Source organism: Aphelocoma coerulescens, chromosome 2 (genome assembly GCF_041296385.1).
Source record: "Aphelocoma coerulescens isolate FSJ_1873_10779 chromosome 2, UR_Acoe_1.0, whole genome shotgun sequence".
Lineage (NCBI taxonomy): Eukaryota > Metazoa > Chordata > Aves > Passeriformes > Corvidae > Aphelocoma > Aphelocoma coerulescens.
Window position 1 is genome coordinate 105,417,510 of NC_091015.1, and position 72,089 is coordinate 105,489,598.

The following is a 72,089-nucleotide window of genomic DNA, read 5'->3' on the forward strand; positions in this document are numbered from 1 at the left end:
AGTAATAAAAAGCCCGTTTTGTAGAGTTTCTGATGAGTTGGGCCAGTCAAAAGGGAAGAAATACTTCTGAGAAGGACTTGAATGAATATGAGCAGATCTCTGGTTATCATCCAATTGGAAAAAAAATCATCTCCTTTGTAACATTTCAACTTTTTCAAGTGGTCATTGTTGCTTGTGGTTCTCGTTCCCAGGACTTAGTGACCATAAATCTTCATGTGAAAGCAATGACTTCTATTTTGATTTATGTAAGATGAGTTATGTTAAGATATGGCAGTAAAATCCCAGAGTAGACCAGACTTCAAAGGACATCTTAATGCAATCAGAACAGAACATTTGCAGGTCTAGCTATAGTACAAATCCTACTGGCTCAGATTTCTTTCCATGTATCAGCCTTCAAGATTCTTTGCTGGTTTAATCTGTAGGCATCTTAGAGTGGCTGGTCCATAATTTCTTAAAAGCAAATCTTCAATCAGAACTTTAAATATCTCCAGAAATGTCAGTTTTTAACAGAGAAGAATCTTTATGTAAAAGATCTTGTCACTGTGGCAGAATAGTCAAGAGAAGGCCCTTGGCCAGGTGTGAGAAGTAGGACACAGCGATTTTGTGGATGATTATTATTAGGTTTTTGCTAATACCATATCTAAATATTGCCAATGCTGTATCTAAACAACAGCTCTATCAAATATTAGAAAGGATTATGGTAGCAGTAGGTTGTTGTGTCACAAGCTTCACTGAGACCCCCTTGCTTTCTCAGTTTCACAGAGATGCCTAGGTGTGTCTAGATCCATTTAGTGTCAGATTTGATTAACACCTTATGTCTAAAGGGTTATAATATAAGAAGATCCAGCTAGAAACGTACAGGTTTAATGTTTTTGGCCTTACAGATTCAGAATTACAAAACAAAAAAGCACCTATCTAGCTACTTTAGGATTTTATCTCCATATTTGACCAGGTATTAGTGCTTTTTACTCACCAGTCCAAAAGCGAGTGTTTAACGCACTGTGTGCAGTTCGTGAAGGGTAGCTGCATTTTCCTGAAACGTCCCTGGCCATGGGATCGTTCCGGTGGGTGCAGTACAGCCCTCCAGCAAGCTGACTCCTTCCACCCGCACGGCTGCTAGGCGCGGATTCTCACGCACGCACTCAAGCTGGATAGCTCACGCCTTACCAGAGGCAAAGAGTCAGGAGGGCTCTCCCGTATGGTGTTCCACACATGATGGCTCATTGCATCCCGCCGCAAATGGAACCAGAGATGAAAGAGAGCGGGCCCTGCAGGGTCCAGGGTTTTTGTACTGGAGCGGGGAGGGCATCAGAACCAATGGTCTGAGGGCACGGGGGCGGTACAAAGGTGGGACTAGGGAATGGGGCCAATGGGGAAGGTCTGGGGACGAGTAGGGTAACAAGTCAATCAAACAGACTAAGTCTGCATGGCACCATGAAGTCTGACAGGAGAGGCTTTTCCTCTCTCACCATGAAGTCAGGGGGTGTTCTTAAACCTTGGAATCGGTCCATCAGCAGGCCCCAGCTATTTCAGGGCTCCTCGACCCCTCAGTTGCTGGCTCAGCGGCTACAACAAGTGTTTCCCATTTTCATGCTGGACATACTCTGCAGGTGTCCCTGCCAGAGGTGGGGATCTATCCAGAAGCTGCCTGCAGCTTCAGAAGACCAGTTTGCTCAGTTGCCCCGGTCTCCAGCAGCATTATATAACCTTAGAAGGCTGATGTGCACCAAAGCCAATCACAAATCTCTCAGTTCCGCATCTCTAGAATGCATTGGTTATGTGGGTATCCAGACAGTCCATCTTGAAATACTCACCTAGTGTTCTTATCTTAGGGCAAAACCACATGGCCCATCAGAGAGGGAAAGTGTGTGTGTGTGTGTGTGTGTGTGTGCATGAGGACACATGCAAAGACACAACTTTCATCACCATCACAGTCAGTTTTGTCTACAACTTATGTGTTCAGTGTTGCAGCATGAAGTCATTTGACCTGATTGCTTAGTCAGCCTCCAATATGATATAACTGGTTATGCCTATAGCTGATATCTTGCTATTACTTTCACTTCAGCAGAAAGAAAAAAGTGCCACAATTTTACGCATTTCATTTCCTGTATAGCGTGGTTGATTGGTGATCACTGAGTTCTTGCCACCACTTGAGTGGTTTAACTGAAAAATTTAATGTTAACCAAGAGGTTTGTGTCCTTTTGTGTACCAATTAAATACACATTAAGACCCCATATTAGGTAATCATGTACTATTCTGTAACTTTATTTTCATAATCATTCAGTATGTTATGAGAAAGACAAGAGAAGGTGCTTCAGCAAACTTATTAAGACTTGTGGTTTACTGAGGAAGCTGTGCTTATTCTCTGCAAGTTACAGTTCACTCTTGAAACATTCGAGTAAAACCTCCTGCTTGAAATCTGATGGGAACTCCAGTCTGCTCCTCTGGAATTCCAAGTATAATGGTGACCCATGTTCATAAAGTCGTGGACAGCAGTATGATGATAAGTTCTACATGAATGTTAGTATCATCTGTTGACAGCTGAGTCACACATGCCCTGCTGCTGGTTCTGGGCAACTTGCTCCACCTGAGTCATGCTGCTTCTGCTAGGTATCATAATTAGCTATGTTAAGGCTCCAAATATATAAATACATATCTGAGACACTTTGCAGTGAGTGCTATCTATGCTTTTGTCTATTCTTGAGTGTTCAAATGTGTTGGAAAATCTGGAATAGCAGGCTGCATTGTCTACAAACGTTACCTACAAACAGTGAAACAAAACGAAACAAACAAAAAACCCTACCACTGAGCTGAGAATGGTGGAACATTGCCCATGCTCCACCTCCACCTTCAATTTAAAAATTACCTGAGGCAGAGCAGCATTCATGGCTTCCTGGCTTTTGACACTGGGAGTAGTCATTTGCGATGACTTCTGGGAAGGATAATGAGAAACACTGATTTACTACCAATCCTTTGACAAACCCTTTGGATCCCTAAGTTTCCACAGCAGTTCTCTGGGCTTGGTTTGCTTCACCATGGAGTCGTCATCATCATCATCTTGTCCAGGCACTGTATCAGTCCTAATGGGAGCTGTCATAAGATTTGCATACACTGTGTAATGAAGAGGGCCAGTATCAGCAGATTGTACGATGTCCTTTAAGGTATACCAGCTCAGACATTCCAGCAATAAAACAGCTGCCTGTTGGAGTAAATAACCTGCAGGATTTGGATCTTTGCATTATGCTTTAGCAGAAGCCTCTGGCTTCTTCTTTTCCGTTTTGACTGTCACTTTCTCAGGTCTCTTCTCCCAAGTAACAAGCAATAGAACAAGAGGAGATGGCCTCAATTGTGCCAGGGGAGGTTTAGATTGGATATTAGGAAGAAAAATCTTCACTGAAAGAGTTGTCAAGCATTGGAACAGGCTGCCAGAGAAGTTGTGCAATCACAGTTCCTGGAGGTATTGAGAAGACGTATATGTGGCACTCAGGGACATGGTTTAGTGGTGGATTTGTCAGCACTGGGTTAATGATTGGACTTGATGATCTTAAGGTTCATTTTCAAACTAAATGACTCTATTATTCTACTTTATAAGGAGTTGTTCATCTTGTGAAGAGGTCTTGGGTGGAGATTGCAGAAATTCTTCATAACTGGAGAAAGGGTTATTAATCTGATTCTTATTCTTTCTGAGAATTTTATCTTCTTTGAAAACAATACTTCCCCTTCTGCAAAACAAAAAAAAAAAAAAAAAAAAAAAGAAAGAAAACCATGTACGTGACTAGTTGCCCTTGCAGAATGATTTTTTTTTTTTTGTGCAAGAAATTATGTCCCCTGTAGAAAAGTTCTTATCTTCAGTTCTTCCATCTCCACAACAGTCAGAAATTTAGCTCAGCTTCAGTGTAATTCTTGCTCTCCTTGGGAAAGTAACCTCATAGGTAAAGAGGGATTATTCATTAAGATTCATTAAAATCTGTACTTACAGCAAAGACAAAAAGTAAAAAGAGAGAGCATAGGTGAGAAGAAGAGTAGTATAACATAAATATTATGGGATGAACATCTTCAAGTAAAATAAGTAGCCTGACCTAGTTGAATAAGTAGCCTCGTGTAGCCTGATCTAGTTTCTGCTCATTGCAGAGACGGTGGTTGAAGTAGATGACTTTTTAAGATCTCTTCCAAACTAAACTATTCTATGGTTCTACAAAAATACTATGCAAAATCAGGTCTGAAATGGTCACAGCAAAACTTGGAGACAATGAGACAGTGGACGAAATCAGTCTGCCCTTCCTTATGCTTATCAAAATCAGAAATCCATGTTTGTGTTGGATATCTACTATCCTTATTGTTTATACAGAGAATAAACCACCCCTGGAAAATGAGTCATCTAATCTTGAAATAGGTTGTGTAAAAGATACATCAAGTAAACCATCATTTGGAGACGTCTGTTTCTCTTCAATGACTTCAAGACAGCTGAAGATGACTGACATTACTGCCACTGCTCATCATACTGAATTGTCTGAAGTCAGGTGACATGAAGTCTATATCCAGCACACCAGTAAAAAGCCTTCTGAGTCCCATCATTAACAAAGCAAGCAGAGGTGAGTTGGTTTCATACATGATGTAGAGCTCCAAGGTCCCACTGCCAAGGTTGCAATGACCCAAGGTTTCCCTTATCAAGGTGAAGATTGGTCTATTATGTTTCACATTTTAGTACCTGGAATCAGGCTCCTCTCACCTCACTACAGCTGACTTTTGTCATCCATGCTGGCAGTGGAAAGCAATGAGAACCATTAGCATGGAATTCATTTGACATTAAAAAATCTGCTTAAAGCAAAGAACAGTAACTCCATAGTTGGTGTTAATTAGACTGACCAGTTGCCCACTGGCTCTACGAACAATTTACAGTGATTCACTCCTGTGTAAATGTCCACATTGTACCTATCAGCCATCAGGCAAATCGTGTTCCTAATGCATGAAATAGCTGATTCCACTTTATTTTACCAAGGTCTTAGAGGAAACCTAGAAAATCCAAAGATTTGTATAAAATAGCTGTTATTTTGCTTGGTGCTCCTACTTCTGACCTGTTTTGCTCCTCATACTGCTGCCACTACTGCTTTCCATTGGAGTAACATGGAACACAGGTATCAGGGCATACAGAACAGAACAGGGCACATTACTTTTCCCAGGAAACTTGGTTCTGGTTGCCCAGGTCTGTGCTCTCCTTAGGCATCAGTAGGATATCAATTGCAGAAAGCACTCAGAATGCCTGAAAAGCAAACTATTTCAACTTAGGCGTCTTCCATGCAGTTTGAATGCTCTTGTCCCGGGCTTTAGCTGTGAAGGAAGGGTGGTTGTGACACTGGGCTTTGCATTGGAACATAAAGTAAAGAAAACACTCCCATTTTTATTACCCAGAAAAAAGGATTCTCTCTTCTCCCTCCTAAATGCTACTCAGATTTTAGAAGAAGAAAAGGCTAGCACATTTTTTGGCACAGAAACACTTCCAGATTGTGTCTTATTTCTTTGAACTATGCAGGCTAAGATAATGATATAAGGATAATTATATTTCATGCTTCAAACTGAAGTTGATAGGAGAGAAATATCCTTCTGTGTGGAGCTTTTACATCATGTTTAAAACATCTGTTATTAGCTGAAGCCAGAAAGACCTATGCATGTACTTAATGAATATATTTAAAGAATGGAGAACAAAACCAGCATTAAAAAAAAAAACAAACTGTTTTTCTACTTATACTAGTTAATCTGATATTTAGTTGCATCAACAGTGAAATTGACAATGATATATGCCATGCTGATCATGAGTGTACCAGGAAATTAATTCACTAGCAGCTTCAAAACATGCAGTTTCCAGAGAAAGGTAACAGTAAGATTATGTTTTATATAAAAAGACACTAAAGTTCTTACCACATGAAAAAAAAGGTTCAAGATAAGTAAAGAATGCTTCTTTAGAAATAACTTCACCAAAAAGCAAAGAAAACCCATTGATTTAGACTGCTACTCTAATCATTCAAATCCACATGCAGAAGAGATAAGGACTAGAAATCAAGAGGCTGTTTCCTGAGGGCTGCTAAGCTCCATCACAGAGGGAGACCATGGTAGGCTTGTCTATAACCTCTCTACAGCCCCTGTCACTATTCAGGAAGCTGAGTAGTGATGTACTGAAGGCTGCTTCAAAATTAGTTATTAGATAGATGGTAGCAAAGGGCCTGGATTGCCCTTCTTTTAGGTTTTGTACATTTTAAAACCATACTGAGTGAACACAGATCATACAAATGAAAAAATATGAATAGAGAAACTTTATGGCACTTAGAAGAAGACTTCTTCTGAGGATCTTTGTTGCTGGGAGGGGAGCTGGAGGAAGAGCACTCCAATAATGCAGTAGTAAGCAGTAAGGCGTGGTTGGCATTTGGCCGTCTGCTGGAACATGAAGCAGCAGGACTTCTGTGCGACAGCTGGCAGGACAAGTCTAGTAAAATGCCTGGTGAAATAAATGAAAGCCGTCTCCTGAAAATGAGGAATGGTGGTGGATTGAGACTGATTGTGATCAAACGACGTATCTGAGATGTGAATCCTTCCTCTTTTATTGTTTCACGTATAATGCTCTTGGTGCAGATGCTTTCATGAGAGGGAACTGGAATGTAATTGAAAATCTTACGTTACCAAATTAATTCCTCTGGCAGAAGAAGAAGAAGAAGAAGGAATTCCTTTGTTGCCTTCATTTATCCTCCAGAGTAGATTTTGTAAAATTCTAGAAATTTTGCTTTTCTTCTTGTCCATTAAACTTAGAGAATGATTGAATAACTTCTTTTTCTTTCCTGGCACTCACTGGTTTTGACACTTTACATTTAAATCACTGTGAGGTCTTGAAGGTGTGGCAAATCAATAAATAAAAAGCTATAAATTCAGGTTTGGTTCCAAATTTGTGATTTGTAAAAAAGGACAGAATACCAAGATCACCACCCTCTGGTAAGGATAACTCTTTCACACTATTAGGGTAATAAAGGGATGCAGAACATAAAGTGGTGCCATTTGGAAAGGAGCTGGGGCAGCATGTGACAGGATATTTGACAAAGCAGTTTGTTTGTATGTCTCTTGCTGTACACAACATGAAGCTGAGCGCTGGCAGAAACTCTCTGAGTGAGAGGATGTTATTAGGTCCCCCTTGCCTCTGCGACTGGCAACGTGACTGTAGCTGACTGATTACCGAAATTGCTGATCATCATTTTTAGTCTTGAAATTGTGGGGCTGTGTTTTTTGTTTTGCATTGTTGTTAGAGGACAGGATAATTATTTACGATGAGACCATATAGGCTACAATAAAAACCTCCATAAAACAAAAACCTTTGCAAAGCAGTTGGTATTCAGTTCTCCGACAGGCAGAATTTAGAATAAAAGGTTGCTAACATTTTGGCAGTGTTTTCCTCAGGCTTTCTCTTGTATTTGTGCCAAATATCTCACAAGGCTCAGATTTGATTAAAATGGCAATGCTCTCTGCTACTTGAATGTAATTAGAGCCATTCATTATAGCTTTAGTTGACAGTTTGGCAACCTGTACATTTTTCTGAATATGGACAGCATTCCATGGAAACAGTTCAAGGGAAGAGTGCAAGAAGAGGGTCCTCTCTTGAACTGCAGCAAATGGAAGGCTGTCTATGTTTAGAGAAGTTTACAGGTTTCCAAACTGTCAATCGAAGCTGCAAGGAAGAGCTCTAATTAGATTAACCTAGCAGAGCACTGCAATTTTTGTGAGCCAGCTCCTGTGAGCCCCTGCTGCGTAGTTATCACATATGCTACAGGACCATTAAGTATCGCTTTCAGGGGGCTGGGGGTGGACAAGCCGGTGTGCCATGACCTTCCTAGAGAGTGTCCTACAAAGAACAACTCTTCCAGGGGCGGTGGCAGGCCTCCCTGGGCAGCAGGTGATTCCAGCAAGTGTAGCAACTTCTCTACTACAAGTGATACCAGCTCTTGTGATTCAGCTCTTTGTGAAATCACCCAAGGCAAACTCGGGGACAGAGAGACAGGAGCCTTGTTTGGCTATTCCACAGAGGTAGAATTACTGTCCAGCAGCCCCTGTGAAGGGAAGGCCAGGAACAAACAGTCCCTCATCAGGGGCACAAACAGGGGCTTTTAATGGGAAAGGCAGGGGGTGGGGTAGAAACTAACTAGCCAACTGGGTACAGGTTATTACCATATAGAAACAAGGCATGCTGGGGGTGGTTCACTTTGTCACCATGACCCGAGGAAGGTTGTGTATCTCTGGGGAGAGTCTTTTTGCCCTCAGGTGTCTCTCCTCCAAGGGAGTGCAGAGGGCTCTCGTGCCAAGGGCTCACAGCCCTCCACAATTAAGTATTTCTATTGCAAGTCACTCTATTTTGCTGCTATTAACTCCGGCCTTAGAACACTGTTGGATGGAAACTAAATCAAGAAGACATGTTTGCCTATGAAAACCTTCTCTTCGAGCCAACTTTTTGCAGAATTTATAAGAAGATTTTTAATCTTGCTTGAATTTCCCACCCTTTCTAGTACGTATAAAACAAAACATGACACCAATAAGGTCAGAGCAGTCCTGTGCTTCTTTCAGGTTACAAATGAATTGTATCTTTCAGTTAAAAATATTAAGTCAACTATTGTTATTTTCATTTTGCATTCTTCTGTGCCGTGTCCTGAAACTGAAAAAATATAGCAAGAAATGTAATTTAAAGCATTTTCCAAATCACCTGAAAACAAGAACCTTGTTAATTCCAATCAGATTTTCTTGTGATTAAAGTAGAAATGTGTTAGTCCAAAATCTGATGAGAAAAGCTCTTTGTTTTCCCTGTGGCAAGTCACTGTTAAAAGGGAAAAGCAAGAGTGCAGATTAATGGACGGGGCGATGTGTAGTTTAGTTTTACATTGCTTGTTGCTGGGCTACTTCACTATGCGAACCAGGGGATGATAGCCTCATTGCCCTTTTGGTTTCATGGCAAACTGAACACTGAGGCTTTGCAGGAAAGAGGGTGCATCTGGATGAAAAATGGGTTCAAAGCTGGAAAGTCTTGAGATCATTTGTTTGTTTACATAATTGTACACAAAGTCCAGTTCCTCTCAACAGCAGTAAGAACAAGCAGATCACGAGCTTTTGCCAAAGTCTCCCACCAGACAGTTTAACCATGTGCCAGAGAAACATCTGTCTCTTTCTGCCTCAATTCCTTTATCCTCTGACATTTAACTGCTTTCCTAATTCCCAGCCTTGTTAGATGTCCCTGAATCCGGAATCTCAGAAAATCTCAGCTCTGGGTGGAGTCGTGGCTTCAGGCTGGACATTTAGAAATGCTTTTATTCTGCTCTGCAGAAGTGTAGGTTGCAGAGCTGTCACAAGTCAGGACATGGAAGGCACCAGGAAGCTGTTACCTTCCTGATCCTGAACACCCCCCTTTCCTTCCAGATCATCTGAACAATCCTGAGCTAGCTCATGTAATTGATTTTACAATATCTGTGATGACCCTTGGTGTAGTTTCTTGCTTTGTCTGTTCTATTTAATTTCTCTTAATCCTTGTGTAATTTTATACTGTGTTAAATATATTAGATAAGAAATCCAGGCAAGCTACGTCAAACAACATCCTTACTGTCACAAATGTAATTACGAATGTTTAACTATTTATGTGGTATTCTCCCTTTCCAACTTTTCAACTCATCCTTGCAAATCCATTTTATTCCTTTCCCATTCTTGTTGGAACCTCCCTCTGTGTGATCCTCTTTCTTTCCCACACAGAATGTAAATAACAGCTTTCAGATGCTGTTGTTTGGCTTGGCAGAGGGCCTTACAGGCGATACCTGCCCAAGTGATTTTAACTCATAAACTGGGATTTTACTGGCAGGCCAATTGTACTTGTGCCTACCTCTGTACAGAAGTGTCACAGTTGTGTTGCATTCTCCCATGGGTTAGTCGGTTTTAAAATCCTACTTCTCACAGCGGGGGCAGTAGATACATGACAGTGCTGAAAGTTTCCCTATGCCTTAGAAATATTTTTATGCAGTTCTGTCTGAAATTTTCTCTAAAATGTATATGTATTTAGATGTAAGAAGGCACTTCTGTCACCTAAGAAGTATCCTTAGTTTCATGTGTTCTTTTATTACATCACAAACATTAATATCTGTATCGAATATGAAACGGAATTTGAAACGTGTAGGTAAGTATATGTAAGTACACAATTTGACTCTAAGACTACATGAAGTTGACTGAAAGCAAAATAAATAATGTTCTTTAGAGAGCTCTGTGATTAGCTTAGTTTCTAGCAGTTTTCTAGTAACTCATTTGTGGTTCCCTCTTCTGTATTGCAGTCTGCACTGAACACGTCTTAGACAGAGATGGTCACAAATGGCCTTCAAATCCATTTCCATACCTGGTCAGGATACTCAGCACCATTTCTTCCCCCTGATACATGGGAATTGTTGTGGCCAAATGTGATGCACAAGACTCCACGATTCACATTTCAAACTGTCTAAAACTACTATAATGCATGACTGATATTACCTTCATTTAACAAGGTTGGTCCGGCACAAGAATCATAAAATCACAAAGTGGTTCATGTTGGAAAGGACACCTTTTTCCTCAAGACATCACCATCTTGGCCTCTGGGCTCAGCCATGCCCTGTGGTGGGGCTGTTGGAGCCATCTGGAATGGGCTGTGTCTGACATGGGGCAGCCTGGCTGCTCCTCACAGAGGCTGCCCTGCAGACCCCACTGCCAGCACCTGTGCACAGCAACCCATACACATCTCTAGACCACTGAAAAGAGCCATAAGCCAACCTGGAATTGCCTTTTTCGGAACACAGAGAAGGCAGATGTAATGGTACTATTCTGTGGTGGTTGGCCTCCTTTCCCCTCATTCCTGGTTGTTTTCATCCCTACTGCAATCCAGTTCTGCCACAGAAGCTCTCCTGCCGTCTGTGCATTTGATCTGCTTTCGCTGATGTTGATATGTGAATTAAAATTCAGCTGGGTGTCTCAGTCTGGAGTACCTTTCATTTATCTGGGGTGCCTCAGGGGTATGTGGTGTGTGCCAGAGACATCTCTCAGTTCAGTCACCTCTTCTGCCTTTGCACTTAAGCTCGTGATGAGACTGATGTCTGGATTCTGTTTATACATCAACAGCTTTCTCTAGGGACAATCCATTTTTTCCTGGGCCATGTTCTGCAGAACAAAACTGGTGTGCTTATTTTGGCTGTTCAGGTTCCCCTCTGTCACCACCATCTCTCACATGGTAACTGGGGCTACACTCTTAAGTTAGACCATTTGGGATTCTTTTTCTCTCAAGTTCCTCAGGACCACAAAGGTGGGACATTTGTAAATATCCTTCTCTGCATAGATTCTCTGATTGGCTTGTCAGCTTGTCAGGGTATCTCACTTCCAGACATCTCCACAGAGGAAGAAAGGATCCTCTGACAATTTGGTTGATCTTCTGGGCCTCCCTGGGCATCTTGGTGCATGTCAGAGTGCTTTCCTGGTTATCACCACTTTCATCTGTTTCCAGTGTTATCTACCTGAATAGCTCCTGATGTGATCTACTCTGCTGCTCTTTGGTTACTCTGAAAGGTGCATTGGGCAGTGATTTTACATGATGAGGTGTCTTGGGGCCCTGCTTTGGGATTTGCCACAGTTGTTGGTCAGGAATGTACCAGTGATAACCATATAAAATCATAACTCTCACTGTCAGGTCAGGTTAGGGTTACATGACTCATACATTTATATATGCAATGTACATAATTCACTTATTATAGATTTTAAAATACACAGGGAAGAAAACTCAGGCTTAATCCATAAAAAATTACATCAGAAAGGTTACTTTTTCTCCCTCTTTCTTCTCTGTGGTGGGTTGATGACCTTGGCCAGATGCCAGGTGCCCACCAAACCACTCTCTCACTCTCAGCTGCAAAGGGGGGAGAAAATAAAATGGAAAACTGACTCATAGGTTGAGATAAGGCAGTTTACTAAAGGAAAAGTGAAAGTTAGGATGTACACAAGCAAAGAGAAAAAAAAGTTTTATCCTCTACTACTCATCAGCAAATGATGTCTGGCCACTTCCTGGGAAGCAGGGCTTCAGCACTTGGAGCAGTTGCTCTGTAAAGCAACATTGTAAATAAGGAATGCCTCCCCTTCCTCCTTTTTTACTTGGGTTTTATACCTGAGCTGACATCCTATGGTACGGCATATCCGTTTGGTTAATTTGGGTCAGCTGGCCTAGCTGTGTCCCCTCCCATCCCCAGCCCACTGGTGAGTGGGGAATGTTGGAGAGCACTGTTGCTGGGCCAGCGCCGCTCAGCAGGACCCAAAGCACTGGTGTGTCATCAACACCTTCCCAGCCCCCAGCGCAGAGCAGAGCACTGTCAGGGCTGCTGTGGGGAAATGAACTCCAGCTCAGCCCCACCCAATACATGACCCTGCCCCTTTAACTTGCTGAAGTTAACGTGCTTCCACTGAAAGGGTTATCCCATTCATATAGTCTCTACCCGAGTGAAACACAATAAATTTTAGAGCAAGAGTCTTGAAGAGGTTCTTGCTAAACACTTTATTTCACCCCAAAACCCATTCTAGACTGTCTCTTGGCCATTCTTCTTGGTTAAATTAGATGCTATTTCTTTTCCTTTGGATCTGCAAATGTCTTTCTGTTAAGCTAAGAGTGATTTTCTGCACAGTTCTCCTGACTGAAAAAATTAACTCCCATCCTTTGAGTTTGATGATTTTCAGGCACATTTGTATGTGAAGTGGATAGAAATCAGTATGTTAACAAACATGCTGGATGTGTAAGGGAGTTCAGTGCAGCTAGGTAATTTGCTTGGTTGAAACCAGATACTGTGACACTTGCTCCCACAGCAATTTGACCCTCACCTTTAGCCTTTGTCACTTCAGCTCCCAGTAATGCAGCTGTCAGTCTCAGCTCCCCCTCTTCTCTCAGCCCTGTGACCAAGGCTGTGCCTACACTCTGGATGCCAGAGCCAGCTCCAGACTCACTGCATGGTGTTAATGTGCTGCCAGTTTCCCAGAAAGGAGCTGATCCCATCATATGGCAGACGGCTGAAATTGCTTAGGCAGCTCTTGCTGTCTAAGTGCCCACTCTCCTCCTCTGAATTTGAAGGGTTCATGTGTGGGTATGTACACTGCAGATAGTGTTTCAATGCTGTGTGTGTAAAACGTGAGAATTGCAGGGGTTTGTAACCTAACAGGGCAAATGTGAAGATAAATACCACGTTATTTAATTAGACAGTTGGCTAGATAGCACTTTTAAGCCTGTTGGAATCCCGTTCTGTAAATCCTCTCTCCAGTTCATTTTTGCTCAACTGATTTCAATCTTTCTAGATCCTATAGAATCACAGAATCCTAGAATTGTTTAGGTTGGAAAGGGCCAAGCAGTAATCTAACGCTGCCAGGCCCACAACCAAACCATGTCTCTAAGGTCCATATACACATGGTTTCTGAACACTTCCAGGTACTGTGATTCCACCACTTCCCTGGGCAGCCTGTTCCACCCTCTCAGTGAATAAGTTTTTCCTAATATCCAGTCTAAGCCTCCCCCAGCACAACCTGAGGCTGATCAGAACAAGGTACAAACAAATTCTGTATATGCATTGATTCTTACGATGAGCTGTATGCGTTTGAAGCAGGGGGAATTCATAACTGAACTACTTTCAAACAAAGTATGACAGCTGAGGCAACAAAGCCACAGTTCAGTCTGTTCCCACTGTGCTGAACTGCCCAGCACTGGGAAGGACACTTCTGTGGGTACTTAGACCTTTAGCTTGCAGTCCAAGCTGAGCAGGGCCTTGCCGAGCACACCAGGATGAATTCTGGCTGAGAAACAGAGATCTGAAGCACCCCTGCATGTGCTCTGGGTGAGTCTTTGTTGCAGGACCTCGGTAATGCTGGGTATTAGGTAATTATGGATATCTGCCTCTGTTTTAGCAATCCTAAGGTCTCATCACTTGTGTGACTTCGGCAGCGTTTTATCTTGCACTGCAGTGTACTTCCAGAGCCTGGGATCCACATGATTCTCCAAAAAGAGGAGCAGGTTTTTTGTGGATCATTTCTGATGTCCTAGCTTTGTGAAGGGAATTTTACTTGACCAGATGGATGAGTGGCAGCACATGATGTGGCGAGGGTGAAACCAAGCAACGTGCTGGTTCCCCTGTCAATACACACATGCTGACTGGGCACCTGGCTCCCATCTCTGGCTGTGCACAGTGGCCGGATCCCTTTGGAAGAACCAACTTAGTTCTTGTTCCTTTACCCAAATGAAAAACTTGTAGAAGTGTTTTATCTTCGATATCTTCGTCATCCAGTCAAATGTGGATAAAAATACTCTTGTTTCAAAACAGAGAAGGAAAGAGAAATGTATGAATGGGCAGATTGTGATCATCTAAACCTTATTTCCTTAGAAACCATAAGTAATCATGGACCTCCAGAATCCTGGAAAATAAGAAAAACTCCCTGGAATGTTACAAATGGGTATATAGTTTAAAGGGTAAAATATGTCCTGGGTTTATTATTTAGGTTCATAGCAGTAGGACTATGAAGCTAAAGCTGGAACACATATGGGGAGGGGATTTGATTTTGGTGACTGGAAGCCAAAACATGGCCATCTCAAACCAAATTTCCTTCCTTCTGTACAGTTTTCTGAGGTAGGGTTTAATGTTTTCCCTGGAGAGAAAAATTAAATGTTTTCTTGAAGAGTATTTGTAACACTGAAGTCTACATGCTTGTGACATCAAATCACAAATGTAGTGCTACATTGCCCTGTGGGCATGGAAATTTCAAGCTCTTGAGTACACTATTATAATAAGTTTAAAATGCATTTCTTGCAAACAGTGTAATTTCTGGAGACACTTTAGTTGTACATTGGCTTACAGATTGTCATCACAGTTGTGTAAAGAAAAGAAGAAAATATTTCTATTTCCAAACACCAGAATCAGACTAACAGGCCTGTGCTCTCTTTGAGGGAGCAGCAGGGACTTCTGTTTTCCCCGACTGTAAAACTGCTTCCAACCCTTATGCAAAAGCCTTAATCTTTGCTAGAAAGAAAGCAAAGCACATCTATTCATTAAAATTCCTTAGAGAATTTATCTCAGTGTGCTTTCAAAAAACAGTTTTGAAATCATTTCACTAAAACAGGTTGAATTAAAAGAAAGATTTGACCTGGAAAAATAGCAATGACTTTTATTCAGATTCCCATGTGTGGCCTTGCTGTCACATTGAGGTAACGAGGTCATTGTCAGCGTACTTTTCAGTCTGTTCCATGTATTTCAAGAAAACTGCGTTGTAATAAATGGGGACATCTGGTAACAACATAATGTTTAGCTCACCAAAGCTATTTCTGATGATTTGGGTTAGAAGGTAGTGAGTGGATTCCACAGTTCATGTCTTTGCATCTTGAAAGATCTGATTTCATTATACTGAAGTGACTCCCCACAGATCGATGTCTTTAACATCCTCTGTGAAGTTAATTGCATAGCTTTTTCTGGCACCTTGTTTCTGCATTTGCATCTGGGTTTATTTTGCCTTCACATAATTATGAAAGTTTCTCTAATTTTTAATCTGCATTTTTCCTTGTTAATGCTTTATTTTATTACTTTGTGGTCTTCCCAGTGGGTTGATAAGACTGATTTATCTCTTATCAAATATCCATTCATATGTCCATGAATAATCCTGCTTCCTCTTGGTCTTTTCTTTCCACGAAATCTTCTTCATAGTTGAAGATGTTTTCTCTTAAACTCTTTCAAATTCAACAGCATTTTTAAAATATCCCCCTATATTAAAAAAACAAAAAATCAGGGAAGGTTGGAGCTAGCTGTAGTGACATAGTTGTATATTTAACATGCTGTTTTTATTAATACTACCCAACATCGTGTTTGACTTCTCCCTGACAGTCACAGTAACTTGAGTTCAGTGCATTAACAGTTTTAATCTTTCTCTGATAGAACGTACTGATGTCTTCATAATGGTGATTTTGATTAAGTCTGGATCAATTTGAATGGATTTTCCTAATCTGATTCAAGTCATATTTATTTCTCTAAAACCCTGGACTTCTGTACAAAAATCAGTAGTGAGTTTTAACTGTCTCTTTTGGCCCGTGAACAGACTTCAAATGCAAAGTTTTTGATGCTGAATTCAAGAAATATAATACATTTTAAAAGACTCAGTGCTTGAAAATTGTTAGAAAGTGCAAGCTGTGAATGCCTGGCTTTGCTGACCTAAGGAGAGCTAACTACACTGCTATGACGTGGTAGATACATAAGCAAAGGTAGGGGAAACTGCTGGGATAGTGGGAAGAAGCTGGTAGCTGCTACCAGGAAGAAAAACACATGCAAAGACAGAAAAACAGATCTAAGCTGGAACTAAGCAGCAAGAGAAGTAGTTTTGTTGGAGCCAAGACTGAAAACAGAAACATAGACTCCTAAGAACCTTCAATAGCAGTATGTGATCTCAGTAACCTGCAGAAGGCAACTGGATAACACTTCGGACTGGATAGCAACAATTTCTAGTCTCAACAACTTACCCACGCAAATGAAGATGGAAATGGGCTTTCACATCCAACTCTTACAGGGTTTTCCTGTATGTTGTCTAAAATGGATTTTCATTTTATCACCGATGGCAGGAACTTACCCAGCTCATAACTAGGATGGAATAAACCTACCCAATCCAGGTATGAAATGGTATTCTTTGAAAGTAAGGCTTTCCCCTAGCACTAAGTTTTTTCCAATCTGATTTGTAGCACAGATTTCCTGCATGTCATTAACATGAAAGGGATTGCTCAGTAAATCTTCTAATTTGGGCTTCTGCTAGACTAAAACCAACCACAGCAAGGATTGTCCCTATCAGTGAAAAAGATCTCATTGCTTGTTTTAAAATTCTGAATTGGGACTGGTATTTTAATCAATCCCAACATTTGTTCTGGTTCCTATGAGATAAATTCTTAAATGCTTGTCTTCAGTTGCTTGTCTTGGTAGGATACTTCAATGAGACTCGACTGGATTATAATTACCCATCAAAAAGACTGCTACAGGATTTCCTTGAGGAGATTTAAAGGTTCTTGCAAACCATTCCACTACAGACAGTATCTTTTCCATTCTTGCCCCAGATCTGCTGCTACAGAACCAGCAACTGATTTTCTGTGGCTTACTGGTCCCCTAAAAATCACATAAATGCTGTGCATTTGCTTTAGCTTCATGCATCCCTACCCCTTTCTTCCCTCTTGCTAAAACAAATAATTTATTTGGTGGTGTTGTGAAAGTGCTCCCTCTCAAATTGTGCATGCATGTTGATGATCTTCTGTGATAAGATACTGTACAACTTCACAGTGCCACACACTAAACACAGCAGCATGCAGGAGCTCACATGATGGTCATTTAATATCCATGACTCACAGTTCACAGGACTAGGATTCCAGCCAGCTGGGATTTGTTCTAAGTGGCATGAAATGACAAACAGTGCATGATATATAGCTCAGATACCAAACATGGTGGCCAAGCTTTTTTAAAAAAATGGCTCCTTGCCCCCTCCAGTAAAAAAAAAAAAAAAAAAAAAAAAAAAAAAAAAAAGAAAATCATGCAATAGATTTGCCCAATGACTACTGAATATTATTTTTCAAAAACTTATGAAGAATTAAGTGCCAAAATAAAGAGCATGGTATCTTGGCCTTCCTAGGTGGTTTCTGCACCCTCTCTGGTCTCTGGTTGTTTTTCCTTTGTTTAGTTTTTCAGTTTGAGTTTTATGTTGGAAACTGATTAACTCCTCTCACTGTGCTTGTGATATATCTGCCTGATTTTTGTACGTAAAACTGCAACTTATTTTCCCTGGCTTGATATTCAGCTGGGATATTATACAGTTGCGGAGTGCAAGAGGGATTAGATGTTACTCTGTGATTCACCCAGTCCCCGAGGACAGCTATATAAAGATCATCTTCTTCCCTTTGGCCCCAGGGAAGCTAGGGGGCAGATTACGAGCTAGTGGAAAAGACGAAGGCATAAAGAAAAAAACTCACCGTCTGCAAAGAGGCTCCTGGAGCACACATTCCCCTGCTCTCACATTGTACAGAACTGGGAAAAAGTGAGCTCCACTGCTCACCTATTGTTGGCATAGCCATAGAGGGGCAGTTCAAGGGAGAACAAAGCCACTAAAAGTCCTCTTTCCCACATTGGGACTGCTGTTTTCACAGAAGTTTCTCAAGGTTTCCCTTTCCAAGGAGAAGAAGGTGATGGGAAAGGCAGGACCCAGAGACTCTGTTGTTTACAGATGCTTTTTCCCTATGGCCTGGGAATCCTGAAATGAGATTGCCTTGTAAGGGCAGGTTATTTTCAGCCACTCCCTTCATTATGTTCCTGTTAAACCCATGGCTCAAGTGGGGCTTCTGTGCTGGAGAGATTTCGCGCTGGCTGTCTGCCCAGGGATAGATTGCAGCAAGGGTAGACTCTGACAGAAATAGGTGGATATGTTTGTAGACCTCCAAGTCTTGAAACGAGAATATCACTGCTAGAGGTCAAGGTTTGAACTTGCCAGTACTTCCCTCATTTACTGAAGTCTGTTGATGGTCCCTTGCCAGTGCTGGCTATTTTTATAACAGTCTCACAGTGGTAGGGATTTTCTCATTTCGGACCTGTTGTCACAGAAGTGTCACAACTTGGGATACTTTTGCCTCTGAGACTTCATTAAGAAGTTCAAATTCTGTATTTTCATGCTAAAATTTCTTCTAGGTTACTTGTTTACAAGTAAGAAATACTTTAATTTCTATAAAATATTTAATTGTATTTTTATGTGTTTTATCTAAGGCTTTAATATTTTAAAACTATTATTTTTTCCTCTGGAAACATTTGTCTTCACTAATTTCTCAGAAGCAAAGTTTTGAATTATAGGAAAGAAAATCAAGATTATTGGGTTGCAGGGGGGTTTTTTAAAACTGATTTACAGCAGTTTTAGACGGCTTTTCAAAACACTTAGAATTATCTATTTAAATCCAAAAGTCTCATATCTGGTCCTTTTCTGTGGTTTTTATGGAAGAATCAAGATATGATTTGAAAAATTTGAAGAAAGAAGGAACCTGAAAGCTGACAGCTACGACAACACCTGCCTCAGTTTTCTGTGTTCTGAGTGGCATATTTAGTCATGTTTATCCTTCTATTTTTGCATCACCATTTTGTCCTGCATCTCGTCACATGCGGCAGGGTTTTGCTGCTTCAAAGTTTTTTGTCAACTGTAAAGTCACTGCTCTATGTAGCTTGTTTAAGATGAAAAGCCTTTCCAAAATGGAGCTTTGGACTTTTTACAATAGGAACAGTCTACTTTATTTCATTTTTTTTCTATTTTTAAGTAAGAGTTCTGCTGTAGCACTATCTGGTATTACCATTGGCTTTACTAAGGCTTCACTGCCTTAACTTTTGTTTTTAATGTTCATTATGTTCAAATGTGTTTTTTTAAAATATGTGTTGCTATTCATGTTACTGAGAGCAAACTCAAAGTGCCCTGTACAAGAAGGTAATAAGATTTGTGATGATTCCCAGTTCCTTGGGGAATTATTTTAGCCTTAGATGGCACTTTGAGAACACTCTGTCCTTGCACAAGAAAGCCTCCCTTAGTTATAAGTAGATATTTAATATAGGGCAAGATTAAAATCCTTGACAAAGGTTGTAATGACTTCACTGGGTCAAGGATTTTACCATAGGATAGTGAAACAGAGAAATGAACAGAAATGAACAATGTATGGCACTGTCTCCCTTGTGAAGGGAGATCACTTTTGGCATGGATCTTGGACCTCAACCAAGCACTTTGTCTTCTGAAGTGAGAGCTGTAGTGTGCATGAAAATGAATCCATACCATGCTACCTGCTGGACTTTTTGGATTGGTTTGTATTTTCTTGGCAGTAACATGCAAGGAAAAGAGGGGTGAATCTGTCATCATTTCTCCTCTGTTAGTAGATGACATTGGTAATATGTGTTTAAAAATTTGTCTGTCTGGCCTCAATTTCTTTACTGATAGGCAGTCTAAACTATATTTACTACAGATTGCTGAGCACTGAATCATTAGGTATCTATCAGAACACTTCAGTCATCTTTTGACAATAGCTGTTGCTTTCTACCAGTTTCCATTGAGGTATTGAGGTATTCAGAACCCATCTTGGGTAAGCTAGGTTCTGGAGGCTACTGATGTTTCCTGGTACTAATATGGGAACAATGGATGGGATTCAAATTTTCAATAAAATGTTGGGTTACAAAGAACCTAACAGATTAAGATGTTTTGCAGAAATGTTATCTCATCTTAACTCTTTAATGTCATATAACTGGGAGGGAAAGGAATAAAATTTAAAAAGAAAAAAAAAGAAAGAATGAGGGGTTACTCAGGTTTGGAACAGTTCATTTTTCTGTACCTTGCTCTGTGGTTTATTTTTCCGAGAGAGAAAAAATTTGCATTAGTAATGTGTAGATCGGGGGGGGAAAATGTATTCTGAGCCCTATCCTGCATTTTGCAGGGCTGGCAGTGCTTCTATGCTTTGTCTTGTGGTATCCTACCTTCCACTGGCCTGTAGATAAAAGGCCTGAATCAAAACATTTTGCTCATCTAATTCCCAACACTCTGTGCATCAACTACTTGCCCACTGTTCCTTCTTTCCCACTGACCTGCAGAATTTCTTCTGTCTTGTAAGAGAAATAAATGCAGTTGTGTAGGTCTAGTTGATGCATGTTTCAATTTGCTTTGCTTAATGGTTTTGGTGTGCTCACTTTTGTTCGCCACCATCTCCCTAGTCTGGTTCTCTGACTGGAGGCCATGATTAGAAGATCATATCGACACGGACGTTCTGGTTTGTGGTATTGGAGAAGACAGGATCAGAAGATGTTCTGAACACATGTTTTGGAGAGGACATACTCAACTGCAGTGAAGGATCTGTTTCACATAGTAAAATGCCAGAAGAGTCTGAAAGGCTTTTAAATGGGAAGTATTGTAGGAGACCGTCTTCTCATCTGCTGATGACTGGGTAGTTTCTCTTGTAGAAGAATGCCCCAATGCAACTTGCTGTCTTTTGTGGCTTCAGTTTAGCAGACAGAAAGAAAAAAAAAGACAGATCTACTGTCTGCAGGAATCCAATTGTAGAATTCAGTGTCTTACTCCACTTGGACATTGAAGGTCTTCAAAAGTCATTTGAGGCAAAAGGAAGGGAAAATTTGTGGTGCTGGGAGACATAAAAAATTACCCTTTTGTAGATCAAACTTCTAGATAGAACCAGATTGGTTTTTGAATTTGCCAGGAAGGGAAATGAATGAAGAAATACCCAGCTTCAGAGATCTGGGATGAGGCTGGGTAGGAGCTCATTTCACAGTAAATTCTGTGTGTGCATGTGAATGCTGGTGACAGTGACATCAGTGGTGGCACTAACTGTATTCACCATTTGGGAGGTGGGAGATGGCACAGGGTGAGGGGATGCAAACAGCTTCAGCAAAACGCTTCCAGGAGACGAGAAAGCGACTGGTAGAAAACTCCCCTGTCGTCCCTCTGTCACCCATGAAGATTGATGAACCTCTCTGCAGCTCTGTCCTGGTCTTTTCAGTGAAGAATCCTGCTAGCTTTCTCATAATGGCAGAACTAATTAAAAAGGGAATCAACTTCAGAGGAACATAAACCACGCCAAAAGTTTGTCTCTTTAATGATATCTCCTCCATACTTCACTGGCAGGCATTCTGCTAATCTAATACCTGTTAATTCTATTACTAATTAGGGCTATAGCTCACCAAAGGCTGTTTTATATCTAACATAGATATGGTTAATGGCTTTAATCCTTGGTTGGGAAAAGAATCTAGTGCTATGGAATGAGATTTTGGAATAGACTGGAAGACGCAGCACTCAAGACACCAGAAGTTCAATAGCTTGTAATCTTTGCTCAAAACCACCGTGGAAGATGCATGGAACGACACTACTTTGGACAGCAGTGGATTTTATAGAGACAAAGTTCAATGTAGTCATATTAACTTTCCTTATAGCTGTGTTTCATGCAATGTTTGAAAACTCACAAAATTAGGGCCACTATGCTATTGACATAATGGAATTATGAATATGAGGCATCATTCTCACTTCCCAGTGCCCCTCCATCACTGAAATGAGGCAAAGAGAACACCTGGCTCCTGGGGATCAAAGTTAGGCTGAAGTTTTTCAATTAAATAGGTTTTGATCAATTAATGTTTAGTTGAGACTGAGTATTTTACCAGTATTCTTCATTACTTTGTAACACAGGTGTCCTGTAGAATTCCTGTATGAGTTGCTGGATTCCTGGCAAAGGAGGTCACTCATCACTCAGGTTCAAGGGAGATCCAAGAGGCTCATTGCCAAATTTTGGGTTCCCCAGTATGTGTAGAGTCTGAAGTTTCCCAAAACTGTAAGTCTGAAGACTCTTGGAGGAAGGAGGCTCGGAAAGCTGCAGGACTCCCCATCACAGAACTGAGATGTAAGTTCTGCCAGTCCTGGAGTTGGCTTCCTGGGACTGTAGCTGGAGCATTTTCCGTATCATGAAGTTATCACAGAACGATGAATCACATATGCTGCCCAGAGCCTATAGAAAGGGGCCTGAAAACACAGATTTTGTGTTTGAATACCATTACTATGTATCCAGTGGTGACCATGTTAAGATTATTTTGAAAACCAGGCCATTCCCAAATGCACTGATACGGCTTCATGTGCCTTATAAAATTTTCTTGCTAAAAGAAACTCCTCTATTTTTAGCTCCGCTTTGTGTAGCTGGTCATAATCCTGTCTGCAATTCTTCATGAGCAGCAGCTTTCAGTGAGGTTGAAGAGTAATGTAAATAACTAGAGTTTCAGGAGTCAGGGCAGTACTGCGGAACAGTAATTGTAATGAAGAAGGATCAGTGACGGTCCTGTCAAGAAATAACAATTTCCCACAGTTTTTCAGAGACTCACTGAAACTACATTTGGAAAACAGCAATCAAGGTATTCAGTCTTCATCCTCTTATTTGCAGAGATAGTTTCTTTACTATGTCATATCTATAGCTTGATCCAACTGAAATTAGTATATGGGGCTTTCGCAATTGTCCTGCTCCTGGAAAGGTCACACTGGCCTGGCTTGCATAGCATGAGGAACAAACTTCAGGGATTCACTGAAGGACTTGCACTTGAAGAAAATTTGCAAGTATTATCACACTGAGGATGGCCTTCTCTAAGGAACTGGATATGAGGTTATAAGGAGGGAGGTGCCTGGTGAGTCTTTGAATTCTACTGCTTACAGTAGTATAGGGCATCAATCAGGAGGAAATAAGGTTGTATGAACTTCTGGTTATCCCTAATAATACCACCTTCTATCACTGTAATTACATTCATTTCTCACAGTTTGTGTCTCTCAAACTCCTGTTAACCCTTCAGTTTTTAACTTGATGCCTTATTTTTTTTTTCTAAATATTCATGTCCTTATACACTGACAGAGCTTGCACAAGACTAAACCAAGCCAAAAGAAAACATCTGGAGATGTCAAAATGTGGATGAATGGAAGTCTCAGCTGGATTGTTCCATACAATTTTGGATACCATACTTCAGAAAATATGTGGTCCAAATGGATGTACTCTGCAGAGATTAAAAAGAATAACTGGAAACTGTGATCAGGAAGGAAAACAAAAGCAGAATTAGGTTTATTTAGTCTGAAAAAGTGAACTCCAAAGAAAGGCAGGAGAAATATTCCTTAGGTATTCAAGCGCTTGCTGGGAAGTAATAGCTCGTTGTCAGAGCATTCACAATGCATAGACAAAATATAATGGGTCTAAACTGCAGTAAAGGAGATTCATGGCCAAATCAAGGGGTAAGGTGTGAAAGGGTACCCTAGCACTGAATTATATTGCCTGAGAAAGCTGTTAAATCTCCATCATTAAGGGAGATAGTTGCTGTTGTTTTAGGCAAGTATTGCTCAGTTATGTCTAGATGCAGGTTAAAAGGAGGAATTAAGCTGATTTTTGAGAACACTTCCAGCCATATTTTCTATAATATGTTTTGGAAGTAGGGAAGGAGAAAACTATTAGAGTTTGAAGGTGAAACGTGAAGAAACATCCAAAGATTATGATCTCTCACTTTGTTCTTTTATTGGCAAATACTACATATAAAAAGTAAAGGAATTACTTGTATCTTCCCTGATACATGGAGATTTCAAAAAGCAGCTGCCTGCTCTTATGTTTTGACAAATGTGATGAAGTGATAACCCTATTATTATCTCTCTCCTTGCTCTGTTACTGAAAGAGCAATTGAATAAAGTTATAATATTTATCTTCTAGTAGTTTTAGGTATTAAGGCTCAGGTAGTGTTGTCAACCCTGCAATGGACTCTCTCTGATCTTATGCAAGATTCAAATTATAATGCTCTTCTGACTTAGACAAGGCATAAGCTATTCAATGCAGACAGTTGATCTACATATTTCAAGGAAATATAAGATATTAGTATCTTACTAGTAATTTTAAATATCCCCTAAAACCTCTTCTATTTTTCTGATTTCGCTTTTTCTAATAGAACTGCTACAACCTCTGTGTGAAAATTAATTAGGCGGTGATTATCATGTAATTGGTATTTCTTGCTTTCAGCTTGTTTTCCTATGGAATGACACTCATGCTCTCTTTCTCCCTCTCTCTCTCTTTCTCTCTTTTGTCTGCTAGCTGGATTCCGTAAGATCTGATAGAGGGTCAGAGATCTTCAGCATACTCTGTTCTTATTAGGCACAGAGTAGGAACGGGTGATATTCTTAATCCTTATGTGGGGGAGAAATACCTGCCTAGGTTATCTGCCAGAGAAACTCTTGGAAAGGAGCTGTTATGATTGATCAGCCACAGGAAATGCTTCCTGGAGATAACATGGGATCTTGCTCTGCAGCAAGGTTTTTGCTCGTGTAGACTCTTATTCTCTGGTCGATAATATGGGTGTAAAGAAAGTTTAAAAGTCACTTATCACAAGTCCAAAACCTGTCCAAAATTAGGCTGCATTAGTTCATGGGTGCACCCAGCTGCTTGTTTTCTTGTGAAGAAACTCAATTTAAAGAAAGTAATGATCAGAATCCTATGAGTGAATTTGAAAACAGCAAAAGCTGAGAAATCCAAAGGTATTTTTCAGCAGTCTTGTGTATAAACCATGCATTATGAAAACACTATTAATATAGTACTTTGTGCTAAATTTTATAATGAGTGTTGTAAAATCTATTGCAACTCAAAGCCTTTAATGTTCCTCCTAGCCCCTCCTTAAGAGTTTGTTTGCTGCTGGCTTTTCTGGGTGTGAGGAAAGCAAATGCCACATTGGCTGGCTGCCTCTTTTCTTGGGCATAGTCACTGCAGATTGGTGCTAACCATTGTTTGCTTGTTTTTCATGTGTTCTGGGGCAAAATGATGGGACAGGAAACATCTGAGTCTGTCTGACACTCTTGTGGCATGGACCGTGCTGGAACAGCTGGGGCTTCTTACTTTGCTGGGTAGCGCTCGGCTCAGGCCAAAGTTCCTTGGTACTTTTTCACCTCTCCCATTGCACATGTCTTAGAAAAACTGTGTCAGGGTCCTGAGTGCATTAATGAGCCTTAGCTGCTCTGATCAACCTCTCAGAGGGCCTCTACCCACATGTTCTGCTCAGGGGCTCCACTGCAGCTCAGTCTCTGCAGAGTTCTGCTCTAGCTCCAGCTGTGTTTCAGTCACACCCGGCTGTGGCCCCTGCTCCTAGCTTGACATGGGACCTGCCCTGTCACTATGGACTTGCCTGCTGATCATGAGAATGTGTTTGACTCTGGCTACTGCTGTCAGACCTGGCCTGACCCTGACTTGATGATTTGCGTATAAATGTCACTACAAAATGCTTGGGACTAAAGGAAGACTCACTCCTCAAAGGCGCAAGGCTGTGGCTTGTCTTAAAAGGATTGAGGTGTTTCCAGTATCTGACTTCTCCTCTGTCCCTTCTGTAAGGAAAATTAGTCTCAAAATTAGATCAAGCTAAACATTGTCATTTTGGTCAGCCTGTGCACATGGATTTGCTCTTATCCCTCACTCTTGCACATCCAAAAAATCTTGGCTAGAATCAGATGCCTACCTGCACATATTGGTTTTTACACCTGTGGGATGGGTACACTTCTGGGAGGGCTGCTGCTAAGGTATGGCTTGCTATTGCTAACAGCTTCCCCAAAGAATGGAAATATCCTGACAGGAGATAGTGGGAGTTACAGTCCTTGAATTTCAATTACAGGTGGAGGAAGGGAGAGAGGGAAGGAGAGCTGGGTGGTGTTGCTGTCTGCTTCCCTGTGCACAGCACATATTTCTGCATGGATTTCCAGCAGCAGTCATTGATGATCGTATTAGCAGTAATGTCCCTTGATGCTTGCAATCGTTTTTAAGGAGTCCAGGGACGGTAAAACTGCGTGGAAATGGGGATGAAAGCAGGAAGAAATACCAGTGACAGGTGAGTAGAGAGCAGAAGAGCTGCTCTGTGTGTGGAGAAGTTCTATCCAGCCCAGCACTTTTTCTCTGATATGAGACAACAGCAGATCCCTGCAGAAGAACTAAGGAACTGGTCATTTCTGGAGTGACTCCTCCCTTGTTACATCCTTCCTTCCTATCTCCAGTAGTCCCTGGGCTAGAGACTTACTGGTCAAGAATCCAGGTTCTTCTATCTGAAGATTCCCAATGGACAGGACAATCATGTATATGCTTTGGGGCAACCTAATTTCAGCCTTCCAGTACCTGAAGGGAGCATACAAGAAAGATGGAGAGGGACTTTTTACAACAGCATGTAGTGACAGGACAAGTGGGAATGGTTTCAAACTGAAACAGAGGAGGTTTATATTAGATCTTAGGAAGAAATTCTTTACCATGAGGGTGGCGAGGCACTGGAACACTTAAGAGAAGCTGTGGATGCCCCATCCCTGGAAGTGTTCAAGGGCAGGTTAGATGGAGCTCTGAGCAACCTGGTCTAAAGGAAGGTATCCCTGCCCATGGCAGGGGCCTTGAAACTAGATGATATTTAAGGTCCCTTCTAACCCAGGCCATTTTATGATTCTATGTTCATTGTCTTTCAGAGAAGTTTGTTATACCAGCCTAGCAGAGGGTAACATCAAGACACATAATTCCAATACGCATTGTGCAAATCTCTCCTCTCTATTTTGTTCTTCCATGCAAGGACTTCCCTTCTAGAGCTCTACCTAGGCTTGCCAAGGTATGTTCAGAAAAATATAGTTCTATCAAATCTCCAATAAAAGTCCCCTCATAGCCTGAGGCTTCTTCAGTTCTTGCTGGTAAAGTTTGGGTTGTCTGTTTTGCTGGGCTTTGTGTTCTACCATGGTGTCATACATGAAATCCCTATTTGTGCTTGGTCTTTGCATATTAAGTGCTTTAATTAATTTTGAGCTTAACATTTTTAAATTGAATGTCAAAATTAACCCATCAGCCCAGGTACACTAATCAAGTTTTTATGGTCTTCCTGTGTTTACTGTATACTTTTACAAGTGTTTTAAGATGTGTTGGATGTATTTTTTTTATGTTTTACTTGTATCTTGGTTTCAAGGCAGATTTTAAAAACCCCAGTTGCAACAAACAGCCCAGCCCCCATAAGCACCTGACCCTTATCTCAACTAATATCACCCCTCTGACCAGGAGGAGCCATTGGTGGACGGAGATGGTCTGTCAAAGGGAGAGCACCAATCACCTTGAACCAAAGGGGTGGGCTGTGGGTGGACTGTGGGCGGAGCAAAAGCTATAAAAGGGAGCAAAAGAAAGACACGTGGCTCATTCTCCCTTCCTCTCCAGCTTGCTAAGGCAGTGCTGGAGAAACCTACCCCTTTCTAGGGGCTTTTAGAAATAGATTTCTTTTTGACCAGCCTAGACTGCAAGTTTTTTTTTCTCTACCTGAGGTTCAGAGCTGCCTTAAGCCTAAAGTTCCTGAATCCCTGCGCTCCTGGGGCATACTTCCTGAGCCACTAGGATCCCAAATTTTTATATTTTGTTAGTTTTTGCAATTTTTCAATTTTTCTGTTTTAATAAATTGTTTTAATTCCTACAAAGAGTTGTCTCATTCCTCACACATGGGATGGAAAGGAAGAACCTTTTCAGCTGGTGAATGTTGTTTTATTTCTTTTTCAGGGTAGAAAAGAAATAACACATTACCTTGTGCCTAGATCATTTGTTCCTGGAACAAGTAGTCCTATATGGCTGATGACTGCACTTCTGAATTGCCAGCTGTGACTTGTGCAGGTACATGCAGTAGGTAGAAGCCCAGCTTCCTTGCTTCACTTTGCCATGAACTTCCCAATCTAGGAGCTCTAATTCCTGTAGTTTTCCCATTGAAATGCCACAGAAGATTATGTGACTAACCATGCTTCTGTAGACAAAACCAGATCCGGACCAGCAGCTCTTTTGTGCTGGCTGGAGCTAGGTCACATCTTTAAGGCTCCTAGATGTATGGCTAGATGGGCTGACTTGGTTGTTTGGCTATATGAATGGATCTATGTATTCTTTATTATTTTACTTATTATTTTTATTTAATGTACTATCTCTGAAGGTTTTCAACAATAGCCAGTGTTATCTTGACTTGTACTCTCTATCTCTTCCAGTAAAAACCTACCAGACAAACCTAGAGAAAGTAGGAATTTTCTGAGGTTACTTTCTGCCACAGGGGTTGGCAAGAAGTTCCATTATACTGTTTCTATAAAATCTGCAATTCCCTGATTGGTAATTGCTTGTGTGACTGTTAAACCCTTTGTGGATTCAGATAAGAAGGACAGTGGTTCTCTGGAATGGATGTGTTGCTTTAGGATGACATTAACAAGGGCTACCATCATTCTCAGTGTGTGAGTGAACAACTTTTAAGTGTCATCCTTCTTGGCACCCACAGAGATGGTGGATGAGGTTTACTGTTTAACAGCTGTTGGTGATCTTCTTTGCTCACCAATTTGGAGAAAATGATGTTCTAATACCCTTGTTCACCTGGCAGCTGACATTCTAGAGGCTAAACAAAGATTGGTCAGACCCTTGGGATGGCTTCCAGTGGCTTAATAAAATGTTTCTTCATTGGCCTATATTATGTTCTGGTCAATAAAGCCCCATGGACTTTGCTTGTCTGTGATCTCTCATTTTTCTCCTCATAATTTTCAAGTTAATTCTTTAACTGGTGCATAATTTGTTTGCAAACCTTTCTGGAAAAAATGGCTTTAATGAAGATGTGTCTTTCAGATATGTGTTTCAAACAATTAAAATTTACCTCAGATCGTAACTTCATTTCAAACTCTTAAAAGAAAATATTTTTTAAATGACAGAAATACAAGGAAAAACACTTAGGAAGATTAGTTTTATTTTTCATAACAGTGAAGAATGCTTTCAGTTTAATTATTTTTCTTTGTATCGCAGTATATATCAACCTTGGAGAATGGTTGAACTGAGGATATTTCCTGTCAATTAGAAGATGGGTTTGAGTTGAATTAAATCAAATCAGCTCTTAGAATTCCACCTTAAATTCCACAAAGATGGCACTTGCTTAAGGTTCTGAGGATGGGAATATGATCTGCTAAAAATCAGACAAGTGAGCAGAAACAAACCATGACTTCTGCCCCAGGGGTAATGGAGATGGAGATGAATCCTGACAAGCACACACATGACAAGACCTAGGCAGAGCAAGAACGCGTGACTCACAAATTGTAGTGGCACGTTCTCTCCAAGGGCCTCAGTGTGCAGTAATGCCTGAAAGATCTCAACCAGGATCACATGATGCATACAGTGGTTGGCTGACTGTTGAGCCATATAATAAAACCCCAACAAATTAAGTCTAAAACAGCCTCTGGTGAGCTATAGCCCTAATTAGTAATAGAATTAACAGGTATTAGATTAGCAGAATGCCTGCCAGTGAAGTATGGAGGAGATATCATTAAAGAGACAAACTTTTGGCGTGGTTTATGTTCCTCTGAAGTTGATTCCCTTTTTAATTAGTTCTGCCATTATGAGAAAGCTAGCAGGATTCTTCACTGAAAAGACCAGGACAGAGCTGCAGAGAGGTTCATCAATCTTCATGGGTGACAGAGGGACGACAGGGGAGTTTTCTACCAGTCGCTTTCTCGTCTCCTGGAAGCGTTTTGCTGAAGCTGTTTGCATCCCCTCACCCTGTGCCATCTCCCACCTCCCAAATGGTGAATACAGTTAGTGCCACCACTGATGTCAATACCATTCCCCTTGCATGTGGGCACACAGTTCCCACTGTTGGAGTTTACTGTGAAATGAGCTCATGTTCAATCACAGCCCAGATCTTTGGAGCTGGGTATTTCAGGTTCCCAAGGTGCTTTCATCTGGTTTTACTTCCTTTACAGCTGCTTAGCATCTTTGTCCACTCTGGTCCTTCTTTTCTCTGCCCAGTCTTTTGTTATTCCTTTTCTTTCTGCTCCTTCTGCATATTTTTTTTTTCTTTTCATTTTTCAACTTACATCCTCTTTAGTTTTTCTCACTTTATCCATTCTGCACAGAGTGCAGGTCTCCATTGCTTCTTCCTCATCTTGCCAGATCAGAGCACTGCCCCTTCATGCCGTCTGAATAAGGGTAATCCTGGACACACAGACATTGCGTGCAAATCTTCATGCAAGCATGGAAATGGCAAATACTCAGAGCAGAACAAACAGCAGTGACAGTGGGGGCAATCAGAGGTTGTCTCACTTTTTAGTTCACCAGTGACCTCCTTCTAGCCAATAATCCTGAGATTCTGAGTCCATGAAAGAGACACAAGGATTGTATCCCTTAAATTCACCAGAGTGGACTCTGTGGCAAGCCTTCTCTCCTGCTGTCTACTGGACCTGTAAGCATACTGTTTGTCTGTGTCCCTGCCAGCTCCACTGGGTAAAATAAAATGACCAATGTCCCGACCTAAACACTGGAGGGTTATTGTCTCCCAGTCTTACTGCAATTCAGCTGTGCCTGTATAGCACAGATCACCTGTCAGATGTAGTGGCCTTGCTGCACTTACAATGTAGAGCTTCTCTGCACAGATGTAGTGGTTATACAGTCATGATTATGATGAAATTACAGTTGTGTCTTTGCCTTTCAAAGTCTGCTGTTCTTGCACGTGTCCCTGCACAGAATTGCAAACTTTTGGTGAAAGATGGACCATATTTGATTGAAAAGCTTCTGTGAAGAGGCCTTCTGCCAGAGCAGTCGTGTCAAGGGAACAGACTGGCCAGACCATAATGTTCAGAAAGCTGGCACTTTTTACAGTGTCCTTTGAGAAAATCAGGTACGGGTTTCAGCTAACTGAATACCCAGGAAAAATTGTTGTTTCCCAGGTGCTCAGGTAAGTGCAGTTCATAGAAAGTGTTTTAAAACCTGTTATTTTCAGGATGCAAGTGTAGATCTCAGTTTGGGTAGTCCTGTTTTGCCAACATGCAGTGCTTCCATTCAGGGTCTAAAAGCATTATTTACCTTCTCCTAGGTGTACTCTGTGTGGATGGCTTTTGTCTATTTCCTTCCTATTAGATGTGGCTATAATTCATGACGGATGAAGAGGGTTCCAGCTGAAGAGATGGACAGATTTTAGTAATTTGGTTGTCCTTTTAAAGCCATGACCCTAAAAGGCACACATGGTATGTGTTGGCCAACAGTATTCTTGCAGACTCTGCAGACAGCTATTGAAGTCAATTTTTGGCAAGAATTTAGCTAGCTGGGCTGTGACCACACTTTTTATATAGCTGCAGTGGTTTACTTTGACATGGAGGGAGTGGTGTGGCACAGACACAGAAAGCTTAGATTGTTACCATGTTAATGCTAAGAATATAGATATGGAAGTGTGGCAAATATGTTACTGCAGTTCAATGAGTTTCCATTGTCATTGCAAATCAGCTTGATATTGATCAGCTTTGAGTATATCTGGATGTGGCTCAGCCATCCTGAAGTATGAAGTGGAAGCTGTATGCCTCTAAAATACCTGTCTTCTTCCCTAGTGCAATCTTATTTTCTTTTTCAAATCTGTGCAATGATGACTGCATTTACGTGTTTGCTGTCCTATTCATTGACTATGTCTCAACCAGGAAAGGCATTAGAGGATTCTTGTTCTGCATATGCTCTATATATAAGGGCTTGAAGAAATAAGCTTTAGTTAGAAATTAGGGCTGCATTTGTATTTTATGGGATTAAAATGCTAGATTGGGCCATAAATGTGAAAATTATTTTGCTGTCATCAGCTACGATAGTTTCTGTTTATATATTTTCTTCCACACACAGAGACACAGAGACACACATACACAGTGTTTGTCACAATTCAGTACAGCTGGTAGTTTTCAGTTCACCAGAAACTCAGAACAGCAGAGAAATTGTTCAGTCAGGCTTGATGTGGAGAACAAGTGTTTGCACACACTCCTCGCTCTCTTTCTGGGAGGAAACTATCAAAAGAGGTTTGAAAAAGAAATGTTAAAGAGAAGAGAGTCAACATATTTGCCTGTTCTTTTCTAATATACTTATTGCTGATACACAGGTGCAGGTTTAACTGAGAAGTGCAGCAGGAGTTTAGATGCAATATCACTTTAACTGGAAAAGTGGACAGGAGTAAAGCAGGCAGCACTTTGCTAGAGGGAATCTTCTGCTGAGTGTCATATCAACAGAAAAGACTTGAGAGGGCTTTCTTGAGAAATAACTTTTTTATCTCTTTCATCTTTCCTAGATGTAGACTGGAAATCTTAAGACCCATCATAGCCATCTGAAGAGACAGGGTTGACACATGACCAGAAGAGTTCATTAGCTCAGGATATTAGAAAACCCAAACCGTAGATAAACACAAACTGAGGATAAAGTATCTCTCTTCTACCCTTCCACCCACCAGACAACATTCTAGAGAACAAGGTCTTTTGATTTCATCATTTCAGTCATACACCAAGCACCAGACAAAAGTCTCTTTTGGGGCTGTGTATTCAGTGTGAGAAAAGCTGACTTCTCTCAAGAGTCAAAGTAGATTCAGCTGAACCAAGAAAAGTTGGAGTTATGTAGACACTCAAATCCAAATGCTCCCTCTTTCTTTCTCTCAAGGCCAAAATATTTCCTCAGATATACATATTCATCTCCATTGAAGATAATGAGAACTAAGCAAGTCTCAAGGCAACTGCACAGAAACCAACTGTTATTTTCTGCAGATACAATTTTCTACAGAGTAAAATATGTCTCTTTTTTAAAATGCAAATTCCATATATAAACTCCTCTTGACATTATATCAGTGTTTCTAAAGTATCCCTATCTCTTCACTATATTAGCTGAGCAAGGAGACTGACCACTTTATTAATTTATCTTATGACTTTGGAGAAAAAAATCATCAATTTTTGCTATAACATTAATGTTAAGATTTAAAACTAAAATGCATCTTGTCTTCATGAAACAAATCTGAAATTTCATTTTCAGTTACATATATTTTATCTACATCCAAGAGCACCAGACAGTTTACTGAAATCCATCCTTCTCTGCCATTGGCAATATCACAGAAAGAAGATCTAAATGTAACACGATATATGAAAGTATTTAACACATTATAAATATAGATAAGTATATTTTTAATACAGATACATTGAAGAGGCATGGCAACCAGTTAAGTTCCTTTGAAAATGCCAAACCAATTGTTTATCTGATACATGAAGCTGTAGGCAAGTATCCTAGTGATTTGCTTGCAATGTATGAGCTTTTGTTCGTATTACACAGTGAACGCAAACCAAATCTGCAAACTTCTCAAGTTTGTTTACAATATGATCCAATTAATTCACATATGATGTTGAATAACCATTTCTGCTGTATTTAGTTGCTAACCATTTTTGACACCAAATATTTTTCCCAGTGGTTTTAGTATTAGTGGTCAGGGACAGGACAAGGGTGTGTGAAGTCTTGATGGGACTAGATAGGAGAGGTCCAGCTACACCCATGTGATTCCCTCATGTTCACCTTATGTATTCTTTGATGGGTTTGTTGCTCTGCATCTTTCTGGTGCCTCCAGTTACCAGGGTATATAACACTATACTTACTGTTCTTACTCTTCAATGTAATAGACAGTGGAAAGTCAAATCCACAGTAGTATCTCCCCCACCCGCTCACATACAGGCAGGCTGTCTACAGAGAGTTTTAAGTTGGAATTTCCTTAATGCTTTAGAAAATTTTAAAATGTACCATACAACTGTGCAGTATTTTACGTACAAGAATGACTTCATTGTTACTTTGCTTTCACTGAAACTTGTGTGCATTCTAAGATCTTCCAAAACCTTTCTAGGGATTCTACCAGAAGGTAGTTGGCATTGCATCTCTGTGGTATACACACTGGCCAGTTCAAGCAGAAGACAATTTTGGCTGAGCAAACTATGAAGCAGTGATGTGTATTCCATTAAGTACTGTCATTCCAGATGAATGTGGTTGCTTCAAACTAAGTCAGTGCTGAAGATAGCAAGGTTGGTTCAATTATTCATTTGTGCAGAACTTACCCCTGTTCTATTGCTTGAGAATCAATCACAAACATTCATCTGCAATGAATAAATAAATGGATGAATATTGTTCACGATATGTTGAACTGTTTGTTTGCTGCAGGTTGCTGTCTGATGGGTAGTTCCTGTAAACACATGGGAGCCACTCCTGATACATTTGCTCTGACTGTTGACAAATAATTTCTAATCTGTTTTTTTATGTGACTGTTTTACAAATATTTCAAACGAGGATAAAGATTTTAACAGAGGAAATACTAAATAATTAATTTAAAAGACTGGGGAAATAAGAAATTATTCAGTTTGTGAACAAGTACCTTCATCCACTTAAGAAATTAAGTGTGAAATATCAGTGCCACTTAGCAAAAATCAGAAGAATAGATGGACACAAGTGGTCCTGTAAAGGACCTTCTGGACTGTAGCAAATATAGTTTGTTTCTCCCAGCACCTGCACAGGCTGCATCACTGCTGCTGTTTTCATCCAAATCCTGCCACTGGGTAATCAAAATCATCAGGGGGCACTCACAACAGTGAAACATTGGCTGTCTTGAGTAGTTCCAGTGTATTCATGTGGACAAAAATGTGAGTGCGGTGCTAAGTCCATTTTGCAGATACAGTTTAGGAGATAATAATAGAAGCAAGGACTGACCATTTATTACAGCAGTTATTACAACAATATGGATGTCTGGGCTGTGTCTGCTCAGATGATACATGCAGAAATAGAGTAGCCTCCTATTTGTGTGGTGATGCAATGTTTTTATTGTATTTTTGTATATTCTTTGTACCCTAATGGTTCGTCCTTACCTTCCCCACTTCTGCTCCCAGTTGGTCTGCCCCAGATCCAAGCCGCTCCCCCAGTGCTCCCAAAAATGGTTATCCCCTCCCTTTGTTCTGGTACCTTCCCTGCCAATCGCCCAAACTCCTCCCAAAGTTCTGGACTGTTCTGTGCCTGTTACCAAAGCCCTCCCTAATTACCCTTATATGGTCCCCGTCAATCCCCCGAGACCCTGCCCCCTCGGATCCCTCCCCTCTTGGAAATCCCCTAAACCTCGACGCCCCATTGGGGCATGTGACCCCTCTCCCTCCACCCACCAAGACCATTGGACGAGATGTGAATCCTTCCCTCCAGCATCCCTCCCTCCTAGCCTGCCTATTGGTCCCTAGTTGGGTTACGCCTCCTGTTCAACCCCCCTCTATAAGGTGTAGCAGCATTGCAACTGTTGCTTGTTCACCCTGGATACCCTTCAAAAACCTTGGTTTACCTCCCGTGGCAAGCCTCCCTGCTACTTTTTATCTTTCCCTTCGTGGAGGGCTGCTGACTGCCACAGTGCCTGGAGCCGGTGTTCCACAGGGTAGAGCAGAGGCTTCAGAGGAGCAGCTTTAAAGCTCCGTGCCTCCAGCTGCTCCCCACTCCTGCCGCACACCGCTGGAGCTAGCCTGGGCAGTGGGCAGCAGTGGTCACTGTGACATATTTGCACAAAGGATAATGTGGAAAGTGGTGGCTCTGAGGGATATTCAAATGTAAATGAATAAACAGGTGAATGTGAACTTCTGTGGTCCCCAGCCGAGAGTGGTGGAACATACTCTGTAAAAAGCAGTGCTGTCAAGTAGCAGTAGAAGGTGGTACTGCCTTGAGGAAACTGCCACGAAAATCCTACCTAGTCGTGTCATTAGGAAAGGGTTCAGAAGAGAGCAACGAGTCTGAAAAACCTATGTAAGTGTGATGAATGCAGTATGCTATTTTGTTTCTATTTAAAAAGAGCTTAAAGGAATACACGTTTATGCCAGAGAAGAGCTGTTGAACACTAAAGAAAGTGGCAGAAATGAGACTTCTGTTTCTGGAAAGTAATCAAGCTAGAAATTATGTGCCCACTGCTTAGTGTGGCTAGTTGACGCCTGGAAACTGCTTACCTAGACATGAACCTTACTCCTGTCACTTGAAATCTGTAAGCCAAACTGGATATATTACAAATGTTGTATTCCAGCTCAGTCAGAAGTTATGAATTTGCAAGTGTTTTCAGGTGTTGGACCAAAGAGGTCAGCAATTAAGAGATCCTGAAGACCCAGTTGAAAAGAAGAAAGTGTTTCAAAAAACTTACTTGGAAAGCATTCAAGTGGAAATATTAGTCATGGACCAGAGCAAACAGATTTATACAATGCTATATATAAAAGCAGAATAATTTTATGCACTGAACAGTAAGGAAGTTATTAATGCTGAAATTTTGAGCATTTTACCACAGTAAAAAATAATAACTGGCAGCTTGCCTGTAACAGAGGAATCTCATCTAAGCTTTTGTGCGGAAGCAAGGGTCTCATAGCACTTGCAGCTGAGTTGCAATGCATCTCCGGCATAAGCATCATTTGATAACCATTATGCTTTCTAATCACTTTCTAATTAAGCTGTGCTATTACAAATATGATGTGCAGCTGTACTTTATTTGTTGTATTCTTCCTTGGACTTACTGGCTCCAACCTGTAGTCTAATTTTCATACAATGGGGTTGCCTGAAAAAGTTCATTCTGACAGTTCTTGTTGCTAAGTTGAAAACTTCATTCCTTTGGCAGTCTATTACCTATGCCCATCTCCACTGACCCTTTCCTTTCCACTTCCACTTCCACTTCCCTGATCTCACCAGTTGAATTAGAACAAATGTGGCCCACCCATGCAATGTAATTATGGCATGGCTGTTTATGTAGCTGATGGCACCCCAGGCTGACTCCTCCTTCCACTTCAAATGATCAGGTCAGTTGGAAACAACCTTTGCTACAAGGCCTTGAATTCCCAGCTCTGGACTATCATGGCTAAGGAATAAAAGGTAAAAGGTGTTTTTGACAAAACAAAGCAGTATCAGCGTCTGGACAGAATATTGTATTCAACCATATTACATCTGAATGACAATCACATTTTAAAATGCTTTGTTCATCTCACCTAAAAGTACGGTGCATTCACATCATTGCCTCTTATTGCAGTTGTAAAACTTATTGACATCTTTCAAGTTTTACACTGCTTACTTGTTTTATTTAGTACAAAAAGAAATGCACTAAAGTGGACTGCAGCATTATTGTGGCATAATGTTTCACAGCAAGGGGTTTAGATATCATAAGAAAAGCTTCCAAAATCCCAAATGCATAATATAAGTGAGATGGGGGAAGCACTGCTGTATCGTAAATGAAGTTAATGCCATTCCACTGACTTCACTATCAATGTTGCAAGACTGTAGTACCAAATATCCTCCCAAGACTTTGGAGATTTAGCAAAATTTTTTATGTTCAGATTTCTAAAGAGTAAGTGTGTGTATGTTTCAGCACCACGCATTACCCAAAAGGAAGGAAAAAAGAGAAAGCATAGTTAGTTTTATTCACTACTACTCTTCTTACTACTCTATTATTTCTGGGTTTATGTAACTAATGTTACATAATGTGTGCGACAATCATCGTAATCTTTCCATTGTAGGTTTCTAAAGAAATGAAGACATTTAAAATGTCTGTTAACTACCAACATAATGTTTTATCATCTCCTTATTTGGTGGTAAAGCAAATACAGAATTGAAAAGATGAATCTCCATATTCTCACGCTATACAAGCAACATTAATTAATTCAACATGACAAGCTTTGTGAAGTATCTGGGTAAGTCAATCTAGTATCATTTTGTTCATGAAGCCCAAAATATAGACTGACAAAGCACAAGTAGGAAATGCATTTCAATCAGTTTAATCAAATAGAGTCATTGTAAAGAAAAGGGGCATTGTCAAGATGTGTCAGTGAACATTTGACCTGCCTTGCAGTTAATATTGTTTTTGTGCAAATTTCTCTTGGGGGGATACCCACTTTGCTCTGCATTTCAGTTCTAAAAACTGAAAATTTCATTTTTGATCTGGTCAGTGGCAATCTATAGCAGGAATGATATAGGAAAGACATCATTTGCAAATCATTATTCACACACAATCTGAACCTGTGAAATCAGACCCGTTAAAGAAACTATTCAGTGTGACTTTGCCTTGATTGTATGAAATTCTGCTTTCTCTGAATGACCTTTCTGTTTGGTTTGCAAGATACCAAAGATGACACTATAAAGCACCAAATTCAAAATCTGCTGGAGAGTTTAACTTGTTCTCTTCTCGAAGTCTTGCACAGGAAAAAGATGAGGGCACAAAGTGCACCTACACCAGAGCCAAGTGGCCACAGACCTTGGCAAGCTGTGACTTTTAAGGGCAGTGGAAGGCCCTTGCCATAGATGGCTTCAGTGAGGCTTCAAGAGGGATTCCCTGGTAAGATGATTCAGGATTTCTCCCAGGAAAGAGTTCCCAAAGCTGCCTTACTTCTCTGCATCCCAAGTCTCCCTTTATCACTTTCCATGATCCCAGTGAAAAGCAAAGCAGAATGCAGGTCTGTATTTATCTCTGAAAATTTCTTCACAGACTTATTTTCACAGGGCTTGTTCTAACACTATAGTTTCTGATCACGCTCAATATGCAGAATAATTTAATGGTCAAATCATGGCACAAAAGGTTTGTCTTTACATCTAGTCTTCTGCCAGGAAATAATGCAGTTGTTTTAAGGGCTTTTAAAAGTGTCTGTTACTTTCTCTGAAAACTACAGATTAGGCAGGATTTAAATTCACTGACTGAATACACACATGTATGCACAGCAGAAACCGGAAAAATAGCTGTTAACATTTTTTTTTCTCAAGTGAAGGAAAAGCTATGGGGGTGACCAAGATTTGGAGAACAATTTCAAAAGCCCATTTCCCACAACAATATGTATTTGATGGTCTTGTTTAGTTTCCTGGACCTTCAGCTTTCGCTGCCTAAAAAAATTATCACTGTCTAGCAGCTGTGGTGACTTCAGACACATGAATCAAGTTTTCCAGGATATGGAGAGATCTGCAAGGTGATGTCTCTAATAAATGCCTGAGCAAACTTCTCTATCCACCCATTTGAAGTGTTGAGTGTTACTCCCCAGGAATGAATGCTGACTTAGCAGTGTTAAGTTTCATACCGCTCCCTTAGAGACAAGAGGAAACCCACAAATGATCTGAATTTGATCCCCACTGAGGATTGCCATTTGTACCCCCTCCCCTGATTCCTGGTTCCTTCCCCTCTCCAAACGCTGATGGAGCCATTCCTAGAGCAAACCAGAGCCTATGGACGTATCAAGAGCATGACCAGAGCACAGTCAAGCTCTGGAATCACAGTGGACCAAGTCATCCTTCCAATATGGGCCCACTCTGATCTGAGCAGGGACCATTGTAGCAACTCATCTGCAGGGCAGGTTTTTGAGGCAATGCTCCAAAGATCAGCACCACACATTTTTCTCAACTTGTTGATGGGTGAACCACGAGAAGTTCACAAATCTGGAGAGCTCTCCATATAGTTCAATGTTTCTCCCAGACCTCTTGAACTGCAATACTATGTGGAAGTATTACAAGTTCTTTTATGTGATTTTTTGAATGCTTCCTTCTTCAAACTTTGCTGGAATGAGTTTAGAGCTACGTGGAAAGAATGATTAATTGCAGTTTAATGAATCACAGGAAAGGTTGATGCCTGGTTCCAGCTCTGGAGACGCACCTGTATCAGTCTAATTTATTTGAACTGGTTTACCTGGTAGTTTTACAGCCAGTGGACTAGAATAACAAGAATGGTCTGAAGTGCCTTATTTTGATATTTGCAGCACTTTCACCCCAATATTTTATATAAACCTATCTGTTTTGCATGAATATATGCTGCTTAGTCCTTGACTAAAACATTTCACAATGTGAGAGTGGAGTATTTTGCTGCTACAGACTTAGACCTTCTGAAGAGCCTAATCAAAACCAGATTTTTTTCCTTTAATTGGAAAAGAAATGAGTGCTTTGCACTACACACTAGCTAGTTAGTGCTATCATAAGCAACCCCCTATTAATCACGTACCATTTTTTGCAGCTGTGTACAGTAACTGACCTGCCTAGATACACTATAACTGAAGCAATTAAGGATCTTTTGTATTTTTTATGTAATTACCACTTCTGAGCTAGGTTGCTAAATACTTGGGACATTTGGGGTTATAATTTCAAGGTCATTATATTTTTGTTCATCTCATTTCCTAGGAAACCTATTTGCAGACTTGCCTAAAGCATCCCAGATACTGTACATTAAAGTATGGCAAATTAATTCAACCTTACCTCCTTCCACTCAGAAGGTGCATGCCCATTTTTCCAGTGTCTAATACACAGTATATTTTTAAATTGTAAACTATTGCATGTTTTAATGATGCAAACAATGGAGAGACCAAATAAGCTAAAAGAGCTAACACATTTATCTCTACATTCTGCCATCTGTTTGAAACTGCTGATGTAATTCCAGTTTTAAATTACATTAGATCCTGCCTTCTGGACCCCTTTCCCTATTTACTTTTTTTTAAAATTTAAGCCTTTAGAGAAAGCAGTGCCTTCAGGTTGTTGACTACTTAATAAGAAACTCTGTCTTTGACTGTTTTCAATCTAGACTTAAATTTAGGTTTCCTGGACAAAGAGGTATAGCAAAATAATAGCTTTATTTCCTAAAGATGAAACTTATTCTCTGTGTACAATTTGATGAGATTTGTTTTCAGCAGTAATGCTAGCAACTAGCAGATTTGTTTATACTGAAGAAAACAGCAGAGATTAAGGTTTGTGTTCTTGCATATTCTATTGTCTAATGATGGAATTTCCAGTTTTATCTCTGTGTTTATGCTTCAGAATTAGTTTAATTTCTTTTATGTAACCTCTTCCCCTTATTTTATTGGCTTAATTAACAAACTTGTATTTATTTTTCTTAGCACTTCCTTTGCCTTTTCAGTCCACAGCAACAATTCTTCATTCTCTTTTCTTCTGGCATCTTGTGGCTCAAATCACTTATTTGTCTGGATCTGATACTAATGTTGATCTTTTAAGGATTTGCTTACAGGCATGTTGGTCAGGGTCTGTCTTCAGCATCTCTATCAAACACATAACCTGATTTTTGTACAGTTATTTTAATGTCTTGAATATTCAGATTTTAAAACATTTGCATCACAGAAATTAAATTAATGTATTCTGGTTTACATTTAATTTTTAAAATGTTATTATTTTTACTGTGTTTACATTCATTACATACGCACAGAGCAGTCTGTATATAAGGACTTTGGAGAAAATATGGAGTCCTATGCTAAAAAGTTTTCAGACTCCTCATTTGAATATATTTTAAAAAGAGATATCACATAATTAAAAATCAAGAAAAATGCATTTCAAGCTACATTTTATTCATCATGTCAAAGAAATTTTTCATAAGTATATTTTCAAAAGTCATGATAACATTTTTAAAAATTGTACAGATTTTAAGATGATTGGAACAAGTTACCCATTTAGAATTTCCAAACCATACCAGGCAAAACTCTGAAGAAAATGTTGAAATAGATTGGTTTGATTCCGATCCTCTTCTAGAAAGTTCAGATTGTTAATGAAAATTACTTTTGTCACAATATTTGCCTATATTAATGTAGAAAATTATTTTAAATTTAAAAGAAACCCCACAAAATTAAGTCTTTTTTTGTTTGCTTTGGAAGGGAAACAGACACTGCATTCACTTTGAATTTAAACATGATTTCATCTTTCGCGATCTGACTTAAAATATAGAAAATTTGTTATTAATGAAATTTAGAAATTTTAATTAATATGAAATGTTAGTCCTCTTACAGAACGGTATCTAGGAGCTATGACTGTTGTCTTATATGTATCTTATATTTTCTCATTGAACCAGCTTCCATAATGGTAGCAATTTTAGTATATCAGTCACTGATCCATGCAAGTTTCTGGGGAGAAACGTTGAACAAAATTTCAAAATTCCTAAATCAATGCTGCCTATAAAAATATACACAGTCAGTCACTATGACTTTAACTATCATCATGCTCAATCACAACAAGATTCGGTGATTCAATCTGGTAATTGAATTGTGACAAACTTAGCATAGGCTTTCTATGTTTCTTCTCCAGACACTGAAGTCAATTTCTAAACTTAAGTGGTGGTTAGCTGTCGGGAATGTGGATGACTCTGTTGCTTCTTTGTCTAGGCTGGCCACCACCAGTGGTCAAAATCTGATGCCGGGAGCTGTAATATTCCCTCTCACTCCAGCATTGCTAACCTGGGCCAGATGGAAATGGAAAAAGTCAGCAGGTTCAGAGAACTAAGTCAAGCACTACAATGTTCAATTCTGGGTTTTCAGATGTTGGTGTAAGACCATGTAAACCATTTATTCATATTTTCATATAAGAATATTTTCATATAAGACTATGTTCTATGATGATTCATCTTGCTATGAAAAACAAGTGCACAGAAGTTAAACCAGAGATGTCCAGATGTGATAAAACTTATACGTATTTTAAATAGGTCTGAAGCTGATGAATGTGACAAAATACCACAGAATCATAGAATGGCTTGGGTTGGAAGGGAGCTTAAAGATCATCTAATTCCAAATCAGAATCCCTAGGCAGGGATGCTCAGGGCCCTGTCCAACCTAGCCTTGAACACTTCCAGGGCTGGGGCATTCACAATTTCTTTGGACAAGCTGTTCCTGTGCCTCACCACCCTATAAGCAAAGAATTTCTTCTTAACATCTAGCTGAAGTATCTCCTCTTTTAGTTTAAAAATTGTTCCCCTTGTCCTGTTGCTATCTGTGTTACATAAAAATTCACTCTCCCTCCTTTTTTAAGTGCCCTTTAAGTACTGTCAGGCCACAGTGAGGTCTTCCTGGAGCTTTCTCTTCTCCAGGCTGAACAACCCCCAACTTTCAGCCTGTCTTCACAGAACAGGTGCTCCAGACCTGTGCTCCTCTTTGCCCCTCTCCTCTGGACCTGCTCGAGCAGGTCCACATCTTTCCTGGGCTGAGGACCCCAGAGCTGGATGCAGGACTCCAGGCAGGGTCTCACGAGGGCAGAGTAGAGGGTCAGAGTCACCTGCCTCGACCTGCTGGCCAAATATTGTCAGTTAAAACTTGTAATGGTAGTTATATCAGCTTTTCATAGATACAGAGAGACACACATCAGAAGAAGGAGTGTTGATTTTCTGCTTACAAAAATACCGCTAGTTTGGGGAGTCTGAGCAGTGTTTCCCAAACAAAGAATTGACTCCACCCCAGCCTACAAATAAAAAATAATTGAAGTCACATTATTTCTTCAAATACTCAGGATTCCAAATGTTTGGTAACCAGCTGCCTGTTGTGGTAATGCTTCTACTTCTGCACAGAATTTGTATTCTAGACCTACATGAAATTAGTATACAAAATGAACTGAGTGAGTGATTTGTTGGAAGAAGTTTTTGTTGTGAAAATTTAATGAATATTTCATGGTTCAAATTCAAAGCAACTATAAAATATCAGGTTTTGCTCTGATGCATAAAAACAATTCATTGTAACTGTTAAATACAAACCATATTCACTCCTGGTCTGAACCATAAATATGACAAGAGGTCCCAGAAAGTTGTAGTTATGGTTAAGAAGGAGTGTATGCAGTGAATACAGTAAAATTCCTCCTACATTTTTTAAATAATGCTGTCTTTCCTCATGATACATTACATTTCATCAGCATCAAGATTTACAAATCAGTCAGGGTCACCAAAACCCCAATTTTTTCACTGCATCCCTAAAACGATGTAATATTCAAGTATATTAAAAAAATTATTTAAAAAGTCTTAAGAGTATGTTTTGCCAAGCCCTGTGCCAGTTTATTTGCAAGAATCTCTGAACGTTTTATCCCTTGTGCACACCAGGCCTTTCAACACAGTTCCTGGTCTTACAGAGACACTTTCAAAATGACAGATCTCATGGAAACCAAAGGAACCGTTAGTAAATTGAAATGTAACACTAATACCATGGACTGTATTTCCCCTGGAGTAAAATATATCTTGTTTTTCTTGAGATCTATGATGTTGAAAATATCTGATACTTCTTTAGCACAGTAGTGCATGAGTCCATATGATAGCGAGATTGATTTTTAAACTGAATGAATAAATTTTATTTGAATGGTTAATTTATTTAGTGATGCTGAGATCTTACATTTTCCTGCAGTTCTTTTCGATTTATAGAACTGCATTTCTTGAATGGAGGCATCTGCAGCAGCTCTTGGTTCTCGCTTCAGATCTCCTAAGACATATGCAGTTGAAGAGAAATTCAGTCCAGGTGAATTGCCCCATAATCAATCCCATCAAATAAATCTGTGCATAAATTAAACTGAATTGCATAAATAAAGAAGCTCTATTCCTGATCCACTCTGATGCTGAGGCCCATCCCATCTGCAAGAGAAGGTCTTCAAGCTGGATGGATGGTGGCCTGCTGTACGCTCTGTAGAACAGTGCTACAATCTGTGTTGTTTTACAGAAAAATCTCTGACTGTGCCATCCTCTCTTGTAAGAATTGAGCTGTCTGATTTGAACACACAGGCAGTGTAAAATTTTGGACAAAAAGCAGAAACACTGTGGTTGCTGTAGTGGTTCAGAGATATAATGGAAGTGAGGCTTATAGGGAGGACTAGTCTTTCATACAACCAGGATTCCAGCCTGAAACTCCAATCAGAAACCTTCAAAAAAATCAGCAGACTATGAAGCATGAACATGAAACATTGTTCATGTTACTGAACGAATATACTAATTTTCAAAATGTATATATCTGAATGTATTTACTTTATAAGTTTTTCGAAAACTCTCTGCATATACAGCTTGACTCCAGCCTTAATAAAATTTGCAATGAGCTAGCTAATGAGCTCCTGGTTTTGAACAACTTGACTCTATTTATGAAAGATTAGACCCACTGCGAATCACATTATTCTTTTTTCATAAAGTATTTGAATCTAGCTACTGTAAGGTTGCAAAATACTGCAGAACAGTCAGATTCAGAGATTATTTAATCAGTAATAAAATGTCATTGTAGGCAGCATAGCAGTACTTCCTAAATCCCTCGTTGCATGGTCGGCTTATTTCATTAGAATCCATGCTGGCTGTTCTCCAAAGATGCAGAACTAATGCTATCTGCAATTATTGGATTTTGTTAAGCACAGAATATTCGAGAGTTATAGTGTTAATGAATGAAGAATAGCTAAACAAGCCTCTAATCCATTGCTCATTGTTTAAAAAAAAAAAAAATTAGAGCCCAGCCCTACCATACTCAGTTATAATACCACTCAAATCAGCAGAATAAATAGCTCTGCACCTTTTCTCCCCGTGAGGCCAATGTACTGCATTGCTCTCTATTTTGCAAATGAGGGGCTTTTTACTGAAAAATCCTATGCTGGGAAATAAGATATAAACTGCTTTTTAACACGTAGAGCTATGGTATCTACCTATCATGGCCATATTCCTGCCTGTTGCAAAAATAATCTATTGATAGGAAAAAGAGAACCTAATCTGGTCTGTCACTGGGAATATCAGTGCCTTTTAATTAGCCCTCAGCAATCGTAAGTTATCATAGTGTGCATTGCACTGTGTTGATAAAGCTGTGAGGGGAAAAGACTGCAGCTAAGAACTAGCTATGAGTTCAGAATTGCAGCATGTTCTGTGAAGCTTCTGGATGTTGAAACTTTCCAAGAGTGATGGAGATGTGGGTCCCCTGGCAGAGAAAAAGATGAGCTTGTGTGGAAGTGGATCATGGCAAAGGACTTAAACTTTGCATTTGTAATTGCATAGTATTGGTAATTGTATTTTTTGTAAATGTACACATTATATATTGTAAAATTTAAAATAGAATTATTAGTAATTCAAATACTTTCCTTAAGAAAAAGAGCTGAAAACTTTGCGTTTTAGAGCATATAGAGCTACTAAATGAATTTGAAACTGTTTGGGGAAACAAAAGATCCACATGGCATTTTTTTTTACAGTGTGTCTCTTAACCAGACAATATTACTATTGATCAATCAAACTTAAAATATTTTTATGTTTCAAATTGCATCACCATTGTTAATTCTGATAGTGACAGCTAAGTTTGGCTTTCTAATGAAGCAGTCTGGTGATAAAACACAGTGCAAAAACAATGTATGTATCCTGAATATGTCCTTTTCCTGTATCTGCAGTCCATCAGTCCCAATTACTCTGCTCTTTTTCCACTGTCTGATTAACAGGAGCTGCAGAGAATGCTATCAAAAGTGAACAGTTTGGTTACTTTTCCCCTGCAGTGTCTTGGTCTCCCATCCTGCTGTTATCTGCTAACTGAGAACATTTTAGACTAAAATGGGAAAATGATTGTAGAAACCTACAAGGCAGGACACATGTATGGCCATTAAGAGCCGTTACTGGTACTCATGGATGAGAAAAGGAGTCCTACTGTCTCACATTTCCATTGGCAGCAGACTTTGGACAGCTGAAGTTGTCCTGCACAGGCACCAAAACACTTGCTATGGAGATACATGTTGGCAGGGCCACTGGTGTCCCTTGAGGGTCCCCAGCACACCCCTGTCCCAGTCCCTGGCACCCCAGAACCTTCCTGGGGCCTTCAGGTCCTGCCTGAGCTCCTGTCCCACAGTACCCAGGCAGGGTGTGGTGGTTTAGGAATGGCATTCTGCAATTTAGTGCTCCCACTGAGACTCTCCAAACCATGTGCAGCTCTTTTGCTCCCCGTCCCTCTCCTCTCTGCAGCGGGCTGGAGAGGGGAATTAGAGGCACAAAGGGTAAAGATGAGATGAACACAGGTTAGCTGAGGTAAGAACAGTTTACTGGAGACAGCAATGAGATAAGAAAATGAACAACAACAGTAACAAAAGTGTACAGGAGAGAGTGATTCACATGCCAGATTCTCACTGCAGAGCCTGACTTGACCACAGCCACGCTGCCCTGACCACTTCCTCCAGCCTGGAACCAGTGTCACCCAAACACTCCTTCTGGCTCTGAACCAGCACTACCCAGCTGCTCCCCCAGCTCAGAACCAGCACCACCCCAGCACTCCATCTGCCGCGCTTACTCGACCAGAAAAAGGCTCCTTCCCCCCTGCCCCCAGCAATGGTGTGAGGTGGTACAGAATAACATCCAAGTCCCAGCCATGCCCCTTCCTCACTACTGCAAAAATGAGCTCTGTCCCGGCCAGAACCAGGACACAGGGTGAGCAGGGCTGGTCTGGGGCTGCTGCTGGCACCCACGTCACTGAGGAGCCCTGAAGGCAAGAACAATATGCAGGGCAGCACACCAGGGTCCGGTCTGGCAGGGAAGGCCTTTCTTTCTTCAGAAAATAACAGAAAAGGCAACCAGAGCAAGGCTGCTCCACAAGGGAGGACAAAGCAAAATCCAAGGGTGATGACAGCCACCTTTAGTGAGCACAGTGCAGTCCCACAGCACCTGGCCTGGCTGAGCAGAGTGCTGATAAGAGGTTCATGGACAGGCACACTTACAGCAAAACCTGAACCAGGTCCACTCAGGAGACACCACCAGAGACAAAGCTGCAGCATGGTGCAGGGTCTGCCCAGGAGTCAGGTGTGCCTAAGGAAGGAATGAAGAACAGGACTTGAGTTTAGATGGAGCTCTTTAACACATGGGCCGAGGATGCAGGTGAAGGTTTCAGGCCAGGCTGGACAGCGCCGTTGAGGTCTATTGGTGCACTCAGTTCTGACAGATAAGCTGTTCTAAATATTAGAAAAATTTCTATGATTTGTTATGAAAGATTACTATTTGGTAATGACCAGAATAGTGTATTTATCTTCATGAAGTATCAGGAAGCTACAAAAACAGTTGTTTTGAGGAACTTTTTTTTCTAGATTGTTTTAAATGGTGCTTATAAAGCTGAATAATTTCCCTAAGTGGCCACCAAACAAAGTGTGAACTTTAGTACAATGGGATTTTTTCTAAAATCATATATTCAAAGTAGAAAGCAAGAAAGGTTCAAGCTTTTTGTTTTTCAAGCAGGAGGGATGAAATCTGTGTTGGAAATTCACACAAGACCACTCCAATTCTTTGTGAGCAAAGGCATTTTTTGACAATTAACAGCAAAGGCCACAACAAACTGATGGTCTTGTGGGAATGGTGACTAGGAATTCAATCTGGTCCCAGACTCATACTTTGCCTTCCTTACTCTTTCTCTTCCTTGTGCATCTCCAGTGAAGGAAAATAAGGATATTGATAGAGTTGGGCTATCATTTCAGGTCATTGATGGAAATAATAGAAGATACAAAACAGTTTAACAGAATGCCTCCACTTTATAAGAATAATTCAACAATCATTTTCAGAGCAAGGTAAACTTTCCCTGTACCTAGAAAGAATAATTAGCCAAATATTGTTTGAGACACTTTAGGAGGCCCCAGATGGATGGACTGCCCCAAGTAGGATGAATAGGATGTAATGAGTAGGAGCACTGTACAGGAAATTTTAAATTAAGGGAGTTTTTGTAGAATTTCACAGAAGTTGATACAGTGTTGGAGAAAAGTCTGGTAGCTCAGTGGTCACAGGCCAGCCCAGGAATTCAAACATGTTTCTGCTGGTTTTTTTTGCATTTTACCCATGCAGATTGCCCTCACTCAGGCTGTAGCTTTGGACAGCTGACCCTGAAGACAATGGCCACAAAAGGAACTTCAGACTATCCCTGACCAAACAAGACATGTACATTTTTTGTGGGATGAGAGTCACCCTCTAAATATAATGGCACATGAGAACTCTGGATGTTGTGTTATGGCATTAGGGGGTATAAGGTAGTTGCCTTTTCTCCTATTAACTAGCTCATAAAAATACAGATGTCTGTCTTGCAATAGTACTTTAGGTAGTACAACGATTCAGTTATAGTTAGAAGGTCCAAACATAAAGGAAGCATCTTCAATTTCTTCAAAACTAAGAATTGGGAAGAACAAAACTTCTTTAAAGAGAAGCCCCCTGGTGAAACAGTAATATTTTCAAAAGTCATCTGATTTAGTGTTCTTGCTGTTCTTTCCCACTTTGGAATTGGACATCTAAGTCTCTGGTATGGTGAAAGTTTGCTCTTTTTTCCACATGTGATATTGTTTACAGAATAGAGAATTTAGAACTCACCTGTAGTTTGTTACACAGACTGAACCATCAAACTTTCCTTTAACCAAAGAATGTACACTGACTTTTCAATTTTTTTTAGTAGTAATACTTCACCACTGACTACTTTTGTATATAAAGATATAAAAATAACCATCATAAAATAAAATACCTACTTAAGCTGGAAAACTATTGTTGACTTTTCTAGCCAGTAATGCTGAGGCAATTCTTCTTGGGAACTAACATAAAGCAGCAGAACCTGAAAAAGAGTCAGTCATTTACTGGAAGGGGCCAGATGGAATGGGTCCTGTGGAAAGATGGTGATATATGCCATCTGCAGGGACCCCACTGCTAGAACATTCTGAGGTAAAGCTTGGTGGTCATAGAATCTGCCTGAAACTGACTTATTAAATCAAAGGTAATTTTTAGCAAATTGTAGTAATAAATGCCAACCAGCAAAGATAGTTGAGCAGGTCCTTTGTCCTCATAGACAGCTTGTGGTTCAAAGATTGGGGCCTGGAAACCACTGCATTTCTCTGAAGGCTCAAGACATCTTTTGTTACTCAGGCTCTCTCATTTTAGATTAGTATTAGAAATGCCATGTTCTTCCTTTCTGAGAAGTTGAGACAGCTTTTCCTAAATCCACACAAATATTACAGCTGTGTTTTTTCAGCCTTGATATATATGATTGAAATTGTTGGATAATTGAAATATTTCAATGAATATGTGATTCAGATTGGTGTTCATGTTATTTTATTTTTCCCTAGAGAATTCACTGGATTAAGTGGAAATTCATCATAGGGACTCAATAAAGTAATTTTACCTGAAAACTTTACATGATGATGTGTGTGAAATCAGGAATCACAGAGAAACATATACAATTTCATCCATGCATCCAGAGCAGCTCAAATTCTTACTATCAAAAATAATATACACATGGTATACATGCTAACAGTTTTTGCCAAAAATGGTCTGTAGAAGTCAATGCCTTTGAAAAAATCTTACCCCTTCTGAGATACCTAAGGCACTGACTGCACTTACACATTAGGTTATTTCACCACTTATGGAAACGGTTCTAAATTGTATCTGCTATGAATGATTTGTTTATATTCTTTTCAAAGTTACTGATGCTTTAAAGAAGACTTATCTAAAACAGTTTTTGCTGGTTGAATTCTAAGCCTTTAAATGTATTTTCTTGGATTTTCAGAAAGAGTTTTTATTCTGAATGACAGGGCTGCAGTTGCAGGTTTTGATGAACTTGTCATGAAACAGCATCAATTGTTTTGCAGTATCAGTCAGTTATTTCTACATTTGTGTTCCCTGCATATTTTGTGTTTCTCATCACAAGATCAGCCAACTTTGCTTTTAGGAGGTTTATTCTTTGTAAATGTAGTAATACTTATCATTAATGATTGCATTGCTGTTTGAGGACTTGAAAAAGGTTCTCTAGGAGACCTGTGTCCAGCTGCCTACATCTTCCTGGGAGCCTCCTTGCATAGGTGGGGTTAGAGGAAGTTCAGAAACCCACGAAGAAGGTTTCTTCATGAAACACAGGCCCAAAAGCAATTCTTCTCAACAGAGGAAATACTTTGCTTTAAAGGCTGTCTTATTCTTTTACATCTGGCAGTGAATACTTTGGCTTGTACCAAGAACGTTAATCTTCTTTGCGCAACACGGATCATCAGCTGAGAAAGGAATTTACGGTAGCCTCTGGAGAAAGTTTTCTGTCAGTGACAAAAGGCAAAGCAGCTGGACAGACAGACTGTGCTAAGACCGTTTGCTAAGTTCTAACTTAGCACTGTCTCCATGACAGCCTTAGTTGGAGCAAATGTTCAGGTCATACTACTCAAACAACAGCGAGCAAAGGCAGAATGTAGCAACACAATAAAAGCACCAAAACTATAAATTTGAATTTGACTTCCTGTGAAAACTTGTACAAACCCTGTTATGAATTCTGTACTTGATAAAGCTAGGACAGCTGTGCCATCTGCAAACTAATTGGATCGAATAGGAAGAAGGAGATTTTGCCAGAGTGCAAACTAGACATACATTTTAGAGGCTGAAAAATCTAAGTACCTCAAAATACTGTATTTATCTCAGCTTCACAATACAATTAATCAAACTTCTGACTTCTGTGCTTGCTTATGCCACCAAAGGCACGGGCTTTCCACATTAATGGGGAAACTGGACTTTCACAGAAGCATATAAAAATGAGTTTACTCAGAACACACAGCCTGCTGAGTCAGTGATGCCTAACATGAGGTATAACATTGCTTACAATAGTGAGACAAACGTGAAACTTTTTGTTGGATGGATGAATGATCAATGGGAAAGTATGACTGAGAGTCCACATTAAAATTTTAAATTACTCCAGTTTAGAAAAAAGTTCAGGAAATGCTCTGTCAAAGAGAAAATCAGAATGAGCACCCATTACATGGCAGATAAACCATCTCAGAGTAGGCATTTTATTTATTATAACCCATATAGAATTACATTGATCCCATTAAAGTATTTCAGATAATGCCTGCTGCTTCATACAACGTACTGGTATTTCATTTTAGAGCAGCAGCTATATCCACTGGGTTTGCAGACAAGCTTATTTTCCAGCTGCTTGTGGAAAATATTTCTGCTGAACCCCCTGGTGTTTTTCCAGGCATCTTATTGCTAAGGCTAAGCCAAATACATACTACCTACTACTTTAACTTGTGTTTAGCTGAGCCATTAAACATACTATTACACTGCACTCTTGCAAACTTCATAGACTGAAGGATTTAAGATTAAATCATAGGTCTAGAAGCCTGAGAAAATTCTTGTAGACACATTGAAAACACTTCTTTTCAACAGTCAACTAAATATCAAGGCTACTTAATGATCAAATCAAGATCTGCAGACACCACAGCCTGCACACTCTTTCTTAGAAGATTTTAATCTTTGTCCTTGTCCTTCAGTGGAGTTTCTTTCCAGAGCATCTTGGCTTAATAAATGCCTTTGAAGAAGGCTTCAGCATAAGTAAAAGAGTACTTGTGCAGCAATCTTGAGTTCTTATCAGCTGTATAGTGATCAGGTGAAGGAATAATTTATTTCAATCAGCAACACCTGTTTTTATAATTGCTCAAGTGATTATAATTCAATAATAAAAAGCCAATTTAACTATCTTTACTCAGATATTAACCTCTTATATACAGCATAAGAATGAAATTGCCATTGGTTAAATTTCCCTAAGAAAACAATTGCTATCATACATTTATCCTATTTTGGTCTGGTTTGTTTCATATTTCCGTTGTTATTTTACTTTTCTTTTAAGAATAAAACATATTCACACATTCTCAATTGGAAGACCCCCATGGCTATCCATTTTCTACCACTGTCAAATATGCCCCATCTCTCAAAACGTGCAATTATTTTCATTTTTCTTCATAGTTATGTTTTTATGATTTGCCATTTTCAGAATGGCATTACATTTTTGACACATAATTCAACCTGTGATTTCCTATACCTAGATCCATTTCTGCAAAACACCTGCTTAGCCAGGCATTCCCCCTCCATTTTTATGCCCTTTGTCTTCCTAATCAATATAAATATTTGTGGTTGTTCTGAGTGAACTACAGACAGTCTTTTTTTCTAGGCATTCCTCCATTTTGTCAAGACTGTTTGTGTTCCAAGCCTGGATTTCTCCATTTTTGCAGTCATTCCCAGCTTTGTGTTGTGTTTTTTTAAGTTTGCAGGCTCTCCAGTTCATCTTCCATATCTCTGATAAAAATATTGAATACTAAGTGGTCCAAGAGTATTTACTGCAGATCTCTTCTTAGCACAGCTCGTCATTCTACTTCCTAAATTAATATTAATTACTTAATCACTAAGATACCACATTTCCTTCTTTTTCTTTTTGAATGAGATTTTTTTTTCTGAAAACAGAAGCAAAGGTAAGTCTGTGATTTCTACCCTGCCACTACCACATTTTCCCTTCAGAAATTAAATGAGGAATTTGTATTTTTCAGTTTCTGGCATTTTCTTCTCCTCTGTGGATTCTCAAAAATAATAGCAAATCTTCTTGTGCCAGATGTCTGACCCAGAGTAGTCCACAGTGAATGTTTTTTGGCATGGCTGATCTGAAAACTACCAAATATATTCTGTCAAACCTGCTCTAGTAACCTGTTTTAGTCTTTGTCTCTGGTCTGTTAGCCATTGGCTTGCAGCTGTGAAGAGTAAAGAAAAAAAAGAAAAGAAACTAAACATGCTGCTGTTCCTAGTCTCATTTACCCATTTCATTAATTATTCTCCAGCAACCAGACTGAAACTTTTCTGATCATCTGCTTTGCACTGATACAGTTACAGAAAATATAACAAGACATTACTCATATCTCACATAGGCATTTCTAATTATAACTGCATGTACTTAAACTATTTTTTAATGGTTGTTCTTGCTAATCTGACCTGGTTTCTTCCTTTTGTATTCTTTTTTTTTTTTGCTACTCAGAATATGAATCTCTTCAACTTTTGTTCTCAACATGATGGAATATAAAGTCACCCAGCTTGGCCACCCAGTACTGAAAGGCAGCAGCAGCATTTTTTCTTCCTTTTGTTTTCGTGATGAGAGACGCCGTCACGCTGATAATGCATCCAACCAGCAACCGGGACTAGTGGTTTATGATCCTACTGAAAAATTAACGTGTAAGTGATGTTTTGCTTTGGCACCGAACAGGAGCGGGAGGGGCCCCGCCGCCCGGGGACATCCGTATCTCCATGGTGCCACCTTCTGACAGGCTGCCGGCGGACGCGGGACAGCCGGCTCCGGGGCTGGAGCATCCCTGCAAGGAAAGGGGATTGGCCGCGTGAGAGAGAGCACGTCTGCCTGAGACTGGGGAGATGTGGATGTGAGGGTCAAAAAGGGAGCCCGATCGGGCGTGTAGCCTGTGTTCTGTGCCGTACACAGAACAGTCTGGGGGGTCTTCCAGCCTGCTGGGCGCTGGGACTCAAGCACTGTGCAAGTGCTGGTTGTCAGGTTTATGTCGTGTTTGAATGACCATAAATGAAAGAACTACATGGAAAGTGAATATTTTAAAATATTTTAAAATTTATTTCAGGGAACAAAACCCACCTCTGTTCGTATCAGCTCCAGGTTAATTTATAATATGGTGACAGCAGGACTAATAGACTAAAATATGACAAATAGTCATATTTTCCATGGATGGAGAAATGGTGGAGTTGATGTTGAAGACTTTCCCAGTGACATACCACAGCTCCTGAGCACCTTATACAGAGATGAGAGCAAACACACGTCACTCTTTCATCATGAAATGTATGTCTTGCACTCTTGACTTAATTTCTTTGTCCCTTTTCTCTTTTTATTTCCGTCTATTTAACCTTATGTGTAAGTCCACAGGAGATTGTAGACCTGGGATGAATGTTACATGCTGACTCAAATCCTTCCTTGGTACTTGAGTCCTATGAAGGGAAATGCCACGAATACCTACTGATGCAGGTATTGGAAACTAGGAGAATCTATTTGTTTTTTCTTACACGTTGGAGTGCTCCTGTATGTACCTGGCCAAAAATAGGGCCCTGCCCGTTAATGGGCTCTCTTGCTTATTGTTGACTCAAAATTTAAAGGCAACTATGCTGAAGATGCATAAGGAGAATATAACCCATCTCAGTCTACCTTGACCTCTGACACTCCTCAAAACACTAGAGTTACTGGAGTAACTTTAGGAAAAAGCATTAGAATATTATACCTCTAACACTTCTAAATGTTTTGCTGAGAAGCTTAAAAGAATTGAAAGTATAAAAATGAACAGATATGTCTATAAGATGGTGTGGGGGAAAGAATCTGACAGAAGAGTTACTCTTTTGAGAAACTGTTCCTCTTCCTAGTAGGGCGCTCTTAACTCTTCTGAAATGAATTAAAGAATATTTGAATTACAAAGCTGAATGAATTAAAGAAAAAATCCTCACATTGTATGCTTCAAAAGATAATTTTTCTCTGACCTTTCTCTTGTAAGGGTTAGTTACAAATGGCTTGCTATGAGAAGTTGACACCTGATACTCTAGATGTCAATTGTTTTGTTTCGTTCTGACGTTTCAAATAATTGTGTATTGTTGCCCACTCTAAGGGTGTAATGCTTACAAGGCAGAAGGCTTGAAAAAACTAGGGGGCTTGGGCTCTCTGTCCAACAAAATAGTGCTGCAGGGAGAGTAGCCTAGCAGTAAGCAGCCTTGGCAAATTCTAGAAAATTAAAACTATTCAAGAGGCTTTTCTTTTTGTTCATTTGCCTAGTTTTAAAGCGATATTCTCAGTGGAGATATCTGGAACACTGCCTATTTGCATCAACATGAGGCAAAAATTCTGTCATTTTATTTCAACAGAGTTGAATCTGATTGAACAGGAAAGGTACTCTTTGGTATATGACTTAATCAAATATATTTGTTTTTTGTGGCTATGGCTATACTGTCTTTCCCTCTTTAGAGAGCTGTCCAAAGGGAGAGCTGCCATTTTGGGAATATTGCAACACATTATTATGGAGCACATAAAGAAGGTATTTTCTATCATACGGGCACTCCAGGGGTTTTTTGTTGTTTTCTCTAGGTCTGTTACTACCCTTGCTCAGTAATAGATCAGTGAAAATATATGGACAGGGTGCGTAGCAAAACATTCCAGCACAGGTTTACTTACACAAAGTTTCTTTGTTGTCTTACAGGCAATCTGTACAGAAAGAGAAAACAGCTTATTATGAAGCTAAATAGAGGTGATTTTGCAGTTCCCAAAAATATGATTTTTACAGTGTGGGTTTTTTTCTTGATAAGAGTGCCAAGGTCTTCAGCAAAAATACATTCGTAAGATTCTCTTAAAGAATGAGTAAAGAAATCAGCCCAGAATTACGGATGTATCCGTTCAGAAACTTGCTGAGTTTTCCAGGTCACAGAAGACCATTTCCTGTCAGTACAAGAACAGAGCTAAACCACCGATTTCTTTATGGGTGAATAAAAATACTGTGGCTGTAAAGTGCTTTGCACTGGGGAGGGGGAGAACAGGGGCAGGCCAGGAATTGCTGGGGTTTTTTTTCTCCCTTTAAAATAAAATAATGTTATTTATGTGCTTGTTTCACCAGCAAGTGACTGCACTTAGTACACCTTCAGGTTTTGGAATAAAATCTTGCTTTAACCACTGTTACCTGTCCACTGTAACAAAGCCTGAATTGAATTTAAGTGGAGGCCAGTTCCAGAAGTAATTATTTATAACCAGACCTAGTCTTCATTTGCTGAGGCCTGAGCTGGCTCTTTGACTTCCCTAAGCAGGGAAAACATAAAATCTTGAGCTTCAGATTCCTTCACATGCAGATTATGGGACAATTGTCACCTTTGGGATTTGCAGAGGGCTCCTAGGAAAGATAGTGCTTTGGTTTTAGGAAGCTGCACTTCCTGGTTTTAAGAAGCTTCCTAGTTTTCATCTGTTGATGGAGGGAGAGTAGAAATCAGCTGGCTGTATGGGTGTGCCTGGAAACATTCCTTTTCCCATCACGTATAGAATCCTGGTTTAGTTGTGCGTGGGCACTGCATTTTGGAAGGGCTAGACCTGCTTGATAACATGTCCCTATAAACACCAAAGTAACATATACTGGTCTTAAATAGGGCATTGATATAGCAATTGTAATCTGAAACAAGACATCAGTCTGAGTGAGTTTGAGAGGTTTTGTGTATGGATTTAAAAGAAAGAAAAAAGCTGAGATCCAGGAATGATTAATGGAAGTTAATCCAGAAATGTTGCCTTGCAGCATTCCAAGTAAGAAGAGAGGACTGATTCAGCCTCTGCAGTTTGTATGCAAATTGATCTTGCAAAGGAAGAGAGATTGTTTTTGACAACTTGACTCTAGCAGTGCTGCAAGGCACCTAGAACGGTCCAACTTTCTATTTTCTCCAGTTCCTTATATTCCTTGAGGTGTTGATAATGAAAGACTCCTGCCCAAACTGAATGCAGCTCATGTTGGCAGAGATAGCAAATATACATGGTAGCTTTCATATTTCTCTGTCAAATCGTTTGACTTTTTTCATGCCTTTTCCATAGGGCAAGCTGTGAGACAACATATAATTTCTGTCACCTGTTTGAGATTTCAGCAGTGGGGTTACAAAAGATGTGCAGGCCTGCAGAAAAACATTCAGAAAATGGTGTTTGAATGATCTTTGAACTCCCTTTAATCTTCAAGGGAACTGCCACACTTTCTCCTTAACCTCAGTAATTGCTGATTAAAAAAAAAAAAAAAAAAGCAGATTTTAGAAAGAAATCATGCAATCTAGAAACATACTTTCCATCTGTGTATTGCGGCTGAAATCCAAAATAGGCCAGCTGGTCATAGCACAGCTCACATATTCACAGTATCTGTCCTCTGAATAAGTCATTTCATCATAAACAGTGGAAAGCAAAAAGCAGAGTCTTAGCTTCTCTGATTTTTTTCCCCCTCTATTTGACACTCAAAGGACTGGCAGATACTAAAAGATTCCTCTCTGATGTTAAATTTGATATCGTCATTGCATTTTATTTGCTGCTCAAATATGTCTTTTTAAAACTGTGTGATCCAGGATGTGGAGTGGAATGTTTGTTGTGGCAAATGCCTCTCTTCATTGGAGCAGTTTGGTCTGGCAGAGTTCCCAGTTGCTGTAGATTTAGCAAGTAAGTTGTGCACAAACCCTTGATTTTTGTTCTTGCTTTTTGCGGCACTCTCTCTATATCTTGAGAGTGCCTGCAGTTTTTGGAACTAGGAAGTAGTGTCTTTCAATATCTACATTTTATGTCTAATCAACAGGGACTGATCCTAGCACGTTAGAAATTCTTCTTTAAGTAAAGGGAAATCTCTCCTTTATTCCCCTCCACATTATTGATTATGCTATGGGGAGCAGACACTGTGCACAGGGGTTTCAACCTTCCCTGCTCTTTCCCTGGGCTGGAAAGTGCTTGTCACTCTGCACTGAAACCTTTTAAATAAAAAAATAGAGATTATGTGTCAGGTAGGGGAGGAAGGATGAGAGGTAAAAACTGTGGGAGTGGCACTGCAGGATCATGAGAGGGAAGTTAGTCACTGTAGTTCTTTGAGGAGATCTAAACCAGTTTTGGTCAGACACAACGGGTATGAAGCCAGTGACCAAGCTATATCTGAAACATAACCAGTGAAGGAAAATTATACCCAAATTTATAATTTGGTGCTTTACTATTTTATCTGGCTTTACATTCTTCAAGTATGAATCTGGACAGACTGTGTTTAAAGTGCTTTCTCTACCTAATGGCCAAAGTTTTGGATAATTCAGTGACGAAAAGCATGAGGCTGCAGTCTGCAGCAAATGGACATTAGGTCAGGACTGGGAACATATGCAAAAGAATGGCTACTTTCACAAAAGTAACCAAAATCCTTGCTGCATTTATAGTGCAGTTTCCATGCACCCATATTATACCTCCTTGGCTAAATAACTACAAGCACAGCCTGACCCTGGGCTCTCAGAAGAACAATATTATGCTTTGTAATTGCAGCTGTGCATTAATATGATTCCTCCTCCTCATTAAAAATGGTGTTCATGCTCATTGTATGGCCTTTTCTGTACTCTTTAAAGGACATAAACCTGCTCCATTAACTTTTTTTTCCCCTTTTGGTAACAGAATGTCTCCTGTGATAATTAGTTACAAAAATGCATTTATTCGATGCAGATTTACTAACATTACAGAATCACTTAGGAAAAGGGGAACCTCTGGAGGTCTCTAGTCCAACACCCAGCTTAAGCAGAACTGTCTTCAAAGATACAGCAGGTTGTTTAGGGGCTTGTACAGTGGGTATTTGAATACCTCCAAGGATTGAGGTTCCACATTGGGTCTGGGCTACCTGATCCAGTGCTTGACCCCTCTCATCATGCAGATGTTTTTTCTTAAATATAGTTGAAATTTCCCTTGTTGCAACTGGTGTCCACTACCTTTTGTCTTATTCCTATGCATCTCCAAAAAGTCTGTCTTCTCTATAACCACCCATTACTTATTTATGCCGCAGTTGTTTACAGAGCTGCATGAATTGGCTGGTGAAGAGAGACAGGTACTCTGAATAGCTGTCAAGCTGAAGTAAATAAAATCAGAACCTGCTGGGCAAAGGCTTCTGCAGGTCAGGGAAGAGATACAGCTGCTCTGAGTAACTAGATGAAGTGCTGATGGTCTTACCTGGAAATAAAAGAAGGGTGACATAGGTACCAAAATGCTTCCCTATGGCTCTGCTTGCTCACAATTAAAGAAAGTATCCCCTTGTGCTTGGTGTGCAAGAATTGTCCCAGTTGTGCCATGTAATAGTTTTTCCAAAAGGTAGTAAATGGTAGCTTGGAAAAACTTGGTCCTTAATGAACCCTGAAGGTTCATTACGAACCTTCATAATGAAGGACTTACTGGGAGTCTAAAAGGGCTCCTCCTCCTCTGTGTGGTTTTGGGTGGGCTTTTCCCCAGAGAAATTAATGCAATTGTTCAAGCAGTTGAAAATGTGTCTGAGCCATACCTCTCCATTGCATTTGTTCTTAACTCATAGTGGACACACTGGAGCACATCCTGCTCCCTGCACTGCTCACTCCACCTGGGCAGGCATGTCCTGTGCTAGTTCTAATATGAAAATTAGAAAAAAGTCCCTCCTCCTGAGATTTTGTGGTATAAAGTTTCACACAGGGCTGGTGTTGGTCCTGGACAACTGCTCCCGGAGGTAAGGGCTGAGGTCTCAGTCTCTCTGGAATGCAGGTGGAACAAACATCTCTGTGCATTCTCCCATATCTCCGGCCTCTGTGGTCTGGCTCACACTGTGTGTTTGCCCCTCCCTCTCTTACCTTCATGGCAAGATACGTGCTACATGCACCTCCTACATCAGTACCAGAATGAGCAGCTCTGTGCAAATGCATTTCACATCTTTTGAACTCCCAATGAGATCAGGTGGCGTATTCAAGCGAAGTTGGCAGTCTTCTCATATTTACTTGGACAATGATATGTACAATAGATTCTGCTTCCTATCCCAGAAATTGTTTGTTCAAATCTGGTTTTGTGTGAGTGCTCAGGCACAAACAATTGCTGCCATTCATGCAGGATTAGGTGTGGTTTATATCCTTCCAGATTTGTTTATTTGTGATGTGGTTCCATCCTTAGAGATGCCTGTTTGTTGAGGTCTGTGCTTAATTCTTTACCTCTTTACCAACTCATATACTTAACTGTACTCAGTTAAGAAATATTGCTGAAGTTTAGCTCGAGTCTGTAGATTGAGGTCTGCCTGTGTATTAACTTACTGTAATGAAAATGTAAAATAACCAGAGCAAACCCCTATTCTAACTACATATACAATCAAATATGCCCTCAAGTAATTGGATCTGTAGGATAGAAAGCAAAACATTGCAAATGGTACTGGTTTGCAGTAATTCATAATCCTTTAAGCATATAAATCCACCAGACAGCTTAGAAGTGCAATTTCTGCCACCAGCTATGTTGAAAATGCACTTGCATACTTAGTACTAAACTATGGCAGCAAGCAACAAGCTATGCTCTAGGGATAGTGTAGGGCCCCTATCGCTCCCGTGCCAGTCCTGGGAGTTGTGATGTCTTGGGGGGGCACAGTGCCTGCAGAGCTGCTCTTGCATCACTATTAATTAGGGCACCGTTTGCACTCCTTTCTGCATCCTGTCAGCCTCCGTGGCTGGTGTGAGGGGCGCGATAGCCTCGTCCCCTTAGTGAACGCCACAAGAACTGCTGCAGTGGGTCACAGCCAAAGCCCAGCCAGCCCAACACACGCTTTCTGACAGTGGCCTGCAGCAGATGTTTAGAGAAAGAGAAGCAGAGCAAGGCAATTACAGAGAGATACTTTTCAGTGGTTTGCCGGGAAACAGGAATGTGGAGGCTTCTTGAGCCAGATATTGTCTCTACGCTTTAGCATATGATAGCTGTATAGGCTGCCAGTGAACTTGTTTTAATCTCCCTTTGAATTATTTTTTCTCTTCCTGCCTCCCCAATATCGGATGGCAATACAGTCCATCACGATTCTCTGATGTGTGAAACAGTCATTTCTTCTGCTGCCTTTAACCTACCACCTGCTAAGTGTACTGGGCAATTTTCCCCCATGGTCACCTTCCCATTCTTGCACTTTGAGAAAAAAGTACTCGACCCTGGTGGGCAGCAACATCTTTAGTTGGAAACATTCCAATCCTCCTGTCCACTGCCTGTACAAGGGGTACAAGTGGGGAAAAGATGATTTTGTGCCCAGGTTGAACACAAATGGCTGAAAAAGAAAAGGGTACGATCTGACAGACACCCTCAACAATGACCTTCTATTTAGGAGTGGAGAAGGCTCACCTCTGTAACTTCTTGCCACAGACAGCAGCAAAGATCAGGGCAGAGATCCCTTTCTGCACCAAGAACAGCAAACACCTTTAAGTGAAAGCAAAGCATGATTCTAACAGTAGAATGTGAAGGGGATGTTTTCCCTTTAAGAAATACTATTCAAGTTAATTGAAACATCTGTGTAAAATTCATTACATTGTTTTCTTTCAAAAAAAAATGACAGTTCAGTTCAAAGCTTTTGAATTATACTTAGATTTTTCTTCAGACGAATGATTTTTTTCATTTAAAAATTAAGTTTACTTGAGTTTAATTTTAAAGAAAACAAAGGAAATGAAGAAAAAATGCAGGGAAAGCAAGAAAGCCTGTCTTCCCCTCCATTGTGAACTGCTCCTGATAAAAAATGCTCCTCATCAAAATAACAAGTCCCCTCCACCTTCTCTAATATGAAGGATTAGACCTGCTAGTGCTAGATACTTTGTCTTTAAAATGGTCTTTGTCAGGCTGCATGTGCTATGCAGTCCAGACCTGGTGACTGATAATTATGATTAAAGTTACATTTTACTGTATTTACATTTTTAAAATTATATTTCAGGTAGCAAATTACAAGAGAATCAGAGAAGGATATTTACAGAATAGCATTACATTTCTTTCCCTCCCTTTTATGCTTTATTTGGTGAGAATTTTCCACAAAGGAATCAAGATTTTTAACCTATCAAGTCTGACAGTTGTAAACTGAATGACAAGCATAATTTAACACATAAACTTTTGCATTTTTTTAATATCTCAGCTTTAGAAAATCTCCTATTCATTGGCCTAGCAGATGCTGAAATCAAAATAGATTTATCTATTATTCTTAGAGGAGACCAAAATATGAGCTGATTCTGAAAGAGTGACTGAACAAAAATCCCTATCTCCCCACAGTATGGGAAAAGATACTACAAAAATTTATGTCTTCAAATGCCTTATTTGACATTTCTACCTCTTATTTATTTATTTAATTTTAGGATAGGCACAGTGAAGTAAAATAGGTGTTAGTACTGCTGGCAGGCTAATGGAGACTTTGGGGGTGCAGGGAATAGATACTGAGAAGCAATGACTGAATATTCTTGTTAATGATCTCTCTAGCAATGGATTAGTATTTATTTTAGGAAATGTCTGAAATATATGTAGTATCAATAAACCTCAGAGAAGTGTTCTTCTGTAAGTCAATGTGATTGCCAAGAGACTACTGCTACGTAAATGAAAATCTGCTAATTGTTTAGTGTTGCCAAATGTTTAACTGGCCTCTGAAACTTGGCATACACAATGAAAATTAGTTACCAAATGGATAAAACAATAGCAATTACCCAGGAAACACGATCTTGAGTTGTGTGCTGAGATGGAGTGCTCTGCTGCCTTTACCTCCTGCTGGATGAGTCGGGTGAGCCCCTGGTGAGATGCCCAGAACCCGAAGGCAGCTGTGGGAGGTGCCGAAATCTGGGCAGTTTGTGACAGCAGATGCAGCTCAGCGGCTCAGGGCTTGGTGAAGGAGCACACAGTAGAAGGTATAACAGCAGTAATAGCACTGTATTTTTTATGATGAGAGGCCACTCTGTGCCTCTGGTCTACAAATCTCAGCTGAAGGTTAGGGGGTGATTGGGAGTAATTACTAGGAAAAGCTGTGTCTGGCATAATTCTTGACCTTGGAAGGTATCAGTCTTTGATGGCTTCTGAAGAATGGTGAGTCTGAATTCAGGTTCTTTGGTCAGATGACTGGACTTAGACAGGATAATTCTGGGTCAAAGTGATAAGACTGGGTCTACGTGTGGCTCTCTGGCTCCAGCTGATCCCACATGGCCTCAGACAACTATAAAGAAATTCCCTTTGGGGTCTTCCAGCATGAGAGAACTAAAACCTCATCATTCACTTAATTCCAAAAAAGTGGTGCAACAGCAATGCCCATTTTTTCACCCCGGCTTAAACAAGACAAGTGGTTCAGGTGTGTTTGCAATGTAAAAATACCTGCAAGTTAGGTGAGATTAGGGGCCCATTTACAGTCTCTGTGGATTGTAGCCATTATTAACTTCTGAATACACACACCGTTCCGGCTTTGTGTCAAAGATTTGGCATGACGTTGCTCTAAGGGGAAAAATATTCATGCTTGGTTTCTTTGATCCACATGTGGAAAGCTCAGTGCAGGAACCAAGCCTGGCAGCAGCAAAAGGATGGGCTCACAGCAATACTTCCACTTGGCTACATTTGACCTTCCAAATGTCCCTCTTTTGGTATACCTGCATATAATATATGTATTGCAGGTATTGTGTTGCTAATCAAATTATTATAGTTTTAAGGTTGCTTCCACAGAAATGAACAGCAGAAGTGATGATGGCAAGCAACCCCAATATTCATTGTTTACCCAGATTTTGTTCTTAAAGGACAAAAAAGAAGTGTGAGGTTTAAGGGACTTGGAGCTTATTCCTTCTATCATCCACTGTGACTTTTCTATGCAGGATTACTCCATAATGTGCTGAATTACCACGGGTCATGGTAGTTTTCTGATAAATGACCACTGGAGTGAGCACTGAATATGCAATTTCCATGTTACTATCCGAATGTGTAGTTAAAATCTATTTATAAAATCCCTGTTATCGTCAGCGCAGCCTTTTGTACAACTCTCTGCAGGATGAAGTAAGCTTATCAAGTTGATGACATCCTTTAAAAGAAAAAATATACTATTTTTTCCCATGCAAAAAAAAAAAGTTCATTACAATCTCTGAAGTATTAATGAAATAACCTGATCTTGCAATCATTAAGCTTCTCCATAATTTTTCTGATCACCGATTTATAGTGTGATTAAGGATGGATACCATGTACCCGATAACACGTTTGCATGTGTTCAGCCAGGAGATGTTTCATGCTGATTTCAAGCAGCCACTACCTCAAGAACACTGGAATTCCAAGTGGATGATTTTAAATGCAATTTATCTGCTCACGGTCTATGTACAAAACTATCCCCAAGGTCTTTCCAAACTGCCCTGTGGTTATGCCCCAAAATATATTTCATGCACCAAATGTAATTCAAATATGCCCAAAAGGACTTGAAGACCAAGAAGTGAGTTCTGATTGAAATAACTCCTCAGGGGAATGTTTGTTGCTAAGATGTGGCTGAATACCACAGAGATTAATAATCCCAGTACAAAATATTTTTCTATGCTTTTTCATTCCGCTCCTTTATTTAAAACATATGCCAGAAAGCATTAATGTTTAAAAAAGTCTCCACCCACATCCCTGTACAGTGTTCTAGTAAGGGTATTGTAAGTGTAGTCTTCTAACTGTGCAGTTAGGTACATTTGCATCACCAGCTTTCTTCCCTCAAGTGTCCTCTCTACCAAGAGCATGAGCTTTTTCCCAAATGCACTTAACAGAAATAAAATGGACCTTGCAGCATGTAAGCTTTTATTTCTGGAAAGAGGGTTTCTGTGGCATAAATTACCTCAATTTACATGGCTTTTTTAGGATGAGATTAATCCACCCCAGAATTGTATCTTATGCTTCAAAGTTTAGGTGACTGGCACAGGTGTGGATGTGTGAAGCTTGGAAAGGTGAATTCTGATGTGTTGTTCAGATGGTTTGTGGCTGCTCATTTTTTGGGGGTGGGAGCCTGCATGCCTATCGTGTTGTTTCTCTACCAAAGCAAGGTGATGGTACAGTATATGGGGGCAGCAGCCTGTTCTCAGTCCATACTGACTCTGGTGTGGAAAGGCACTGTGTTTCAAGAGCTGGTCTTGGAGACCAGTGTGGTGCCCCCCTTCCACTGCTGTTCCTACTGTTCCCCCCCATCCCTTCTCTGGCTCAGTGAGAGGCGAGAGGCAGGCAGGACTGCAGCTCTGCTTATGCATTAAGCAAGAGAAAACACGTAGAGGACAATGGCAATGCAGTAACAGAAGACAGAAAACTTTTCTGGCTCATCACTATTTTTGTTTTCCCTTTGAGTATATATAAATGCAGCAAGAGAAACTATAACTTTTTTGAAAATGAAGGTAAGGAAAAACTGATATATGGTATCACTGAAACAAGAAGATTGCAAACAAAATGAGACACTTTGTACAACTGTGCAGAGAAAGCAGCTCTTAAAATTACAATTATAATCCCTGAGTCAGATCCAGTACTTGGGTGATTGTTTTAATTAGAACTGACATATATTTGTTTCTAGACGTTTCAGAGAGTAAGGAAGAAGGGAGATCTTGGCAGAAAGTGTGCATCAGGAGGCACCTGATGCTTTTGAGCCTGAAGCAAACCTCCCCCAAACTCTTCAGGATGTCATTGAAATACACAGATGTAATTATTTGAAGTTGCTAAAGGAATTGATGTTGCAGTAATTAGACAACTCATTACATCAAGAAATGAGGAAATAAGACTGACACAGGTAAAAATGAACACACTGATAATTCAGTGCAGGATTGTAAGAAGTTTAAGGTAAGGCTTTATGAGAGGAAAAGCACCCAGGAGAGAATCAGTGGACTCAGGCTTGTTTTCATCAATCCATACAAATTATAGATAGAATGAAGAAATGGATGTCAAATTAGCAAACTCTGCTGCTGTCTAGCCTAGGCTTTCACTCAGCATCTTGCTCCCCACGCCTCCATCTTCTACAGCCTCTTGCCAAATGTTGTTCCGTGGTACCTCAAACAAAGGGTAACGTGTGAGCCCTCTAGAACTGGACTTGTCATATCTCCCATCCAAGTTGACAGAGTACTTCCTATAACTTCAGATAACTTTGAACCTGGGCTCCAGGTGGCTTATACATACACCCTGCCTTGAATGAAAATGCCTGTGGAGTGTGCTTATTCTACAGTGCAATTGACTCTCCCTCTTTTCTCTTACTTTTTTGAGCTCTGCAATTACTATTTGCTGGAACTTCTAGTGCACTATTTCAGACTTTCCGCCCCAAAACTGTCCAGGTTAATATTCTATTACTCATTCTAACATCTGTTATAAGCCAATTATTAAACAAACATTTTACTCAGGGAATATTTCCTTGGTGGAAATACCATGAGGCAGAGGGGTATTTTTTACATGTCAGTAAATATTTCGAGAGTTATAGTGAAACTAAACTTTCACACATGACATTCTTACTACAGCAGGAAACTTTGACCACGTACACAGCACTTAATGATTGTCTTTACAGGTGGCGTGGGGCTGTTCAAAACTTTTGAACAATAAATTATCAGCATGTGCTACCTCTCTGCAATTTCTCTTCCCATTAAGAGAACAAATTGAATAAAGTGATTTTAATTGTCCTCTCTTTCCCTACTTTCTTAAGTCTCCTACTAACTGTGCAATATGTTTGAACTACCTTCAGCTTCAGTTTTACAATAAAATCCTCAGCTGACCTTTTGAGTTTCCTATTGTGTTGCAATACTCTTAATCTCTGTCTTTTCTGATCATAGATCTCCACTTTGTCTATCCTTTACCTGTGAAGAGTCGTCACCAGTTTTGCTGAGGAGTGTTGGGTCACTGTTCAGATCTGCAGGGAGAGAAGATGCTAACAGGGCCTGGATAATTAATTAAGTTTATGGTGCAGAAGGGTCCTTATGACCAGTCACTAACCTGAAGTCAAACTTACTTGGTCAAAAGTGACCAGAAGTGATTTCTGAAATCTTCTTGGCAGCTATACAGAAATGGAAACTAAAGCTGGTAAAGTTGGTTTTGGTTATGCTTTTATGAGTTTTATTTGGTGGGGTTTTTGTTTTGTGGGTTTTTTTCTTTCTTAACAGAGCATGTCCGGTGAAAGTTTTACTGGAAATTTTTCAACAAATCCCACCCTCCCCGAAAATGCCTTAATTGGACGTAGGGGTGGGAATTTGTCTTTTTTTTTTTTCTTTTTCTGCCTTTTGCATTTCCTCACATAAGCCAAGTTCCTGGTTTTGGCAGTAAAAATGCAAAAAAAACCCCAAACTAGAGATGGAAAACTGGGGAACAAGGATAACCCCAAAAGACAGTAGTGACCAGCTCTCCTGAGTGGCAGCTGAACACGGCTCGTTCCAAGACGAGATGAGGTGCTGCCTGTCCTCACATTGCTCCTGCTGGCATCGTACCGCCACTCGGCACGGGGCAGAGATGGGGAACACACACCAGAGGTGTCAGAGGCAGCAAAAACTCCATTATCCCCTGGCCCTGAACACAGCTTCTTTGGAAGAAGGCAGCCCCAACCAGCAGCTCGGTGAACTCCCGTCGCTGCTCGGCAGCTGCAGTTTCGGGGTGGGATTTCGGGCTGAGCCAGCTCTCCGGAGCTCGGACCCGGCTCTCCCTCGGAGGTGCTGGGGAGGGAGTGCGAGCGAGTTTGCACAGCTGCTGCTGGCCCTGGGCAGGCCGGACCCGGGAGCCAGCAAACCGGTCAATTAAAGGCTTGTCATTGACTCCAATGGGCTGCAAATGAGCGCCAGCGTGAATAAAGAGTTTCAGTTCCTGGAGCGGTTCAGCTGGCACCTTTCACCAGGAAGGGGCCAATTTTACAGTTTTAAGTAAATAAAGTTTAAAGCAAACAAAGCTGTTTTTCACCAAAACTCTGGATTCTTTGTGTGTGAAGAAGTGGAGGCTGCTATTGCCTCGGAGAAAAACTGACAGCTAAAAGGAGCAAAAGTAGTGCCTGTGAATGAAGAGAGCCGTGTGACACATTGCAACTCCCCTAAATCATGAGAGGAAGCCTCCTGCAGTAATACCTGAGCTAACTCCAAATCTGAGGAGCTTTACAGACCTGTCAGCACAGCACCCTGCCTGGGACACATCTCTGGTACCTAGGACACAAGCTGGTGTCTGTGCTGTGCTGGTGGGACCAGCCACTGCTCCTCAATGCTCTGCGGACGCCCAGCGTCATGTCCCGGTGCATGCTTGCACACATACTTGTCCCAGTTTTATGCCATACTTTGGAATTTAAATCTGTGCATAATCTATATACAGGCCCTAGGCCGACTGGAGAATTCAGCAAATAAGTGAGCAGCTAACCTGATGGCCTTTTTTTTTTTTTTTTTTTTTTGTACTGAAATGAAATGGTGCACCAATTCCACTGAATCAACCTAAATTCACCTTTTCCTTTACAGTCACACCAACTACACTGTATAATTTGAAGAGCTGCATTCACGTGCCTCTACTATGCAAAGTAGGAAGACTGATACATGGATTTCTTTGGGACATTTCTCACGTTCCCGTTGAGATTCCGTCAGAAAAGTGCAAAAGGGAGCTAAAATTAACCATTTGGAAGTCTGTGATGTTTTCACAAGGAGATAACAATTTCCTCTTCTTCAGCTTACAGTATGTTAAGTATTTAGTAAATAGTCTGGAAGGAGACTCTTTCGAAGATTTTCATTACTTAACACCTACTGTTTCAGCTATTCCTAAACTGTTGTAATAGTGCAAGCTAAAGGGATTTCAGATATACTGACTTCATTTTTTTTTCCCATTCCCTTCCCCTCACCCCATTCATTCTCCTTTTTCTGGCCAGAAAACCTCAAACCCCAGAATTCCTCCAAAAACACAACATCAGTAATAATCAGAATGTTGAATTTCTGACAAATGCCATCTGCTGATTTCTTTTTTTTCTCCCCAAAAGACAAGATTTTGGATAGGGCTAGTAAGTACTTTAGCTTCTTCTACTTTATGGTACCAAAATAATCTCCATGGCAACTCTTTAAGGGCAGTCTTCCAAACAGATTTATTGTGAATGCAAGAACTCAACAGCACTCTCTAGCAAGAAACAAGACGGCATCTATTGCAGGTTATTTTGGTACAATGCATGAATGATGACTAATAGACACAGGCACGTCTGTCTGAACTTTTTCAGTTATCCCTAATAGTTTAGCTTGCCATATTTATAGGTGGTGGAGGATGCAAGGGTGGGGGAGGGAGGGAGAAGCAATCAATATTAAGCTTTCACAGATTATGTTGTAATTGCCTTTCCTGAATACATTTTTTTTGGCCACTGATGGCTGTAAGAGAAGAAAGCCAGAAAAACAGCACAAATACTGGGACAAGGACGCACTAGACTAGAATGAGGCTCAAATTCTTTTGAGATAATAACTGAAGGTTTTGGCACATTGTTTTTCTCCTTCTCTTCCTTTCTTATTTCTTCTTTCTTAGTAAAACAATGAAAATGTAGAAGATTGCCAAAATATTGTTTGTCATACTGCAGGAAGGGAAGGGGAGGAGAGGGGAGGGGAGGGGAGGGGAGGGGAGGGGAGGGGAGGGGAGGGGAGGGGAAGGGAAGGGAAGGGAAGGGAAGGGAAGGGAAGGGAAGGGAAGGGAAGGGAAGGGAAGGGAAGGGAAGGGAAGGGAAGGGAAGGGAAGGGAAGGGAAGGGAAGGGAAGGGAAGGGAAGGGAAGGGAAGGGAAGGGAAGGGAAGGGAAGGGAAAGGAAAGGAAGGGAAAGGAAAGGAAGGGAAAGGAAGGGAAAGGAAGGGAAGGGAATCTTCTGCATGGTCAGGAAGATAGGCCAGGATAAATGCTAAATTATGAATTCCAAACAGTCACGGCAGTATATTCCAGGTAGCTCCTTTATGGCTCAGGTGTTGGTTGGAGTTAGCAGGTATAATCTGTGCAAAACCCAGGACTTTGAAAACCAGCCAGCATTGCTGTGTTATGTAGTTGTGTAAGAGGTTATATATGGTACTTGCTTTGCATTTGGCAAATGGTTCTCACTTAAACATTCATTTAGCATGATTACTTAAGTGAACCATATAAGGCTATTCCTTCGAGCTGCAAAATTAACTTGTTATAGTGATGCACTATGCCAAAAGCTAATTTAGGATCTACTTAGAAATTTATAACATTTATTTACCATGCCATTTGAATAAGGCAACTTTGCTGACAACTCTTAGCTGGCCACAACTTTTATATCATGCTGTATCTCATCTTACACTCCCAAACATTTATTTTTCCGTTATGCACTGTCACCCCATTCCTCTCAATGCAAAGTGAGAAGATAAGAAACTGTGTACAGAAGCAGAAATCCACTGAACCCTGTAAAAAGTGTCCTTTTCTGCATGAATGAGGGGAGGACTTTGGACTTTTGGGAGTACTGCTTTAATCGAATTAAGCACGGAAAGAAATACAAAGGATCTTTTCCACCATGCCCGCTCCCCTCCTCCCCCCCCCCCCCCCCCCCCCCCCCCAAACAGGGAAATGTTTCTCTCCTTTTTGTCAATTCAACCAAAAGAGAATGTTAAAAAAACTGAAGGATTCCCTGCCTGCAATGTCATGCTTACAGATAACGTCCTGGGGAGGTTACTTAAATATATACATGCATTATGCAGCAGGGACTCTTCCTCAGGTGCAAGATATCCCACAGGTTTTGTTTGTGGGCTTTCCCTGCCTCAGTTGCATAGCAAATTGTTTATGAAGTGAGACATGAGGTAGAGCAGACTTACTGATTCAGTGAGGCAACTTCTGCAGTCACTGAAAAAACTTGCAAGGGTTCCTTGAAAGTGGGGAGTGAAAAGAGTCTGGGGAAAGCCCTGATGTTGCTTTCTGTTCAGTCAGTTCAAAAGTTGGCTCAACAGCTTATGCTCAGCCAAATGAGGGAAGCAAATCCAGGAGAGCTCCCTCTAGCCAGGTTATGATACTCCTTATTTGTCTCAAGAGAACCTAAGATCACAGTCTGTCCTGTTGTCTCTTTTTACATGTCATTTTCTGTGCAACCAGCCTTTGTGCAGAAAGCTCCCTGTGTTGCTCTTTGGTGCTAGCCTCAGCTTTCTCCTCAATCCCAGCTCTTCTCCTCTTTAGCACTGTAACAATTCCCAAACAACAAGAAAAATAATGAGGGGAAAAGTTAATTTGTGTCTCATTGTAGATACTAATTGCAGAATGCGTCGTCTTTCTTTTCTCCCTTTTCTCCCCTTTGCTGACGCACATGCTCTATAATAAGCTCTGTTACTTGGAGCCTGTAAGCCTCTGTAGTAAGCTGAAACTGCTACTATATTTACTCACTTTCCACATTTAGACAAAGGCTATTTTTAACCGGAGTTCTATTTGCGGGGGCTGCCAACGTCACTTAATGTTCACATGCATCTTGGGCATCATATGCTTGTTATTTTTATTTACTGTGCCTGTGCCAGGTCTGCTTTTTTATGGGAAGAAAGAATGAGAATGCTTCTTCAGGCCAGTTCTTGAAAGCTCTTTTGTACAACAGCAGATACACAGATATGCAAAGAAAAAGCAACTCAGCAGCAGATTTGGCAAACCTGCTTTTTAATGGCTGGCATTTTTTATCTCTTGGTCTAGTCGCAAAGCTGTGTTCTTAGTCCCACTGCATTTGTTAAAGGTGAAGATGTTTCAAAGGTATGTTAATTATTCTGGTGTATCCTGGAGGAGACATGAGCT

General features: G+C 40.4%; 3 long non-coding RNA genes across 3 annotated transcripts; 1 reads left to right on the forward strand and 2 right to left on the reverse strand.

The window, feature by feature from the left end:
• Nucleotides 1-15,190: 15,190 nt before the first annotated feature.
• LOC138104922 (uncharacterized) lies at nt 15,191-18,273 on the reverse strand. Its single transcript, XR_011148325.1, has 3 exons — nt 18,029-18,273; nt 17,383-17,450; nt 15,191-15,794 (listed from the first exon to the last, which is right to left on the reverse strand). It is a non-coding gene; the product is annotated as an uncharacterized lncRNA (long non-coding RNA).
• An 11,090-nt stretch (nt 18,274-29,363) lies between these two features.
• On the reverse strand, nt 29,364-35,301 carry LOC138105845 (uncharacterized). Its single transcript, XR_011148729.1, has 3 exons — nt 35,260-35,301; nt 34,459-34,497; nt 29,364-32,391 (listed from the first exon to the last, which is right to left on the reverse strand). It is a non-coding gene; the product is annotated as an uncharacterized lncRNA (long non-coding RNA).
• A 391-nt stretch (nt 35,302-35,692) lies between these two features.
• LOC138104923 (uncharacterized) lies at nt 35,693-45,128 on the forward strand. The gene is made up of 4 exons (XR_011148326.1): nt 35,693-36,169; nt 37,909-38,082; nt 38,580-38,723; nt 42,520-45,128. It is a non-coding gene; the product is annotated as an uncharacterized lncRNA (long non-coding RNA).
• Nucleotides 45,129-72,089: the final 26,961 nt, after the last annotated feature.